The sequence below is a fragment of the Ascaphus truei genome, chromosome 1, assembly GCF_040206685.1.
Source record: "Ascaphus truei isolate aAscTru1 chromosome 1, aAscTru1.hap1, whole genome shotgun sequence".
Taxonomy (NCBI): Eukaryota; Metazoa; Chordata; class Amphibia; order Anura; family Ascaphidae; genus Ascaphus; species Ascaphus truei.
The window spans coordinates 548,811,285-548,883,373 of NC_134483.1; the positions used below are offsets into that span (position 1 = coordinate 548,811,285).

The window sequence follows — 72,089 nt, forward strand, 5'->3', positions numbered from 1 at the left end:
CCAACACCTCTGGAATGCCCTTCCCCTCAATATCTGACTGGCACCCTCTCTATCCACCTTTAGGACCCATCTAAAAACACACCTCTTTAACAAAGCATATGGGTAGCTCCGTGGCTGGTACTATACACCTCATATTTTGAACTTGGCCCCTGCAGACGCACTTACCAGAACACCCTCCTACTGTCTCTGTAAGCTCTTCCTACTTACCACCTACTTACCACTTAGATTTTAGATAGTAAGCTCTTCCTAATGTTACTTTTATTTCTGAAGCGCTTATTCCCATTGTTATATTATCATGTCACTGTGAAGCACTATGTAAATAGATGGCGCTATATACATACATGTATATAATTGTGTGGGGGTCATTCTCGAACTTTCTGTCTTCAGGCTGTGGCTTCCTTATAACAAGTACTGTATATAGTGCAGAAACGTTGGCAAGTTCTGTAATTGTTTGACCGGGGAAAGAACATTTACAGATTCTAAGACGAGAGGTGAGCCATATCTCTTATTCAGATCAGGGGGCAATTTTAATACTAATTATTCAGAGGCTTCTCCAGCATGAAATGGGATGTTTTGCCGGGGCAAAGATGCCACAGCCAAATCTCCACCAGGACAACTCCCCTCTGGCGCCTCATCTCCGGTAACTTCGCTGCCTTCCACTATCCACCATTCTGAAATATCCTCAGACTCGGAGGATCTCCCCAAGCTGCCATCGCTCCACCTGCATTTGTGGGCACGCCTGTGTGTATGCTCAGTCAGGACACACGGGAAATTAAAAATCTGTCCTGGCTTGGCGCATTAGCTCACAAATGCCGTCAGTGCGTTGACAGCTGGGGAAATGTGCGACTGGGCTCACGATTATCGGCGGCGGATGGAAAGATGGGAAGACCTCTTCCTGGGTAGATGTGGCGAGTCCGAGGACATTTCAAAATGTCGAACGGTGGAAGGCGGTGATGTGGCCGGTGGCGAGGCAACTGGAGGTGAGTTTTTCTGGTGGAGGAGCACCGGTGGCAATTTGGTAGCGGCCAAGTGTCTGCGGCCAAACGAATGGCTAGACAACAAGGATTAAAGGCTGAAAGTGGCCTTGGAATGAAGGAGTTATGGCAGAACTGGCAGTAGGCCTACAACAGGATCTAAAAGTTAAAAACAAAGGGTATTCTGTATGTGACCTGTGCACTGGGCATTACTTCTAAAAGAAATCCCCCCCCAGGGGAGGTGGAAGGGATGGGATGTGGAAGGGAGGGGAAGTGGAGTGAGGGGAGGTGAAGGGGGGTGAGGGGAGGTGAAGGGGGGTGAGGGGAGGTGAAGGGGGGTGAGGGGAGGTGAAGGGGGTGAGGGGAGGTGAAGGGGGGTGAGGGGAGGTGAAGGGGGGTGAGGGGAGGTGAAGGCCGCTCACTCACCCGTCCGGCAGCTCCCACGTGGATCTGAGGCGGGAGGCAGCGTGTTGTGGCCGCTCCCCCGCTGTGTCCCGGGCGCGCGCTCGCTCCGCTCCCCTGCTGACTGTAGTGGCGCCGGGGAGGGGGAGGGGGGGAGGTGAAGGTGGGTGAGGGAAGGTGAAGGCCGCTCACTCACCCGTCCGGCAGCTCCCTCACCCGTCCGGCAGCTCCCTCACCCGTCCGGCAGCTCCCTCACCCGTCCGGCAGCTCCCTCACCCGTCCGGCAGCTCCCTCACCCGTCCGGCAGCTCCCACATGGATCTGAGGCGGGAGGCAGCGTGTTGTGGCCGCTCCCCCGCTGTGTCCCAGGCGCTCGCTCCGCTCCCCCGCTGACTGTAGCGGCGCCGGGGGGGGGGGAGGGGTGAAAGCGCAGAGCCTCCGAGACCAGTAGATAAGAGAGCAGGAGATGTGCTGCTAACACTGTGAGCCCCGCTAATATATGTAACACCCCCCCCCCCTAGTGTGTGTGTGTGTGTGTGTGACTCCTTCACTCCGCCTCAGGCCAATGAGAGGTGTGCGGGGGCGGGTGGGCCAAGGGAGCAATCTCATTGGCCTGGCCCAAGGTCCAATGAGATTGCCGCTAGGGACACGGGGAGGGACACAGGGAAACACATACAGACACGGACACATAGGACACTTTCAGAAATATATAGTAAGATGCCGTCACTGCCCTCTAAGGGCTAGAATGGGGCAGTTGTGGGACTTTACAGCTCTCATAGAGTTAATCATTCTGGAAAGGTCTGTTCAGCTGTGAGTTAATGAACTAATTAGCCTAGCCTGTATAGTCAGGAAGTGATACAGAGATTTCCCCCGCCCCCCCCCCCCCCATGCTGCCAGTCACACACTGTTGAGAGTTATACAGAGAGGGTGAGAGACGCTGCTGCTATACTGATCTGGGAAGGCACACACAGACAGCCCTGTGAGACTGAAAGGGGACCTGCTGCAGGTACACTGGGTAAAGTGGGGAAAGAGTTTAGTTCTCCCACGATAAGTTAGGGACTAAGCAGTATTAGTCAGTACTCCTGGAAGGAGTTAGATCTTTTGTTTCTATTTTGTGTTACGAGTTAGCCCTGTACCTGCTTTGTACCCTGTAAATAAACCCCTGCATAGAAAGTACAGTGTTTCCTGCCTTCGATCTGGACAAAAGATCCGACGCTGGGACTGAGACGTCACAATTGGTGGAGTTTAAAGCGGGCAGTCCACAAGGCAGTGAAAGGGGAAAATGGAGGCATTTATGACCTCGCTTCAGTACAAAAACAGAAAATTCTGCAATTTTAATGCGGGGTTTACAGCAACTGGCAAAGAAGAGGAGATGTCAAAATCATATAATGAGAGTTTACTACAGATGACAAAGTCACAAACTGAAAGTACGGCGGCGTTAGTACAGCAGATGGCGCTGTCCCTACATCAGACGCTAAAAGAAGAGCAAAACGAGGCGCGACTTCGCCTACACCAGGAGCTCCAAGCGCTGGGAGAGAAAATTACCGTCCAGCCTAGAGTGGCCCCACAGGTCGCTCACCAGGTAAAAACGCACCTCATTCAGAAAATGACGATGGACGATGACGTTGAGGCGTACCTGTCAATCTTCGAACGCACCGCAGTACGCGAAGGGTGGCCAGCTGAGGAGTGGGCGGGAATAATTGCTCCCTTCCTGGTGGGTGACTCACAAAAAGCCTATTATGACTTAGTGCCCGAGCAAGCTAAAGACTATGACACCCTGAAGGCGGAGATTATGGCACGGCTAGGGGTTACCCTCGTGGTTCGGGCCCAACGGTTCCATTCCTGGCGTTATGATTTAGAGAAGACACCCCGCTCTCAACTCTATAACCTTATACACTCTGCAAGGAAGTGGCTCCAGCCTGAGGTATGTTCCATCGCTGCAGTTGTCGAAAGAGTCGTTATAGACCAGTTCCTGAGGGGTCTCCCCCGCACCATCCAGAAGTGGGTGAGCCAGAGTGACCCCAAAGACGCCTAACAGTTGGTCGCTTTAGTCGAATGTTACTTGACTGCCGAACAGATGTCCAAGAGTTCAAGTCCAGATGAGTGCTCCGGTTCTCGCTTCCTGCGCTCCAGGAGGTCTGATATGACTTTTAAACAGAATAGGAATCCCCAAGGACTCATTGACTTGCGTAAAGGAGTAGCAGCACAATTGAAACAAGCTGTCATGTGGAACACTGACCAGGCCAAATGTTGCTGGATCGAAATTGAAGCGAAGTATGCCAGAATGCCTTCTCTGCAGGCTTGCCTTTGGAGCCTAGACAGGGAAGATAGACAATCAAATAACTTAAAATTACAAGCATCAATACTTACCTGGGAAGTATGGTCAAAATACAAGACCAGATTTGGCCTATGTTCAGCTAAGCCACAACTCACGCCCCTATCTAACAACCCTAAATTCCCCTAGGATGCAGTTCTAAGCTATACGAACAATTAAAATCAAAGGGGATCGGGACGATCGTGGATCTCCTAAGCCTAGATAGGTTCCTGAGCTACCAAGAAGTACGTGCCAAATACAACATTAGAGAACTGGACACATTCAAATATTTACAAATTCGACACTTCGTCCAAAAGATATGTCCAGACCCAGAATTCCCCTCTTACCAAATTCGAGAGACTTTGTAAAGCAAAAACCTACCAAAAGGGACTAATATCGGACATATATGCGGCCCTAGAAAATTCGACGGTTCCCCAAGACCACGATTATATGCTTAAATGGGCGGCAGATTTGAATATTACAATAGAAAGAGAGATTTGGGATGAAATTTGGCTGGCAGCCTCGGGAACTTCTCTATGCACCACAACAAAGGAGAACATTTATAAAACTCTCTATCACTGGTACCTCACCCCAGTGCGCTTAAGACAGATCTACCCCTTGGCATCGGACCTATGCTGGAGAGGCTGCGGACATAGAGGGGACATGGCCCACATCTGGTGGACCTGTCCGGAAATTGTAAAATATTGGACTAAGGTCCACAATTTGATAAAAGAGGTCACTGACCTAGAATTACCTATAGAACCATTGACCTTCCTAACTGCAAGGCCAATACTCGGAATCGGCCATCCAACTAGGAAATTAATCTCCTTCATTCTTACTGCGGCCAGATGTGAGATAGCGGCATCCTGGAAAAAACAAACCACCCCATCCAAAAGATCCATTAAAAAAAGGGTCAGTGAAGTGATGCTAATGGAGAAGCTTACAGCAATGGTCCGACAAAAGCTCTTCGCATTTTATAACATCTGGGAACCCTGGATACGCCTCACGAGATAAAGTCCCCCGTAGACATCTCCCTATTGACCAAATATAACGCCCGAAATCCTCGAGCCCGCCCCTCAACAGGGACGGACACAGACAAGTGGCCCCCAGGCTGTGTACCCCCCCCCACTACCCTCCTTCCCCCTCCTCTCCCCCCTACCCCTCTGTCCTCACTCTTCGAGGACTTCCTTTTCATTGGCAATCAAGGTTGTCATTCTTTATCCCCAAAAAGAAAGTTAAAAATGTCTACATGTTAGGCTGTGAAATGTAATTGATAACCATCTGGTGTATCATTGCCTAATAAAAAAATATTTAAAAAAAAAAACAGAGCTGGGTAAAGTAAAGCAGCAAGTGCTACAGGAGCGACTGAGTACCCAGTGGGTCCCCGCCGAGCAGCATGATGAGCTGAAGGCCACCCTGAGCCTTACCCAAGCATCACTGGAAGCAGAATACGAAAAAACTAAAAATGTCCAAACCTTGGAATCTGAAAAACTGAAGTTGGATAAAAGGGTTCTAGAGCTAAAGCGGATAACTGAACACACGTCCCAGCAACTCACAGCTATAAAGGAGGACAACCTCAAACTGGAGAAAGAGCTGGAGAAGCAGAGAGCCTGCTCCATCACCAAAAATAAGTACACCCAGGAGAAAGAGGCATGGAAAACAGAAGCAGCAGCAATCCTAGCGACAAAAACTACAGAGATCCAAAATCTGAAGGATGCGCTGACACAAACCCAGAGCAAGCACCAGGAAGAGATGAAGGCCCTGAGAGGAATTGAATTGGCAGCTGCCTTGAGCCAGAAAAGAAGTATAGAAGGACAGCTTCAAGACCTGAGGAAGGACCTGGAGTTTGAGCGTGCTGGCCGCAAGAAGGCAGAGAAACAACAGTGTGACCTAGACGAAGAGCTCGAAGCTCTGAAGACTGAGTGGGACACTACGCTGGACTCTATTACTGCTCAGCAGGAGGTCTAATGAAGAAAACCTTTAAGAAGAGGTGGATGTTAGACATGTCTGACAAAGAAGTTGGTGCACGGGATAGTGCACGGGCCGTTCACAGGACAGTGTTTCGCTGGGGGGGGAGGGATATGTGATGCCGTCACTGCCCTCTAAGGGCTAGAATGGGGCAGTTGTAGGACTTTACAGCTCTCAGAGTTAATCATTCTGGAAAGGTCTGTTCTGCTGTGAGTTAATGAAGTAATTAGCCTAGCCTGTATAGTCAGGAAGTGATAGAGATTACCCCCCCCCCCCCATGCTGCCAGACACACACTGTTGAGTTATACAGAGAGGGTGAGAGACGCTGCTGCTATACTGGTCTGAGAAGGCACACACAGACAGCCCTGTGAGAGACTGAACGGGGACCTGTTGCAGGTATACTGGGTAAAGTGGGTAAAGAGTTTAGTTCTCCCACGATTAGTTAGGGACTAATCAGTATTAGTTAGTACTCCTGGAAGGAGTTAGGTCTTTTGTTTCTGTTTTGTGTTATGAGTTAACCCTGTACCTGCTTTGTACCCTGTAAATAAACCCCTGCTTAGAAAGTAGTGTTTCCTGCCTTTGATCTGGACAAAAGATCCAGCAGTGGGACCGAGACGTCACAATAGTTTTTACATGGAGACTTTGATACAAAACACCCATAGTCTCAATATACAGTCACATTTAATTAGTACAATAAAAGATGCATTTTAATGTTCTTTCCTATTTACCTTTTACAACAGACAGTGAATCTTGCCAGAAGTGTCCAGATGATCGGTGGCCAAATGAGAAGAAGAACAAATGTGTTCTGAAAAGCACCGAATTTCTATCCTACAAAAGGGATCCGATAGCTGCGATCTTCTCTGTTATTTCAGCTTCCTTTTCTATTATAACTGCCATTATCTTGCGCATCTTCATTTTATTCCGTGACACTCCCATTGTCAAAGCCAATAATCACAACCTCAGTTTAATCCTCCTCGTCTCCATCATGCTGAGCTTCCTCTGTGTGTTCTTGTTCCTTGGTCGTCCTGTGGATATAACCTGCAGGCTGAGACAAACCTCTTTTGGAATTATCTTCTCCATAGCGGTCTCTTCTGTGCTGGCCAAGACTATCATGGTTTGCATTGCTTTCAAAGCCACCAAACCTGGTAACACCTGGAGAAAATGGATGGGAGTCAAAATATCCAACTGTGTGGTCTTTATTTGTTCATTTATTCAAGTTTTAATTAGCGTTAGTTGGTTGGCTATTTCTCCCCCCTTCCAGGAGTTTAACACACACTCTTATCCTGGAAAGATCATTATTCAGTGTAATGAAGGCTCTGTTGTTGCCTTTTACACTGTCCTGGGTTACCTGGGATTCCTTGCAGCTGCGAGTTTCATTGTAGCTTTCCTCGCTAGGAAATTACCTGACAGTTTTAATGAAGCCAAGTACATCACCTTCAGCATGCTGGTGTTCTGCAGTGTGTGGGTCTCTGTTATACCAGCATATTTAAGTGTTATGGGGAAGAACATGGTTATTGTAGAGATTTTTGCCATATTATCATCAAGTGCGGGAATTTTGTCCTGTATATTCTTTCCAAAGTGCTACATTATATTGCTGAGACCGTATTTGAACACAAAAAGTAGTTTACTTAGAAAGGCTAACTTATAAATATATTGTTGCAACGTACAGTATATGTGTGACACCTTTTCATTTAGAAAGGTGGTAAAGGAATTGTATTTTATTGCAAACGGTTACTCAACAAAGAGAAATTGATCCTGTTAAAGCAATGACGTTGTGTTACAATTGTTTGCCTTAAATATTTTGATGTATACTGTAGGACATGTTCATATGTGATATTTGTCAGTAAATGGGAGGTTAATGTAACATATATATATATATATATACACCACGTCCCCATTACCTTTTCTTGAAACATAAGCTGAACTTAAAAGTGATAAGTCTTCTGGTACAGATGTATCAATAATCTGTATGTACTTGGAAATAAATAAACTGAACGCAATGTATTAATGTTTACAATGTACTGTCAATTGAATTCTATACCAATATCTCTCTCTCTATACTAATATCTCCCTTATATATATATATATATATATATATATATATATATATATATATATATATATATAACAAAAACAAGCAGCTGGCACTCTATATAATAAAGTACAGTGGTGGTGCTAGTCCCATAAAGAATAAATAAAACATATTACCATCCTGGCGTCAGGCAAAAAAAAGCAGCACTCACATCCAGAAGATAAAAAATATATAATAAGGCATGTGTAGACAGACAACCGATCCCGACGTTTCGGTTCCGGAACAGAACCTTTCTCAAGGGGGGTGCAACATACAAATGACAGGCAGGACATATATATCAAAAAACATACAGAAAATCCCATATAGATAATCACCTGACTGTTAGAACACTGGGTGTCGGCCATACAATAGTTCAAACGGGGATGATTGGGGAACCTCCCTAATGGCAAATAACAGGTATGGTAACAAACAATCCCAGTTTTCCCATCCTTATCGACAGCCCGGCGTAACATGCTTTTTAAGGTTTTATTGAATCGTTCCACTAAACCCCCTGTTTGTGGATGATAGACTGAGGTTCTGAGATGCTTGATTTTTAGGAGTTTACATAACTCTTTTGTTACTTGGGACATAAATGGTGATCCCTGGTCAGTTAAGATCTCTTTAGGAATTCCGACCCGGGTAAACAGGACTAATAACTCCTTTTCTATGTTTTTAGCAGAGGTGCTACGTAGGGGAATTGCTTCCGGATATCGGGTGGCATAATCTAATATTACCAATATATGCTGATGTCCCCTAGCAGACTTTAGTAGGGGTCCTACTAGATCCATAGCAATCCGGTCAAATGGTACATCTATTATGGGAAGGGGTACCAATGGGCTACGATACGCTTTGAACAGGGCGGTGATCTGACATTCTGGGCATGAGGAGCAATAATTTGTCATTTCTGCCAGAACCCCAGGCCAATAGAAACTTCGGAGAACCTTTTCTTTTGTCTTTTCCACCCCTAGGTGTCCCCCCAATGGGTGACTATGTGCGAGGTGTAATACTACATTACGGAATGTCCGTGGTACCAACAATTGTTTTTAGTTATAATGGATTTCCTCCTATCAACCCGATATACTAGGTCATTTTCTACCTCGAAGTAGAGGTAGGCAAGTGACCTATCTGGTTGGCCAGGAGTACTATTCTGGTCCCGTATATTCCCCCTTGCTTTCGCTAATGTGGGGTCTTCCCACTGGGCCTTCTTAAAACTCCCCGGACTGGCCTCTAGGTCAGCGAAGGTCTTACCCTGTTCTGGGGTGGTAAGCGCCTGTTCAACATCTTGATTTGGGGTATTCCCTACCAAGGTGGCAATGGGAAAGGGAATTTTACAGCACTCTTCCTCTTTCCCCTTTTTATTTGGGCCCTCGTCAACCTCCATTTCTGAAAAAGGGAAAGGAAAGGAAAGGGAAAGGAAAGGGAAAGGATTTGTTTCTTCTGTTACTTCTTTATGGTCCGCTATTGAACTCTGGGCGCTATTCTGAGAGGACCAAATTTTTAGAAAATGGGCAAAGTCGGTCCCTATTAACACATCATGTGCCAGTTTGGGTACTATACCCACTTTGAAATCTAAAGAACCAAACTCTGTTTCAATAAGAACATCAACAGTGGAATATTCGTGATTATCCCCATGTATACAACAAATTGCCACTCTTTGTGAACGGTTTACCTGTTTTTTCCCAATAGGCAACAGGTATTCGGACACTAGTGTAACCATACTCCCAGAGTCAAGTAGTGCCCGAACCCTCTTACCATTTACCTTTACAAATGTCCAGAGATGGTTACTCAAGGGGTCCTCTGGGCTAGGGCCCATACATTGTGACCACAACGAATAAGGTTCAACTCTGTTGCATTGCATTGGTTCAGTATTTAGTGGGCAGACTTTCGCGGTGTGGCCCCTCTCATAACAATTTACACATTTAGGTACATAGTCTGTGTCTCACTTAGAGCCCTTTTTTGGCTCTCCATGTTGGCTGTTGCCCTCAGTATGTGGGCCACTGTTGCTGGTCCTGTGTGAAGGCGGTCGCCGCTCTTCAAACCCCCTTAACCCTGGCACCCTTTTACCGTCTCTGGAAGAGTCCTGGAACCTTGGGTAGTGGGGATGCTCCATGACTGTGGGTTGTAGGTGCTCTTCTGCTGCATTGTACCTTTCTACGAGGGCCACCAGCTCGTTTGCATTGTGGGGGTCAGTCTGACTGACCCAATGGCGTAGGGCAGAGAGAAGTTTCCTCAAGAAATGGTCCATGACCAACCGTTCCACGATGTGGCTTGCTGAGTTGATCTCGGGTTGTAGCCACTTCCGGGCGAGGTGAATGAGGTCATACATCTGGGATTGGGTGGCTTTATCCAACGTAAAGGACCATGCGTGGAACCTTTGGGCAGGAACAGCCGTGGTTACGCCGAGGCGGGCGAGGATCTCAAACTTCAACTTTGCATAGACGTTAGCTTTGGCTGGCTCTAGATCAAAGTAAGCCTTCTGGGGTTCGACGCTTGAGAAGGGTGTGATTAGACTGGCCCACTCAGCTTCTGGCCAACCCTCTCTGTGATGTGCGTTCAAAAGTGAGAAGATAGGTTTCAACATCATCCGAGGGCCCCATCTTCTGAAGGTAGTGGCTTGCCCTGGTCATTTTCGGGACTGGGGCTGCCTCTGCCAGTGGAGTCTTAATGATAGCCTCTCTCAGGACCTCGAGTTCCTGCTGTATGCCCTGGGCGAACCGTTGTTGCTCCTCTCTCAGCAAACGGTTTGTCTCTTGCTGGGCTGCATTCGCGTTTTGCAGGGCTGCATTCGTCTGTTGCTGGGCTGCATTAGTCTATTGCTGGGCTATTAGCAGCTGTTGCTGGGTTGCATTCGCGTTTTGCAGGGCTGCATTCGTCTGTTGCTGGGTTTCATTCGTCTCTTTCTGGGCAGCGACATTGCATACCAACGCACTCACCACGTCTTCCATCTTGTTCGAGGGAAAAAAACTTTTTTTTTTTTAAAGTTCTTTTATCCGCAGACCTTTTAGTGTTCTGCCCGCATTCTCCACCATATGTGACAAACGGCTCCGCCGCCTGTCCGGGACTGTTAGAACACGGTCTTTTAGGGTAGGTTAAATGACGAGGCGTAACGTGCTGTTCCTTTAAACAGGCTACTGCCTGGTTTATTCAGTCCCAGGCACTGAGACTGCCACACTGAATACAAAAGAAAACATAAGCAAAACAAAACCCTGCTCCCCTGAGCAATAACTTAACTGAGGTTCACCCTGACTGGGGTTGGGGTGGCTTATCCGCTTCCAACAAACAAAAATAAGGAACTTTGCAATTTGAGAAAGGAACAGAATGATTGAACCTGTTTGGGAGAGTCTTTTCCCCTCTCTGCTTCCAGAAGCCTTCCTGCCTCCAGTCTCTTGGGGAGAGGAAAGAGGAACCAGGAAATCAGCCTTAAATACCTGATTTCTATCTAGCAGGACAGGTGACAGAAATCAGGCAGCAGACAAACTCTGGTCTGGATCCCTCATCCCCCAGTTCCAGCAACTGTCAAACTGTGGGATGGAGTGCATGTATTCTGAGGCTGCACTTGCAGCCTAAACAGGAAAGAAGCTGTCCAGTATTCTGGGAGCCCTATATATGGAATTTATTACCATCCCCTGGTTTCTGTCACAATGGTCACACAGCAACATAGTGAAGGTCCAAGTGTCGAGCCCCGTGATATACTTTGCTGTGACGCCCGACAATGCATGGTCTGAAAAAACAGAATATATACAATATAACAATAAGTTAATATGCCCATGTGTCCATATCGCCTGTCTGGTCAGCTGAGATGCAAATTAACATCCAAATGAGCCAAAACGGTAAGAACTCATGTGTCTAAGAATAAAAACAATATTAAAAAGCCAGATGGAGACCCAGATCTGAAATATTCCAAATACCCCAAATTTGGATGTGTATGGAAGTATAAAGGTATAAAAGGTATAGAGGACCCACGATGTAACAAAAAGAGTCAGAGGTCTGTGATGTCATAAAATGATATACAGGTACAAAGTGCACCATCCGCCAACCATAACCAGGCTGGATCCAATGTTAAAGAGGGAATCCCCAATAATAACATCCACATACTACTAGGCTTTACGGACTATCAGAGGTGGCCCCACACCAACCGTCCACAACTTCCCAAGGGCAACCTGTTGTGGTATGTCTAACGTGACAGTCATAGTGGTAGAATATGTTAACGTGCTATTCTGTATCAGTGGGAGGCCTCTGAAGTTGGTGCCCAAGGATCTAAATTGTGACGACAACAGACTGGTTTGAGTGATGGGTGAATTATAGCACCCATCCCTCGACCCTGTACGTCGTGCACAAAGATATACACCGGGACAGGACAGTGGACAGGTCACGCTATATTAGCGAGATCATACTCCCTGTTCAAACCCCCTGAATGTAGCGTGCCCAATTTCCGAATACAGAAGGCCTCCCTTTTCCTGAGTGCACGTACTCTGTTTCCACCATGTCGTGGTTTGGCCACCACTTCTATGATCTAAAACCGCAATTGACTCACATTGTGCCCCGCTTGTGCAGCCCACCATTTACCAATTACCAGGTTGAGGCCTACATTCAGTCCACTACATGTGAACTTGATAAGCTACGGGCTAAGGGCCAAATGGCCAATAGGAATCCCGCTAGTACCAACTTCTCTAAGCAGGAGCGTCTGGCAGTCAATGGTCTTAAAAACAAGGCCATCGTTATAATACCTGCAGACAAAGGGGGAGCGATAGTGGTGATGGATAGACCCCAGTATAGGGCTGAGATTCTATCACAGCTATCAAATCTAGAGAATTATAGACCACTACAAGGAGACCCCACATCAGGCATTCATAATGTCATCAAGGGGATTTTGGAGAAGGCAGAGGTGGCTGGGATAATTACGAAACAACTACGGTTAAATTACTATGGAGGAACCCATGATCCCAGTCCTCTATGTATTCCCCAAAATTCATAAACGGCTAGAGAATCCACCAGGAAGACCCATAGTGGATGGGACAGGTTCAATTTTTGAACCAATATCCATTTTTCTAGATCATGTTCTCAGACCACTGGTAAAGATAGGACCTTCATTCCTTAAAGACACTACACAGTTCCTTCTACATATTAGGCAGCTGCATAACATCACATGTGAGTCACTGCTGGTTACGTTGGACGTCGGCAGCCTCTACACCTCCATCACTCATGTGGAGGGTGTGGGGGCTGTCGACTTCTATCTGACCCAACAGAACCTCCTGTCATCGATTGAACGTGAACTACTGATTAAGCTTCTGAAGATCATATTGCATGATAATTATTTCCTCTTTGAAGACACGTTCTATAATCAAATTAGGGGTACTGCTATGGGGTCCAATGTGGCCCCTACATATGCAAATATTTTCATGAATCTGTTTGAGGAAAGATTCGTTTACAACCACACACTGTTCAAGAGATTTGCCCTCTCATGGTTAAGATATATTGATGATATTTTGTGTGGACGGGTACCCCAGGTGATCTCACAGTGTTTATTACGCATCTGAATGAATGTCTACCCACTATTTCATTCACAGTGCATCAGGATGCCCAGGAAATTTGTTTCCTGGACACCAATGTTTACAAAAGGGCAGGGCAACAACAAACAGATCTATTTTCGAAAAACACAGATCGTAATACTTTGCTCCACTATAGCAGTTTCCATCAACCTAGTACCATACGGGCATTACCGAGAAGTCAATTCTTTCGGGTGAAGAGAATTGTGGGGGAACCTAATAGACTTGAGAACCAACTAGCAGCTATGACTAAGAAATTTGAGGACCGGGGTTATCCGATTAGGGAACTCACTAATGAAAGAACAAAGGTTGATAGTCTTGACAGGGAGACTCTATTACGATCTACTAGGGTCAAAACCAGGTCACAAAGAATACCCTTTGTAAGTACATACAGTATAGTACTGCCAGTCCTAAGATTAATAGAATCCTTAGAAAATATTGGCCTTTGATTAGATTAGATTCTATGATGGATAGTTTGTAGAACTCACTTTTAATGAGTGTAACTAAGCATTTCCTGAAATTCCACAATGCTGATCCAAAAGACCTACATTACATGGGCATAGAGCAAGTCATGCCTCGCTGGCGAGGGGGTGACAGAGATAAAGAAATCATTAAAAGTCTCCGTCCTGTCCTTGCAGACTGTATACCATTCATATAGGTTTAGAAATTAGTTTTAATTTAGGTTCCTCGATCTAGTAGTGTGCTAATATATTTTAATGTTATCTAATTTTTGGACTCTATGTAATGGTTAACTCTATGTAAACATACATACTCATGTTTTATATGCCGTATGCATTTAGATTAAGCTTGTCTAATGGTGGCAATAACATGTGGGCACTTGTAACACCCACTAGTGTTTACATTTGCATTGACAATTGTGTAACCAATCAGAGAGCTAGACTGAGGTATATATGCCCAGAGCTAGCCACAGAAATCACTCCTGATGAAACCTCAGCAGAGGAGAAATGCGTTGAGTGTATCCTGCACCAAGAGGAAGGCTGACTACAGCGCGACCTGTCTTTGTCCAATTGCGGCACCCGGAATTTCACCGGAACGGAAGTAGACGGGAAGCAGGACCAGCTGGGAGAGCGGACGGGGTGTACTGCTCCAGCCACCAGGCTCCTGTTTGCCGGCGTGAATCATTTTATAATCAAATTGCTGTTTTATCTACTGACACCATGTGAGTGTATTTTACCATACTTTTAATGTAAAGTCTTTATTTTCTGATCGCACTATTGTCGGTTCTCTTACTTTATTATAGCAGCAAAGAAAGTATTTACATGGAGAAGCCAGGCACGACGCCATAAAGATACCTTTATACACACCACACAAGAAAGAGACTTGAGTACACACTTCACCAGAATCTGAAGAAAAGAATCACTTTAATTGAAAACACAGACATATTGCACAATATTTTGTGTGTTCTTTGTTTTTTATATATCTGCGCTCCCCAAAACACCTGGATTTCTACTCTCCATAAAGGAGTCTGAATAAGGCACGGTGAGAAGCCTGTTCTCAGAGGATGTGTCTGCTGCACATGGCTTCAGCCGTAAGGCCCTCCTTGCTGCTAAATTAGCCGAAGTTCTTGCCAAGAGGCTGTGACGGTAGGGGGGTAACCAGGCTCTCAAATAAAGCTTTAAGCCCGTTTGGTTACCCCCGATCTGTAATAAGGGTTCAAGAAGAGTCAGCTCTTAAGCCCAGTGTTGTTAAATGCATAAAATCTTTTGTCGCTCAATTACAGCTTGTGTTTTTGCCTTTACAGGGATGCCAGCAAGCAGGGTTTGCTAGGGTATGAGTTTCAAGGGGGGGTTTTGCGGAGAAAGCGTTGTCAGAATGTGTCTAGGAGGTCAGGGTCCAGAGTTGCTGGATACCCCAAAAATGTACCCGAGAATCAGGCTTGATTCCCGGATACATATAGGCAGTGTTCGACAATCCTATACATTTACTCGCCCGGGGCGGGTGGATTTAACCCCCGGGCGAGTAACTATTGGCCCAAGCAGCACACGTGTTTGTTTTTTAAATTTTCCCTGCTCGCGCTGAAATTTCCCTGCTCGCGCTGGCTGAAAAAAAACAAAACTCCCCCTACCTGACAGATGATTGGCGCGCACTCCCAGGCTTTGTGGGCGCGTGGCCAGGCTCTATATGAGCCAGCCCCCAACGAGCGGCCATTTTTTTCCCATGGAAGATGGAGGACACAGTAAGTATTATCTGTGCCTTCCTCCACCTCCCTCCCCTCCCCGGTGCTCCTGCTGCCCGCAGTTATGGTGATGGGAGCGGGGGATGCCCCCTCATGTCCCCCCCCCGCTTCCCCCCGGTCCCGTGTCAGAGAGCGCGGCGGGTGATGGGAGCGGGGGATGCCCCCTCATGTCCCCGGTTCCTCCCGGTCCCGTGTCAGAGAGCGCGCCGGGTGATGTGAGCGGGGGATGTCCCCGCTTCCCCCCCCCGCTTCCCCCCGGTCCCGTGTCAGACAGCGCGCCGGGTGATGGGAGCGGGGGATGCCCCCTCATGTCCCCACTTCCCCCCGGTCCCGCGTCAGAGAGCGCGCCGGGTGATGGGAGCAGGGGATGCCCCCTCATGTCCCCGCTTCCCCCCGGTCCCGCGTCAGAGAGCGCGCCGGGTGATGGGAGCAGGGGATGCCCCCTCATGTCCCCGCTTCCCCCCGCGTCAGACAGCGCGCCGGGTGATGGGAGCGGGGGATGCCCCCTCATGTCCCCGCTTCCCCCCGTTCCCGCGTCAGAGAGCGCGCCGGGTGATGGGAGCAGGGGATGCCCCCTCATGTCCCCGCTTCCCCCCGGTCCCGCGTCAGAGAGCGCGCCGGGTGATGGGAGCGGGGGATGCCCCCTCATGTCCCCGCTTCCCCCCCACTTCCCCCCGGTCCCGCGTCAGAGAGCGCGCCGGGTGATGGGAGCGGGGGAAGCCCCCTCATGTGGGAGCGGAGCAGGAGATGGGCGGGGGAGCGTGGTGGTGCTGGTCGCGGCCTGTGTGTGTGTATATAGGTGTGTATATAGGTGTGTATATATGTGTGTGTGTGTGTATGAGTGTGTGTATGTACGTGGGAGTGTGTGTATGTACGTGGGAGTGTGTGTATGTACGTGGGAGTGTGTGTATGTACGTGGGAGTGTGTGTATGTATGTGGGAGTGTGTGTATGTATGTGGGAGTGTGTATGTATGTGGGAGTGTGTGTATGTATGTGGGAGTGTGTGTATGTATGTGGGAGTGTGTGTATGTATGTGTGTGTGTGTGTGTGTGTGTGTGTATGTATATATATAGGCGAATGTGTATGTGTGACACCAGAGGTACCTCCCTCCCCCCCCCCAATCAGTCAGTCACCCCTGCCCCGATCAGTCAGTCACCCCTGCCCCGGTCAGTCAGTCACCCCTGCCCCGGTCAGTCAGTCACCCCTGCCCCCCTCTCTGGTCTCCCCCCATCTCCCCTCTCTCTGGTCTCCCCTCTCTCTGGTCTCCCCCCTCTCTGGTCTCCCCTCTCTCTGGTCTCCTCTCTCTGGTCTCCCCTCTCTCTGGTCTCCCCCCTCTCTGGTCTCCCCTCTCTCTGGTCTCCCCTCTCTCTGGTCTCCCCCCTCTCTCTGGTCTCCCCCCTCTCTCTGGTCTCTCCCGTCTCCCCTCTCTCTGGTCTCCCCCGTCTCCCCTCTCTCTGGTCTCCCCCGTCTCCCCTCTCTCTGGTCTCCCCCGTTCTCCCCTCTCTCTGGTCTCCCCCGTCTCCCCTCTCTCTGGTCTCCCCCGTTCTCCCCTCTCTCTGGTCTCCCCCCTCTCTGGTCTCCCCTCTCTCTGGTCTCCCCCGTCTCCCCTCTCTCTGGTCTTTCTCCCCTCTCTCTTTCTCTCCCCCCTCTGTCTCCTTCTCTCTCCTGTCTCTTTTTCTCTCTCCCTCCTCTCTCTTTTCCTCTCTCCCTCCTCTGTCTCTTTTTTCTCTTTCTCCTCTCTCTCCCTCTCTCCCTCTCTCTCTTCCTCTCTCTCTCTCTTCCTCTCTCTCTTCCTCTCTCTCCCCCTCTCTGTATCTGGATATCTTATTTACCCTATATATCTTAACTGTCCTATACTACACCAAAATAACCTATACTGCTTTATTCCAGATCTGACTCAAGCTTCACACGGAAGACATCAGAATCCCCCCTAACCCAGAAGACAGGTAGGGAACACATCCCCTCCAACTTATAACATTGCGGGAATGAGGTACCTGGACATTGAGGGACTGCGGATCAGGTAAGATCCCAGGCGGGATTGCTGCTTTAGATATTGTGAAGCGGGGATGTCCAGACACTGGTTAAGGGGTTCAGGAAACTAGTCATTCACACCTGGCTTTTATTTCTAGATCCGACACTTACACACACACACACACACACACACACACACACACACACACACACACACACACACACACACACACACACACTAAATACATTTGTCAAAAACGAATGTTGTTCTGACTAGGAATTTATTAAATGTATTTTAATTATATATTTTATTTTAAAGCGGGTTGGGGGCGGGACTAGGGACGGGACTAGGGGCGGGACTAGGGGTGGGGTTGGGGGCGGGACTAGGTGGCGAGTAGATTTTTTGGTTGGGCGAGTAGATTTTTGGGTGATTTGTCGAACACTGCATATAGGCATATTGTCCCTGCAATATCTCCCCCTGAAAATGCTTGCGCGACTCACAGCGAGGGTTCCCTGCTTCAGTACGGAATGGTAAATGGGGCATAGGGATGCAAAATGTCCATATAACTATGGGGGTCCCTAGGTTAAGGGGGATACCCAGTTAATGCCCAGGTCACTCAGAACCGGTATAGAGGTTCTGGGGTGCTCCAACCATATACAAGGTTGTGAGGGGATGTCACGGGAGACCAGGTTTATCAACACCTTTTTATACCGGGATCATAGGATTGGGCAAAGCAAGGAGGTAAAATAAATTGTAATTTATTTCAGGAAAAGACATACACACAATGTAACACAATTTACACGGTTAACAAACTTACTGGGAACGGGGCTAACGAATAAACTTGTCCTTTAAACAAAATTCACAAAAATGACCTCTGTAGGAGCCTTTTCCAATGACCGGGAGGTACTCACGAAAGTCCTGGAACTGATTTCAGCGCAATGCCAGACGCGACCGCTACGTTCTCAAAAAGCAGGACTTATAAACTTTTCTCCCTTAAAATCCTTGAATCCGGCTCGCGTCTATTCAGCACAGAGCATCTTTGAATTTGCCGCTGATAGTTTGGCGCTTGGAATCTGCGCTCCTGATTGGCTGCAAGGATCCTTATGGGTTTCAATGTCCCATTCACAAACCTATAGAGCCTATCAGAGCGTGAGAATTCTCCTGCCAGCCAATCACCGATTTGCCGGTATTGTAAAGCCGGGAGGGCACCTTTTTTCATTCTGCAAAGGGGCAGGCACCAACCTGGCACCTTTGCCTCTTTGTATACCGAGCCCCCCACTGTCCAGGCTCCAGAGTCTGGGTTCTGGCAAATGGTGGCCGGATAGCCCTGTGTTAGCCCAGAATGTGGGTACTCAAGCAGAACTGCAGTACCCCCCTGTTCTAACACCTTGGCATCCCTGAGGCTTTCAAGTCCGGACTCCGCACAGACCCATAGGCACCAAGCTCGGTAGCCACCTGGTCCCTCGGAATCCATGACTTGGAAATCCCACAGTTCATTGGCAGGTTATCAGCATACTGTATATACCTATTAAACATAACTCTTTAATAAAATATACTGTCCTCTGTATTTTTTTGTGATAAAGATGTGTAAGTCCCTGTTCTGGTGTAAGGGATGGGGTGAGGGGATATACTGCCTACCCCCACTAGCCTCATTCTTGGCACACACTAGAATTAACTTTTAAACTTTTTACACACAAAAATCACTCTCAGCTTTATCATACAGCTGGGAGCATCCACTGAACCCCTATACTAGATTCAAGGTACCTGGGCATGTATGTGGGCACCCCTCTTTAGACTAGGGACCCCCTCTACGGTTACAGGAATACATTAACCCCTTCATGCCCATTTACCTTGTCTGGATGATGCTGAGGCAGGAATCCTGGCGGTGAGTCGTAAGAACGTTTTCAGAGTCAGAGTTTGCCCGGAGCAATGTGTTTGGCTGTATCCGAGAATCTCACTCGATTCCTGGATCCAACGTTTGGGGTATCCCCTAACTCCGGAACCCCGATACAGACACATTCTGTGAAGACTTTCTCTGGCAAACCCACCCTAAAATTACAGCCTAGAAATCTCCCGGTCCCAGCACCCCAAGAAAGGCAAAAACACAGAAAAATCGTTCATGTCGCATAATTTGCAAACAGTCACAGCAATACATTTCTGACATCTAGGTCCAAGAGCTGACACTCTAGGACTTCAACACGGATCAGGGGTAACGAAGTGGGCTTATCATTTATTAATGAGCCTAGTTAACCCCTCTTTACCGTCAGGGGATTTTTAAAGTCCAGTCCAAGTCTATTTGATAGTATGTGGGGATATAGGCTAATAGAAAATAAAGTGTAACTTTTTATTCTATTCCCCATACCCAGAGACTTAGGACATGTAAAAGTATAATTTTATTAACATTTGTGGTGTGGTATACAATGTACAGTTGTGCAAGGTACAGTATTATGAGCTGGGACTTTCAGAACCAATGTTCTGAGCGAGCCACTGGGCTACCAACTTGGTGCCAGTGAGTCTGCTCAGACATGAAAGCCACAAGAGGATGCCTGAGGTGTGAAGACCATTTGAGTAGGAGGGAAGGGCTCAAGTACCCACGTCCTGAACTGAATGGAAGTTGTCCAGACTACCATTTGCCCCCACCAGACTTGGAGGAGCCTGACCCAGCGGGTGGCATCTGAATAGCAAGGGACTAGGTGGAGAACGTGCACGTCCCATGGCTGATTCAGAAATAGCTTGCCCGGCTTCGCTCTGATTGGCTGGTAAGTAAGTTCCCACGCTGAGATTGTCTGTAGTATTTTGTGAATGAACTCCAAAATATTGTAAGAATCCTCTCAGCCAATCACCTGTGAGATTCTCAAGCACCAAAACAGCGGCAGGGTTTTTGAATGTGGAAAAAGATGCCTCTAGCAGAGCACCGGCTTCAGAAAAAACAACTCCAAATATTTTCTAAGTCCAGCTTTTTGGGACCAAGTTCTCAATAACGAACGTAGCAGCCACGGCTGGGATTTCAAGCCAATTTTAGTTCCAGTACATTTGGAGCCAAGTCCCGATCAATGAAAAGCAAGTCCTCCGGAGAGAAGGGAGCGGCGGCGTCTGGAACATCATGCCGATTTGGGTTCCAGGACATTTCGGGCTAAGTCCCGGTCAACTAAAGACTCTTGTTTAACATGTCATTTAACTAGGAAAGTCTAGCTTTTTACCCCAGTTCCCAAGTAAATGTGTCTCTTATGTAGTTTGTGTTCCATTGTGTGTAGGCCTTCTCCTGCGAATAAATTTACCATTTATTTCACATTACATGTTTTGCTCAATGTATGATCATGGTAAAAAGGTGTAAATGCCTGGTCTCCCGTGACAGAGGTATATAGTATGCATTGGTGATTTGCATAGGCAGTCAATAGCCTCAAAGTTAGAGAAATCCTTCAGCAATCTTAGTGTAAAAGTTACAGTTTCGATTCCTTCTTCCAAATTTGAAAACCTAATTCTTACAGTTATGGGAATGCATGTCTTTGCAGTAGCTGGTCTAAGTCCTCACTCCTAGCATCATATACTGTTTCCTGAGTATTCCTTCAATGGGCATATCCACGGGATCCTTAAAGGATGAGCCATCCTCCAAGGTGATAGTAGTACTCATAGCTATGGCCGCATCCACCCTCGGAGGCAGACTCCAAACTTGTATCCCTTTTTAACAAGGAAGATATCTTCAAAAATGACTGTCAGAACTGTTCTCCTGTTCAGAGATAACCACTCTGCTGATATTGGGGTCTTTATCATCTTGTGGACAGGAAAGACCCTGCTTGATTTTCTTGGACCCAGGAATGCCTTAACCAAAATGTCTAGTTCCTCCCTAGTGGCTTCTATATTAAGGGTAGTTCTCATGTCTTTCGTGATGCCTCCAAATTAAAAAAAAAAAAATGCCTGTTGCACCATTTTCTTCCTACATTTCTTGAAATTGGGAGCATTGTGAACATCTTAGAAGCTTGTTAATGCCTTCCACGCTGAAGCACGACGGCTTGTCCTACTCCCCCTGGTTAATTGTTCCCATACTTCCAAAAGGTACGCATCCAATTCCGACTCGCACTCAAAACGGATCCCGCTTCTAGATTCTGTTGCCTGCGTCTCTTAACCACAAGGAATGAAGCATTCAAGTTGCTGGAGACAAAAATAAACAAAAATGGATATCCCTCAAGGAGGTCTTAAACCCCAAGAATAGCGCTGCCATCTGCATTATGATTGAGCCACTTGTGCAGAAGCAGGTCAGGGTATCCTGACCTGTTTGGTGGCCCTTGAGAACTGGAGTTGGCCACTGTTTCCACATACAGGCCTGGCACAACTGATGCGCCAGGCAGTAGTTCATTGCAGCCACGTCAATATTCTGGCTTTTAGCTGTGTATTTATTAGGGCGTGCAGCCACTTCGTCTAATAGATTGTTGGGGGGGGGGAGGGGAAAAGAGAGTGGAAGGGGAGAAGAGAAACAGACGCGGTCCTGCCTAAGCCAGGCAACCACCTAAGGAGTGCAGAGTACAGGTCTAGATCGTCCCTACTACACATGCTCCTGATTATTTCTGGGACACTGCACCTCTCCTGCTAAGATGGGCAACACCTAGGTTGTCCACCTCCTGCTGGTAGGAAAAACCTTTAAATACATCGATTCAATCATCTTGTGACCTTACTCCAGCTGGGAGCGACTACCTATTGCTCTACAGTAATGCGCTGTTGGAGACAAGTGAAATAATATTTTTATTGTACATTATGGAGACAGCATGTCCAACTTTTAGTAGGAACAAACAAACCCCTCCACCAGGCAAAATCAGCACCATCATCGGTTCAGCTTCAAATATTAACGAGGATTGTGTGAAGTCACAATCTTCATAGAGATCCAATATTAAAAAGTAAAGCTTTATTACATAAATACTATAACATATATAAAGACAAACTTCATCCCGTGACACCATGAAGACTTCTCTAGAGCTGGCTCAGCCTGTGGTTCAGTCCCGCAATCTTCTCTCTTCTCTGGGCAGCGCTGTGGGCTGATGCTTTCGTCAACGTCTCATGATATTTCTCCAGTGCACTTTTTATATCTACGACCACATCCTGAGGGGAGGCAGGAACAAAAATATCAAACACCTATCAGAAGGAGGGTGACCACAGAACATAACCAGCACCAGGGAACTAGGAGAACCAAGAAGCAGTGAAGAGGGAACAGACAGCCGTGACCTTACCTGGTATTTCTTCTCATCGGACGCCATTATCGCCCGGAGCTGGTCTCGCTCAGTGCGCTTTTGATGGATCTCGTTAGTGACTTGAACCAAGCGGCCATGCACAGCCTGCCTCTTCTCCTGGGTGTGACTGCAGACACTGTGCAGAGACAAGACGCTCAGAATACAGGGGGCCGCAGACCCCGCCCCCCCTCCCCCGAGAAGCTCAGAATACAGGGGAATGGGGGCCGCAGACCCCGCCCCTCCCTCCCCCGAGAAGCTCAGGATACAGGGGAATGGGGGCCGCAGACCCCTCCCCCGAAAAGCTCAGAACACAGGGGAATGGGGCTGCAGACCCCCCCCTTGAGAAGCTCAGAATACAGGGGAATGGGGATGCAGACCCCACCCCCCTCGAGAAGCTCAGAATACAGGGGAATGGGGCTGCAGACCCCGCCCCCCGCTCCCCCGAGAAGCTCAGAATACAGGGGAATGGGGGCCGTAGACCACGCCCCTCCCTCCCCCGAGAAGCTCAGGATACAGGGGAATGGGGGCCGCAGACCCCTCCCCCGAGAAGCTCAGAACACAGGGGAATGGGGCTGCAGACCCCCCCCTTGAGAAGCTCAGAATACAGAGGAATGGGGCTGCAGACCCCCCCCCCCCCCCCTCGAGAAGCTCAGAATACAGAGGAATGGGGATGCAGACCCCACCCCCCTCGAGAAGCTCAGAATACAGGGGAATGGGGCTGCAGATCCCCCCCCCCCCCTCCCGAGAAGCTCAGAATACAGGGGAATGGGGATGCAGACCCCACCCCCCTCGAGAAGCTCAGAATACAGGGGAATGGGGCTGCAGACCCCGCCCCCCCCTCCCCCGAGAAGCTCAGAATACAGGGGAATGGGGGCCATAGACCACGCCCCTCCCTCCCCCGAGAAGCTCAGGATACAGGGGAATGGGGGCCGCAGACCCCTCCCCCGAGAAGCTCAGAACACAGGGGAATGGGGCTGCAGACCCCCCCCTTGAGAAGCTCAGAATACAGAGGAATGGGGCTGCAGACCCCCCCCCCCCCCCTCGAGAAGCTCAGAATACAGAGGAATGGGGATGCAGACCCCACCCCCCTCGAGAAGCTCAGAATACAGGGGAATGGGGCTGCAGATCCCCCCCCCCCTCCCGAGAAGCTCAGAATACAGGGGAATGGGGGCCGCAGACCCCGCGCCCCGAGAGGCTCAGAATACAGGGGGGTATTGGGGGGGGGGGGGGAGAAAAGAGGAGAGAACAAACTGAATGAGACTCCATACAGGAGTTGACACTTACTCCAGGATTTCCTGCTTCTGCTTCTCGAAGTCCTCCTGTTGCTTCGTATTTTTTATTTCCAGCTTCGCCAGCTTCTCTTTCTTCAGGTAAACCGTTCGTTTGAGTTGTGCCTCCTCATTAGAAAGCGACTTCAGCTCCATGTTTCCATTCACAACCTGCTCTTCTTCGTGTTTAATCTGCAGGAGACCAGCAGTCAAAAGAGAGAGACACCAGAGAGAGACACCAGAGAGAGACACCAGAGAGAGACACCAGAGAGAGACACTAGAGAGAGACACTTTATCTCTCCCTCACCCCGACTGTGCCCGCAGGGAGAAACCAGAAACATTGAAACGTTACAAAGCACAAGTAAAAACGAGACAATCACAGGGGGAATGAAGTTCCCACCTCCTCCAGGATCTTGCTGTGCGTCTCCATGTTGGTCTCGATGTACTGCAGTTTCTTGCAGAATCCCTGCACATCCGACTGCCACCGAGACGCCAGGGACACCCTGTCCCGGTAATGATCACACTTATCACTCGTCTCTTGCTGTGAGGACAGAGGACACAATCTCACGTCCACTTCAGTATCGTGCAAAAGCAGCAGACTTTAGAAATGTAATTCAGTCCCAGAGAACGGCTTTTGCGCTAGTGATTTCTCTGGCAGTGAAGAGGTTACAATTAATTGCTAGTAAAAACACACATGCAGCTGAACTCCTTTATCCACATTTAGTGAAGCTACTGCGATCAGGCCTTGAGATAATGACTAAGCCCCTTACACTCTGGGTCAGTCTCACGCGATCACTGGCGCCCAGGGCATTTACCCAGACTGCAAATACTGCGCTTCCATTAGGAGTTTGTATTGGGAGAACCCTCTGAAGACACAGGAGATAACACTATCACAGGGCTAGCTTCAGTCTTTCATAGTTACATAGTAGATGAGGTTGAAAAAAAAAAAAGACATGTTCAACCTATGCTACATTTAGAAAACAGATACTTTATCCTATATCTATACTTACTTATTGATCCAGAGAAAGATAAACAAAAAAACCCACAGTCATATCATCCAATGATATATCTCATAAGGGGAAAATAAATTCCTTCCCGACTCCAAGATTTAATCCCTGGATCAACATCCTTCCCATGTATACTTATTTGGTAAATCCCTGTATACCTTTCCCATCTAAGAAGACATCCAACCTTTTTTTTAACAAATCTATTGTATCTGCCATCACAGTCTCCATGGGTAATGAATTCCACATTTTAACTGCCCTTACAGTAAAGAACCATTTCCCTTGTTGCTGGTGAAATCTCCTTTCCTCCAACCTTAAGGGATGGCCCCGAGTCCTTAGTACTGCCCGTGGGATGAATAGTTCTTTTGAAAGCTCCTTGAATTTATACCGAATATATTTGTATATAGTTATCATATCCCCTCTTAGACGCCTCTTTTCTAATGTAGTCGGTGCAGATAACGCCCATCATATCGTGGTGTCAGTCGGTGCAGATAACGCATTATACCCCGGCTTGTGTCAGTCGGTGCAGATAATGCATCATACCCTGGCTTGTTTCAGTGCAGATAATGCATCATACCCTGGCTTGTGCCAGTCGGTGCAGATAACGCATCATACCCTGGCTTGTGCCAGTCAGTGCAGACAATGCATCATACCCTGGCTTGTGCCAGTCGGTGCAGATAATGCATCATACCCTGGCTTGTGCCAGTCGGTGCAGATAACGCATCAGACCCTGGCTTGTGCCAGTCGGTGCAGATAATGCATCATACCCGGGCTTGTTTCAGTCGGTGCAGATAACGCATCATACCCTGGCTTGTTTCAGTGCAGATAATGCATCATACCCTGGCTTGTGCCAGTCGGTGCAGATAACGCATCATACCCTGGCTTGTGCCAGTCGGTGCAGATAACGCATCATACCCTGGCTTGTTTCAGTGCAGATAATGCATCATACCCTGGCTTGTGCCAGTCGGTGCAGATAACGCATCATACCCTGGCTTGTGCCAGTCAGTGCAGACAATGCATCATACCCTGGCTTGTTTCAGTCGGTGCAGATAATGCATCATACCCTGGCTTGTGCCAGTCGGTGCAGATAATGCATCATACCCGGGCTTGTTTCAGTCGGTGCAGATAACGCATCATACCCTGGCTTGTGCCAGTCGGTGCAGATAACGCATCATACCCTGGCTTGTGCCAGTCGGTGCAGATAACGCATCAGACCCTGGCTTGTTTCAGTCGGTGCAGATAATGCATCATACCCTGGCTTGTTTCAGTCGGTGCAGATAATGCATCATACCCTGGCTTGTGTCAGTCGGTGCAGATAATGCATCATACCCTGGCTTGTGCCAGTCGGTGCAGATAATGCATCATACCCTGGCTTGTTTCAGTCGGTGCAGATAATGCATCATAGCCTGGCTTGTGCCAGTCGGTGCAGATAATGCATCATACCCTGGCTTGTGCCAGTCGGTGCAGATAATGCATCATACCCTGGCTTGTGCCAGTCGGTGCAGATAATGCATCATAGCCTGGCTTGTGCCAGTCGGTGCAGATAATGCATCATACCCTGGCTTGTGCCAGTCAGTGCAGATAATGCATCATACCCTGGCTTGTGCCAGTCGGTGCAGATAATGCATCATAGCCTGGCTTGTGCCAGTCGGTGCAGATAATGCATCATACCCTGGCTTGTGCCAGTTGGTGCAGATAATGCATCATACCCTGGCTTGTTTCAGTCGGTGCAGATAATGCATCATACCCTGGCTTGTGTCAGTCGGTGCAGATAATGCATCATACCCTGGCTTGTGTCAGTCGGTGCAGATAACGCATCATACCCTGGCTTGTGCCAGTCGGTGCAGATAACGCATCATACCCTGGCTTGTGCCAGTCGGTGCAGATAATGTATCATACCCTGGCTTGTGCCAGTCGGTGCAGATAACGCATCATACCCTGGCTTGTGCCAGTCAGTCGGTGCAGATAATGCATCATACCCTGGCTTGTTTCAGTCGGTGCAGATAATGCATCATACCCTGGCTTGTTTCAGTGCAGATAATGCATCATACCCTGGCTTGTTTCAGTGCAGATAATGCATCATACCCTGGCTTGTGTCAGTCGGTGCAGATAATGCATTATACCCTGGCTTGTGCCAGTTGGTGCAGATAATGCATCATACCCTGGCTTGTGCCAGTCGGTGCAGATAACGCATCATACCCTGGCTTGTGCCAGTCAGTGCAGACAATGCATCATACCCTGGCTTGTTTCAGTCGGTGCAGATAATGCATCATACCCTGGCTTGTGCCAGTCGGTGCAGATAACGCATCAGACCCTGGCTTGTTTCAGTCGGTGCAGATAATGCATCATACCCTGGCTTGTGCCAGTCGGTGCAGATAATGCATCATACCCGGGCTTGTTTCAGTCGGTGCAGATAACGCATCATACCCTGGCTTGTTTCAGTGCAGATAATGCATCATACCCTGGCTTGTGCCAGTCGGTGCAGATAACGCATCATACCCTGGCTTGTGCCAGTCGGTGCAGATAACGCATCATACCCTGGCTTGTTTCAGTGCAGATAATGCATCATACCCTGGCTTGTGCCAGTCGGTGCAGATAACGCATCATACCCTGGCTTGTGCCAGTCAGTGCAGACAATGCATCATACCCTGGCTTGTTTCAGTCGGTGCAGATAATGCATCATACCCTGGCTTGTGCCAGTCGGTGCAGATAATGCATCATACCCGGGCTTGTTTCAGTCGGTGCAGATAACGCATCATACCCTGGCTTGTGCCAGTCGGTGCAGATAACGCATCATACCCTGGCTTGTGCCAGTCGGTGCAGATAACGCATCAGACCCTGGCTTGTTTCAGTCGGTGCAGATAATGCATCATACCCTGGCTTGTTTCAGTCGGTGCAGATAATGCATCATACCCTGGCTTGTGTCAGTCGGTGCAGATAATGCATCATACCCTGGCTTGTGCCAGTCGGTGCAGATAATGCATCATACCCTGGCTTGTTTCAGTCGGTGCAGATAATGCATCATAGCCTGGCTTGTGCCAGTCGGTGCAGATAATGCATCATACCCTGGCTTGTGCCAGTCGGTGCAGATAATGCATCATACCCTGGCTTGTGCCAGTCGGTGCAGATAATGCATCATAGCCTGGCTTGTGCCAGTCGGTGCAGATAATGCATCATACCCTGGCTTGTGCCAGTCAGTGCAGATAATGCATCATACCCTGGCTTGTGCCAGTCGGTGCAGATAATGCATCATAGCCTGGCTTGTGCCAGTCGGTGCAGATAATGCATCATACCCTGGCTTGTGCCAGTTGGTGCAGATAATGCATCATACCCTGGCTTGTTTCAGTCGGTGCAGATAATGCATCATACCCTGGCTTGTGTCAGTCGGTGCAGATAATGCATCATACCCTGGCTTGTGCCAGTCGGTGCAGATAATGCATCATAGCCTGGCTTGTGCCAGTCGGTGCAGATAATGCATCATACCCTGGCTTGTGCCAGTTGGTGCAGATAATGCATCATACCCTGGCTTGTTTCAGTCGGTGCAGATAATGCATCATACCCTGGCTTGTGTCAGTCGGTGCAGATAATGCATCATACCCTGGCTTGTGTCAGTCGGTGCAGATAACGCATCATACCCTGGCTTGTGCCAGTCGGTGCAGATAACGCATCATACCCTGGCTTGTGCCAGTCGGTGCAGATAATGTATCATACCCTGGCTTGTGCCAGTCGGTGCAGATAACGCATCATACCCTGGCTTGTGCCAGTCAGTCGGTGCAGATAATGCATCATACCCTGGCTTGTTTCAGTCGGTGCAGATAATGCATCATACCCTGGCTTGTTTCAGTGCAGATAATGCATCATACCCTGGCTTGTTTCAGTGCAGATAATGCATCATACCCTGGCTTGTGCCAGTCGGTGCAGATAACGCATCATACCCTGGCTTGTGCCAGTCGGTGCAGATAACGCATCATACCCTGGCTTGTGCCAGTCAGTGCAGACAATGCATCATACCCTGGCTTGTTTCAGTCGGTGCAGATAATGCATCATACCCTGGCTTGTGCCAGTCGGTGCAGATAACGCATCAGACCCTGGCTTGTTTCAGTCGGTGCAGATAATGCATCATACCCTGGCTTGTGCCAGTCGGTGCAGATAATGCATCATACCCGGGCTTGTTTCAGTCGGTGCAGATAACGCATCATACCCTGGCTTGTTTCAGTGCAGATAATGCATCATACCCTGGCTTGTGCCAGTCGGTGCAGATAACGCATCATACCCTGGCTTGTGCCAGTCGGTGCAGATAACGCATCATACCCTGGCTTGTTTCAGTGCAGATAATGCATCATACCCTGGCTTGTGCCAGTCGGTGCAGATAATGCATCATACCCTGGCTTGTGCCAGTCGGTGCAGATAATGCATCATACCCGGGCTTGTTTCAGTCGGTGCAGATAACGCATCATACCCTGGCTTGTGCCAGTCGGTGCAGATAACGCATCATACCCTGGCTTGTGCCAGTCGGTGCAGATAACGCATCAGACCCTGGCTTGTTTCAGTCGGTGCAGATAATGCATCATACCCTGGCTTGTTTCAGTCGGTGCAGATAATGCATCATACCCTGGCTTGTGTCAGTCGGTGCAGATAATGCATCATACCCTGGCTTGTGCCAGTCGGTGCAGATAATGCATCATACCCTGGCTTGTTTCAGTCGGTGCAGATAATGCATCATAGCCTGGCTTGTGCCAGTCGGTGCAGATAATGCATCATACCCTGGCTTGTGCCAGTCGGTGCAGATAATGCATCATACCCTGGCTTGTGCCAGTCGGTGCAGATAATGCATCATAGCCTGGCTTGTGCCAGTCGGTGCAGATAATGCATCATACCCTGGCTTGTGCCAGTCAGTGCAGATAATGCATCATACCCTGGCTTGTGCCAGTCGGTGCAGATAATGCATCATAGCCTGGCTTGTGCCAGTCGGTGCAGATAATGCATCATACCCTGGCTTGTGCCAGTTGGTGCAGATAATGCATCATACCCTGGCTTGTTTCAGTCGGTGCAGATAATGCATCATACCCTGGCTTGTGTCAGTCGGTGCAGATAATGCATCATACCCTGGCTTGTGTCAGTCGGTGCAGATAACGCATCATACCCTGGCTTGTGCCAGTCGGTGCAGATAACGCATCATACCCTGGCTTGTGCCAGTCGGTGCAGATAATGTATCATACCCTGGCTTGTGCCAGTCGGTGCAGATAACGCATCATACCCTGGCTTGTGCCAGTCAGTCGGTGCAGATAATGCATCATACCCTGGCTTGTTTCAGTCGGTGCAGATAATGCATCATACCCGGGCTTGTGTCAGTCGGTGCAGATAATGCATCATACCCTGGCTTGTGTCAGTCGGTGCAGATAATGCATCATACCCTGGCTTGTGTCAGTCGGTGCAGATAATGCATCGTACCCTGGCTTGTGTCAGTGCAGATAATGCATCATACCCTGGATTGTTTCAGTGCAGATAATGCATCATACCCTGGCTTGTTTCAGTGCAGATAATGCATAATACCCTGGCTTGTTTCAGTGCAGATAATGCATCATACCCTGGCTTGTTTCAGTGCAGATAATGCATCATACCCTGGCTTGTGCCAATCGGTGCAGATAATGCATCATACCCTGGCTTGTGCCAGTCGGTGCAGATAACGCATCATACCCTGGCTTGTGCCAGTCGGTGCAGACAATGCATCATACCCTGGCTTGTTTCAGTGCAGATAATTCATCATACCCTGGCTTGTGCCAGTCGGTGCAGAAAATGCATCATACCCTTGCTTGTGCCAGTCGGTGCAGACAATGCATCATACCCTGGCTTGTTTCAGTGCAGATAACGCATCATACCCTGGCTTGTGCCAGTCGGTGCAGATAATGCATCATACCCTGGCTTGTGCCAGTCGGTGCAGATAATGCATCATACCCTGGCTTGTTTCAGTCGGTGCAGATAATGCATCATACCCTGGCTTGTGCCAGTCGGTGCAGATAATGCATCATACCCTGGCTTGTGTCAGTCGGTGCAGATAATGCATCATACCCTGGCTTGTGTCAGTCGGTGCAGATAATGCATCGTACCCTGGCTTGTGTCAGTCGGTGCAGATAATGCATCGTACCCTGGCTTGTTTCAGTCGGTGCAGATAATGTATCACACCCTGGCTTGTTTCCGTCGGTGCAGAAAATGCATCATACCCTGGCTTGTGCCAGTCGGTGCAGATAATGCATCATACCCTGGCTTGTGCCAGTCGGTGCAGATAACGCATCATACCCTGGCTTGTGCCAGTCGGTGCAGATAACGCATCATACCCTGGCTTGTGCCAGTCGGTGCAGATAACGCATCAGACCCTGGCTTGTTTCAGTCGGTGCAGATAATGCATCATACCCTGGCTTGTGCCAGTCGGTGCAGATAACGCATCATACCCTGGCTTGTTTCAGTCGGTGCAGATAACGCATCATACCCTGGCTTGTGCCAGTCGGTGCAGATAACGCATCATACCCTGGCTTGTGCCAGTCGGTGCAGATAATGCATCATACCCTGGCTTGTTTCAGTCGGTGCAGATAATGCATCATACCCTGGCTTGTGCCAGTCGGTGCAGATAATGCATCATACCCTGGCTTGTTTCAGTCGGTGCAGATAATGCATCATACCCTGGCTTGTGCCAGTCGGTGCAGATAATGCATCATACCCTAGCTTGTGCCAGTCGGTGCAGATAATGCATCATACCCTGGCTTGTGCCAGTCGGTGCAGATAATGCATCATACCCTGGCTTGTGCCAGTCGGTGCAGATAATGCATCATACCCTGGCTTGTTTCAGTCGGTGCAGATAATGCATCATACCCGGGCTTGTGCCAGTCGGTGCAGATAATGTATCACACCCTGGCTTGTTTCCGTCGGTGCAGAAAATGCATCATACCCTGGCTTGTGTCAGTCGGTGCAGATAATGCATCATACCCTGGCTTGTTTCAGTCGGTGCAGATAACGCATCATACCCTGGCTTGTGTCAGTGCAGATAACGCATCATACCCTGGCTTGTTTCAGTCAGTGCAGATAATGCATCATACCCTGGCTTGTGCCAGTCGGTGCAGATAACGCATCATACCCGGGCTTGTTTCAGTCGGTGCAGATAACGCATCATACCCTGGCTTGTGTCAGTGCAGATAACGCATCATACCCTGGCTTGTTTCAGTCAGTGCAGATAATGCATCATACCCTGGCTTGTGCCAGTCGGTGCAGATAACGCATCATACCCGGGCTTGTTTCAGTCGGTGCAGATAATGCATCATACCCGGGCTTGTGTCAGTCGGTGCAGATAATGCATCATACCCGGGCTTGTGTCAGTAGGTGCAGATAATGCATCATACCCTGGCTTGTGTCAGTAGGTGCAGATAATGTATCATACCCTGGCTTGTTTCAGTCGGTGCAGATAACGCATCATACCCTGGCTTGTGTCAGTGCAGATAACGCATCATACCCTGGCTTGTTTCAGTCGGTGCAGATAACGCATCATACCCTGGCTTGTGTCAGTGCAGATAACGCATCATACCCTGGCTTGTTTCAGTCAGTGCAGATAATGCATCATACCCTGGCTTGTGCCAGTCGGTGCAGATAACGCATCATACCCGGGCTTGTTTCAGTCGGTGCAGATAACGCATCATACCCTGGCTTGTGTCAGTGCAGATAACGCATCATACCCTGGCTTGTTTCAGTCAGTGCAGATAATGCATCATACCCTGGCTTGTGCCAGTCGGTGCAGATAACGCATCATACCCGGGCTTGTTTCAGTCGGTGCAGATAATGCATCATACCCGGGCTTGTGTCAGTCGCTGCAGAAAATGCATCATACCCGGGCTTGTGTCAGTAGGTGCAGATAATGCATCATACCCTGGCTTGTGTCAGTAGGTGCAGATAATGTATCATACCCTGGCTTGTGCCAGTCGGTGCAGATAATGCATCATACCCTGGCTTGTGTCAGTAGGTGCAGATAATGCATCATACCCTGGCTTGTTTCAGTCGGTGCAGATAATGCATCATACCCTGGCTTGTGTCAGTCGGTGCAGATAATGCATCATACCCTGGCTTGTGTCAGTAGGTGCAGATAATGCATCATACCCTGGCTTGTGTCAGTAGGTGCAGATAATGCATCATACCCTGGCTTGTGTCAGTCGGTGCAGATAATGCATCATACCCTGGCTTGTGTCAGTAGGTGCAGATAATGCATCATACCCTGGCTTGTGTCAGTCGGTGCAGATAATGCATCATACCCTGGCTTGTGCCAGTCGGTGCAGATAATGCATCATACCCTGGCTTGTGTCATTAGGTGCAGATAATGCATCATACCCTGGCTGGTGTCAGTCGGTGCAGATAATGCATCATACCCTGGCTTGTGTCAGTCGGTGCAGATAATGCATCATACCCTGGCTTGTGCCAGTCGGTGCAGATAATGCATCATACCCTGGCTTGTGCCAGTCGGTGCAGATAATGTATCATGCCCTGGCTTGTGCCAGTCGGTGCAGATAATGCATCATACCCTGGCTTGTGTCAGTAGGTGCAGATAATGCATCATACCCTGGCTTGTGCCAGTCGGTGCAGATAATGTATCATACCCTGGCTTGTGCCAGTCGGTGCAGATAATGTATCATACCCTGGCTTGTGTCAGTAGGTGCAGATAATGCATCATACCCTGGCTTGTGTCAGTAGGTGCAGATAATGCATCATACCCTGGCTTGTGTCAGTCAGTGCAGATAATGCATCATACCCTGGCTGGTGTCAGTCGGTGCAGATAACGCATCATACCCTGGCTTGTTTCAGTCGGTGCAGATAATGCATCATACCCTGGCTTGTGCCAGTCGGTGCAGATAATGCATCATACCCTGGCTTGTGTCAGTCGGTGCAGATAACGCATCATACCCTGGCTTGTGTCAGTCGGTGCAGATAACGCATCATACCCTGGCTTGTGCCAGTCGGTGCAGACAATGCATCATACCCTGGCTTGTGTCAGTAGGTGCAGATAATGCATCATACCCTGGCTTGTGCCAGTCGGTGCAGATAATGTATCACACCCTGGCTTGTGTCAGTCGGTGCAGATAATGCATCATACCCTGGCTTGTGTCAGTAGGTGCAGATAATGCATCATACCCTGGCTTGTGCCAGTCGGTGCAGATAATGCATCATACCCTGGCTTGTGTCATTAGGTGCAGATAATGCATCATACCCTGGCTTGTGTCATTAGGTGCAGATAATGCATCATACCCTGGCTTGTGCCAGTCGGTGCAGATAATGCATCATACCCTGGCTTGTGTCAGTCGGTGCAGATAATGCATCATACCCTGGCTTGTGTCAGTAGGTGCAGATAATGCATCATACCCTGGCTTGTGTCATTAGGTGCAGATAATGCATCATACCCTGGCTGGTGTCAGTCGGTGCAGATAATGCATCATACCCTGGCTTGTGCCAGTCGGTGCAGATAATGTATCATACCTTGGCTTGTGTCAGTAGGTGCAGATAATGCATCATACCCTGGCTTGTGTCAGTAGGTGCAGATAATGCATCATACCCTGGCTTGTGCCAGTCGGTGCAGATAATGTATCATACCCTGGCTTGTGTCAGTCGGTGCAGATAATGCATCATACCCTGGCTTGTGTCAGTAGGTGCAGATAATGCATCATACCCTGGCTTGTGTCAGTAGGTGCAGATAATGCATCATACCCTGGCTTGTGTCAGTAGGTGCAGATAATGCATCATACCCTGGCTTGTGCCAGTCGGTGCAGATAATGTATCATACCCTGGCTTGTGTCAGTCGGTGCAGATAATGCATCATACCCTGGCTTGTGTCAGTAGGTGCAGATAATGCATCATACCCTGGCTGGTGTCAGTCGGTGCAGATAATGCATCATACCCTGGCTTGTGTCAGTCAGTGCAGATAATGCATCATACCCTGGCTTGTGTCAGTCAGTGCAGATAATGCATCATACCCTGGCTTGTGCCAGTCTGTGCAGATAATGCATCATACCCTGGCTTGTTTCAGTCGGTGCAGATAATGCATCATACCCTGGCTTGTGCCAGTCGGTGCAGATAACGCATCATAAACTGGCTTGTTTCAGTCGGTGCAGATAACGCATCAAACCCTGGCTTGTTTCAGTCAGTGCAGATAATGCATCATACCCTGGCTTGTGCCAGTTGGTGCAGATAACGCATCATACCCTGGCTTGTGCCAGTCGGTGCAGATAACGCATCATACCCTGGCTTGTTTCAGTCGGTGCAGATAACGCATCAAACCCTGGCTTGTTTCAGTCGGTGCAGATAATGCATCATACCCTGGCTTGTGCCAGTTGGTGCAGATAACGCATCATACCCTGGCTTGTTTCAGCCGGTGCAGATAATGCATCATACCCGGGCTTGTTTCAGCCGGTGCAGATAATGCATCATACCCGGGCTTGTTTCAGTCGGTGCAGATAATGCATCATACCCTGGCTTGTTTCAGTCGGTGCAGGGTTTCCTTCATACTTTTCATCTTGCTCTTATGCCGCTCTGGAGATTCCACGATTAGCGATTTCATGCGCGCCTGTTCCTCCTTCATATTGGCGGTCACTAGTTTTAGCCGGCTCTGTGACCAAAAGAAATTACGTCAGTTAAGAAGGACAAAAGCCAGAACGCTACGTACCAACCTCTCACAAATTTAATGTTTCTCAAAGTAAAACAGGAAAAAGGTTGCTTTGTAAAATGGTAAGCAAGGAAAGCAAAGTCTAAAATGTTGGATAGGGAGCAGGCGCATGCGCGGTGACTGAGCGTGGTTGTGTAACCCGACAGCTCTGACCTCCGCTCCACAGATAACGGATATAAAACCTTCCATTTTACAGCAATCAGTTTAAAAACAACATCAGAGACATTAAGACACAAGGATGTCTAAGAAGCCAAATAAAACCCAGAGGAAGAAGGGGCTACCTGAATATTTCAGGGGATCTAGAACAAGTGCTGCGGCTGCAGAAATGGCGACGATCTCCAACACAGGCTCTGAAGCAGAAGACGAAGGAGAAGGAGGAGATGGCGAGGGTCAGGAACTACTCCCAGTAAGGAGATGTGACTTCAAAAGACTATATGCTGACCTGAAGATGCTTCAAGCAGAAATAAAGGAATGAAAAAAAAAAAAAAAAAAAAAAGTGGTCAGTGGTCTGGGGGAGAGGACAGGAAAAATAGAGACAGCTAGATCTCACAATAAAAGCAACCAAAAGAAATGAAAAGAAAACAGGGGACCTACAACAACAAATTAATGAAATTAGAGAGCGACAGGAGGATGCAGAAAATAGGGACGGGCAAAACAATATCAGAATTAGAGGCATCCCTGAAGCAATCGCAGACTGAGGATTTTGTATCTAGATGGATGGAAAGCCTTTTTCCGGACTATCCAAAGAATAAGCTGGAAATGGATAGATGCCACAGAGCCATGCGAGCTAGACCACTGACTTCAGAACAGCCCAGAGATATCATAGTGTGGCTGCACTATTACAGCACCAGAGAGGCTGTTTTACAAAAAACAAGAGCTTTGCCTTCGGTGGAGTTTTAAGGTGTGCGCCTAGCTATATACCAAGACATTTCCTCGACCACGCTAGCGAGGCGGAGGAGCCTAATGCCAATAACGAAAGTGCTGCGGGACAAAGCCATAATGGCTTTAATGGCGTATCGATGGACCTTTCCATTCGGGCTCATGGTGATCCGAAATGGGAAAGATATATCCATGAGGAAGCCAGAAGAAGGTACAGCATTTTTGCTCAAATTGGGACTAAAAGAGAACACCAACAATGAAGCAGATGAGGCAGCGGCGCCAGATACTACCTGGAGATCAGTTGGAAGCCCGCAGACTCCAAGATCAGATAAAGGATGAATTAATAAAGGTGGACATCTTTGTTAGAAAAAGTTACATTAAAGTTACCAAATTTAACAGTTTATCGGTTGCACAGTTACCTGTTGATATACCAAGAAAATTCCCTACCAGACAAAACAAAAATCCCCCACAGCGGTAGACTGTCCAATGGCAAAAGGGATGTCTAGCCCCCCATGTGACATGTTCTGGGCCCCCTCATCTCGTGGCTGGAACATGGCGGCCGATGTAAAATGGCGATAGCATGCTGGCACACGAAGAGTCAAGCTGAAATGCAAAGTACCGGAAGAGAAGATCAAGCGAGGAGGGCGGGAGAACCTGCTTACGTCTGGTACAGAGTTGTAATCCAAGATGGCGGCGAACGGATATACGTCATCAAGAAAAGGAAGCCGAGCGGCGGCCATCTTGTGGAGGGCGGAAGTAGCGGACCGACAGTGGATGCGTCACAGAAGAGCGCCAGACACAGCAAATCTCCAAATGGAGCAGAGCGCAGACGGGACTACAGGCGGAGACAAGCGGACGCAAGCAGGCCCAGCAGCCAGGACATAAAGAAGCTGCTTGATAATTTATTTAGAGAAGGCCCCAAATAGAATGCAAGCTTAGAGGATAGGGTATTCGGAAATGATGATGAAAATAAGAAAAGATGGGAGGTAGAGGTAGGGTTAAGGAAGTAGAAGGGAACAGGATATTTTAAGAAAGTGAGACTAAGAGCAAAGGCACAGAAAGATCGAAGATGGAATCAAGCAAGTTAGAAAGACTAAGTATGTAACATAAGAGGGCGGGAGGAGTTGAAGAACGGAGAAAGGAAAAGTTATAGTCCGGTTTAAGGGAAGGGAAGATAGTGAGGTAGCAGAGAGAAGGGGGAAGTGTATATAGAGGGTAAAGTAGGTTGAGAGATAAGATGGTTATAATGGAGGCTGAGAAGAAAAGAAGGAATACGGAAAGTATAGTACATACAGGTAGGGAGAAGCAAAGAAGGGAGTAAGAAAAAGATAGACAGAAGGACACTGGGAAGTTAAACAGAGAAAGAGATAAAGAGCATAGTGAAAGTTAGTAGAGGGAAGCGAGAGAGATAGAGAAGAATAAAAAGAAAACGTAAGATCAAAGATAAAGAGGGTTCTGAGGACAATACAACGGGAAAGTTAGGCTAGACAGATGAACAAAAAACAGTGAGCAGACAAGCGATGAGAAGATAGGTAAGATAGTAATAACGCCCAAGACAGATAGAATAGGAGAAGAAAACAAGGAGAGTATAAGACCAAAAAGAGCCAGTTCAAGAGTCGCAGTCAGATAGGAAAATATAGGTAATAAGAAGGTAATAACGCCAGTAAGAGAGAGGAGAGGGGAGGGGAGGGGACCGACACAGATGGGGGGATATAAGTGATAGACAAGGACGCTCCCACGCCTTAGTGGGAGTGCATAAAGACAGGCCTGCGTAAGGGGTTAATTCCAACTCCGCAACAAGGGAGTTAGGCGACAACAGGTTAAAAACAATCGTTGAAGAAGGTTTTATTCATAGGCAAGTATAGGGGCGGGCGAGGGGTAAGGGTGAGAGGTCCTGCCACGGAGCCCGTATGTGCCGTTGGTCGGAGGAGACGGGGAGATACCCCCGGAACGCCGACAAAGTCCATTGGTCTGAGGGGACTAAAAAGGGAGGAGTTAGATCCACCCCTGATAGTCCGCGACCAAGGGCGAGGAACCTAGAGCCGAGGCACTTGCTCCCCGGCACTGAGGGCAATATGTTTGTGTGTTTAATGTGGTTGTCTTTATGTTTTGTACCCAGCCCCTCTATGTGTCAACCTTCCCCCCAGCCGACCCTGGCTCCCAGCAGAATGGAGATGAGAAGATCAGGGCGAACGGAAAAAAGAGACGGCAGCACAAGCACCCAGCTCGACTTTGAAGCACGGCAGATGACATGTACATATGAGTAATGAAATAGTGATTATTACACATAATGTAAAGGGATTCAACAGCCCGATTAAGAGGAGAATTGCATTCAGAGACTACGGCCGTAAGAAGGCAGGTATTATCCTCCTACAGGAAACACATTTCTCCAGACAAAATCACCCAAAATACACGGACAAAAACTTTAGGACATTCTATCTGGCCCCAGCAGCAGTAAAGAAAAGGGGAGTGGCCATCCTGATCCATAACAGACTGGCGCTTCAAGTTGACAAAATATACACAGACGCCGACGGCAGATACCTTATTCTGACAGGAACACTACAGGCTCAGGCGCTTACGCTGGCTTCCATCTATGCCCCATGTGAGCAAGCTCCGGAATTTTTTAAGGCCTTTTTCACCAAACTACAAAAAAGTAGAGAGCGGCAATATTATCCTCGCGGGAGACTTGAATCGCGCATTAGACCTACACTTAGATAGATACACAAGAACTAACCAAACCCATAGACAAGACGTACTAACATTGGTCCAAGGATTAAGGTACTGTCAGATTGTAGACATCAGGAGAGAACAACATCCAGGAATACACCTTTTTTTTCGCACCCACATAACAGATACAGTAGAATAGACTACTTCCTAGTGTCAAATAGAATGGTTCCAGTGGTCTCCCATACAGGGATCTACGACATTCCTTGGTCGGACCACGCACCGGTAGAGCTGCGGTGCAATCTAAGCTCAATAGACAGACCCGAACTGGAAAATTAATGAGCTTTTGCTGAAAAATCCAGCAACAGAAGAGGAGATTGGGGAATATTTCAGGATAAATGAGGGTAGTGCATCAACACACGCCACTTTATGGGAGGCCCATAAGGCTACCCTCAGGGGAATTCTGATGAATTTGGCGGCTAGACGAAAAAGAGAGTCAGATTAAAAAAGCTGCAGGAGAGATTGGCTCAGCTCACTGCCCTTCACAAAGAAAACACGCAGGAGGATACTCTGAAGGAGCTGACACCAAAATTAAGCTTAATCTAGTGCTATCCTCCCAGGCCGAAAAGGAGTTGTCTTGGTCCAAGCGCAAGTTTTACGACAAAGCCAACAAGCCAGATACTCTACTTGCCAATAAGCTACGAAACAAGCTTCCAAATTACCAAATTTCATCTATTCGTACACAAGGAGGGGACCTTACCTCCAGCCCTAAAGGGATCGTGGCCGAATTTAAACGATACTACGAGACTCTTTATAATGGAGATAAGATTAACCACTCAAAAAAAACCAGAAGTGGGTCTGAAGGCTTTCCTAAAGGAGGCACAATTACCCAAATTGAGCAGAGAGGAAAGATTAATATTACAAGAGGATTTCAAGATGGAGGAGCTAGTTGAGGTAATAAAGACACTCAAGCCAGCCAAAGCCCCGGGCCCAGATGGCTTTTCAAATCTATACTATAAAAAAATTATTAAGATCCTAGCTCCTCATCTACTGAAATTATTTAATGAAGTACTCGCGGGGGCCTCCTTTCCGGCACAGATGCTCCAGGCGTCTATCTCTCTGATTCATAAACCTGGCAAGGACCCGGTGGACTGTAAGAGTTACCGGCCCATTTCCCCGATTAACACGGATATAAAAAAAAAAATCTAAACTATTAGCCAACAGGGTGGGTAATGTCCTTCCCAGGTTGATCCACCAGATCAAGTAGGGTTCATCGGAGGCAGACAGGCGGCAGACAATACCAGAAGAATAATAGATTTGATTGATTTGGCCAAAAAGCAAAAGATCACGTCAATGGTATGGAGTCTGGACGCAGAGAAAGCCTTCGACCGCATAGACTGGCCTTACCCAAGAGACTCTAGGAGCATTTGGCTTCGGAGGACGCCTGCTTAGCGCAATCTTAGCATTATATAAAGGGACCCACGGCGAAAGTAAGGCATCAGGGGTTCCCATCTGAACAATTCAGTATCCATAGCGGGACGAGGTAGGGATGCCCCCTGTCACCACTATTATTCGCCCTCTGTATAGAGTCCCTGGCAACCCACATTAGATTAGGTCCAGATATTGCAGGTATAATAGTAAAAGACCAGGAACATAAGATTGCGATGTATGCAGATGACATAATCCTGACGTTATCAAAACCTCTTACCTCTCTGCCCAATGCCTTCGAGATCCTAGGAAAATTCAACCAAATTTCGGGGTTTAAAATAAATTAGACTAAATCAGAAGCCCTCAATATCAATCCTCCAAAGCAAGTAGAAAAAATTAATAGATCTGAACTTTTAAATGGCAAACCTCCGCTATCAAATATTTAGGGGTATATCTCACCAATGATTATAATTCCCTATATAAAGCTAATTATCCTAAATTACTCAAGACACAGAGGATCTCAGGGTATGGGCGGGATACGGTATCTCCTGGTTCGGAAGAATTCATAGTATAAAAATGAATCTCCTCCCAAGAATCCTCTATTTGTTTCAAACCCCACCAATACCTATAATTCAAGCTGACATCCTCTCACTGCAGTCACAAATCATACAATTTATTTGGAATAAAAAAAGCCCACGAATTGCGAAAGGCATCCTAAAAAGGCCAACAATGAAGGGGGGCTCAGCGGTACCTTGCTTGTTGGCATATTACAAAGCGGCTCAATTGTGTCAAATTGTCCAGTGGCATTCAGACCCAAAATATACTGGACACCTAACAAGCTCCTATTGAACCCCCAAAATAACCACAACATATATATAAGCATAAGTATGAGTGTCACAGGGGAGTGCTACTGAGCATGGCAATATATATTTAAAACCAGAGACAGCACATAAAACACAGACAGAGCTCAGTTTTAGCACATCCAGTGAAAATCATACACGGTACAGTGCCTAAATATATATGTATAAATATCTATTAAGTAAAATGGTCTTTTAGTTTGACATTTTTGGCCAAAATTGTTGTAAGCCCCTGAGCCAACGTCACGGCAGACCACAATTCAGGGGTCCCTAACGCTAATATAAATTCTTAATAACCTGTGTAATAACAGGAAGAATGATTTATAGTAAATCTGTCAATATTAGTTGCAAACATATATATTTAGGCACTGTACCGTGTATGATTTTCACTGGATGTGCTAAAACTGAGCTTTGTCTGTGTTTTATATTGCCATGCTCAGTAGCACTCCTCTGTGACACTCATATGCTTATATATATGTTGTGGTTATTTTGGGGGTTCAATAGGAGCTTGTTAGGTGTCCAGTATATTTTACAATTCTTGTTCAGCTAGTCCTGGCTGATTGGAGGTTGGCAACCTCCTACTTAATTTAAGCTCACCCCCTCCCACATTTAAATGGTTAAGGGCTCACTTCATAGCATCTTCCACACAGGGGAACTTGTTTGCTTGCAGGATGGTTGTGACATTTCTAATACAGAGTGCTTTTCCTGGTAATGTACAGGTTAATAAAGGCTTCAATCAGACCTAGAACTTTGCAACTAATATTGACAGATTTACTATAAATCATTCTTCCTGTTATTACACAGGTTATTAAGAATTTATATTAGCGTTAGGGACCCCTGAATTGTGGTCTGCCGTGCAGTTGGCTCAGGGGCTTACAACAATTTTGGCCAAAAATGTCAAACTAAAAGACCATTTTACTTAATAGATATTTATACATATATATTTAGGCACTGTACCGTGTATGATTTTCACTGGATGTGCTAAAACTGAGCTTTGTCTGTGTTTTATGTGCTGTCTCTGGTTTTAAGCATTCAGACCCAAACAAGCGGAGATGGGTGGCACTGGAGAAGGAGTGCTGTGCACCAGTAGCGTTGCACCATTTAATTTGGCTTACCAAAAAATGCTGGGATGCAGCAGGAATGCCGCTGCGGACCGTGGCGAACTCGTTGGCGGTATGGGAGTGTGTGAAATTTCGATATCACCTAACCAACAGATACTCCCTGATGACCCCGATACTGGGGAACCCGGACTTCGCTCCAGCAATGTCTATCACTAATTGGGGGCATTGGATACATGCGGGATATACCCGGTTAAAAAGATCTGGGAGGGAAGGAAATATAATCAAAACATTTGAGCAGATCAAAGCAGAAAAAAATATCCCAAATTCTGAATTCTTTAGGTTCCTCCAGATCAGGGCCTTTTATAACAAATTCCCAATCCGCCCAGCAAGGACTAATTTTGAACAGCTGTGCTCCAGAGAGATACGGACAAGAGTGTGATAACATCCATTATATACCCTCTTACCTGTGGGCCGTTTCGCGACAAAAATCAGAACCTGATGACGTCATAACAGAGCGACTCAGTGCCGATCTAAGGGCAAAAGGAAGTACCAAAGGCAGTGTGGCCATCTTGGATGTGGGCAAACATAGAAACACAATAACAAAGCTTTATTGACCATTCCAGCAGAACAAAATACATTGCTGCTAACTGGACAAGCATATATAAACAAATAAAGCTATATTAAACTAAACTAATGCTTAATAAAGGGTACTATTATATCAAGAAAAAACATGAACAAGGTGGATTAAAAAACTAGCTGTGTTACAACTAAGTTATATACAAAAAAAAAGTTAAAAATAAAAACCTCTAGACATGATTAAAAAAATGTGCAAGAAAAGTAAATTTAAAGACATATTACACATATATACTGCAATACACAGATTGTGTACCTAAATCATAGGAACCAGGGAAATACAACCATTATAAAATATGAAGTATTATCCACAAGATACATCAAAGAACAATTTAAGCTTACATATTAGCATAATATTTGCATGATAAGGCATAGGTTCAAAGGTTATAATGATAAGAATATAATGTCCAATATAATGACAATTGTCTTATTTAATCTGTATTACCAACTAATTACACCATAATACGTCTATCATAAAAATGTTTACAAAAAATGTGTTAGTTGCCAGTCAATGTTCAAGCCCATAGGGAAGCGCGTTTGGAGAGTGAAGATCCAATACGCCTCCCTACGGTCCAGAAGGTTGATATGATCACCTCCTCTAGATTTAGAAATAACTGATTCAATCCCCAAAAAGGAAAAATTATTAATTCCTCCCTGACCACATTCAGTGAAATGTTTTGAGACTGGATGATTAGTGTCTCTCAATTTTATGAGCCTTAAATGCTCTAACATCCTGACCTTAAGGGCTCTAGTCGTCCTCCCCACATACCTCTTGCCACAACCACATGTTATTAAATAAATCACAAATTGACTTTTACAATTTATAAAACTGTTAATCTTAAATTCGGCACTGAGTCGCTCTGTTATGACGTCATCAGGTTCTGATTTTTGGCGCGAAACGGCCCACAGGTAAGAGGGTATATAATGGATGTTATCACATTGTGTTTTATCCTTGAAAAAGAACGCTGCGACGTTCGAAATGCATTGGATGGGTCTTTTGCCACATTAAAGTGCCCTTTTAATCATTTTTTTGTCCTGGGTTCTTCCTGCTCCGTTTGTGCTGGTGCGCTTTTTGGTCTCCCTTTTCCCTGTATTGCATTGAGTAGCCTCACAGCCTGCCTGCCTGCCCTACCAGGATGTGAGTACTTGTATATTTTTCAGGGGAACCTGCCAATGAGACTGATGGTGAGTGGGTTGCACCACACACCACCTGTCTTCAAGAGGATAGTACCCATTATATGACACAATAGGTACTATATCAATTGTTAGTACCCTGGTATAGTGGTCTGGCTTATTATCATTTTGAGATATACCTGCATTTGAGCGCTTCAGCTATTTTCCATATTGCAATATATACAGGTTGGAGCCGCACATGCATAGGTTTTTTGGAGCTCAATCTTTGAATTTAAAAGGAAGACCCCTAATTTTTATATTTTTGCTTTTTATACACTTTTATAGTTACTTTTTTGTGGCTTCAGTACCCCCTTTGTGTTCCATTATATTGGTATGGAGGAACCAGGGGATAATATGGATGAATTAGAAGATATTTCAGATACTTATTTTTTTAACACTTGTGATGATACACAGAGAAAAAAACAAGCTTTACGTGTGTTTGATAACATTGTGGATTTGGATACCACTGACATCTCTGATCTCAAAATCCACTTTCAAAAATTGGAAAGTTTATTGATTCATAAGAACCGCTTATGGTGGGACATTATAAGCCTGGAGAACTATGCTAAATGTAAAAGGATCCCAAGAGGACTAAGGGTTAAAAAAGCCCCCTCCTTTGGTTTTCCGGATGTGGATTTTGAAAATAGATGGGTGACAGCCCTCAATGACTGCTCTTTTCGTTTGATGGAGTTAATAGTGTTTCAGAAAATGAAGGAGAAAGATCAGCTTGATATTCAAATCACAGAACTGCAAAAAAAACCTATACAGTTTCAAAGGTTTAAAGGGCTTTAAGGAATTTGATGTTATTCTCTCCAAAACGGTAAAAAATGTGGAATGTGGTATTATGTCTAAAAAACAAAGTAAATATGATCGGGACAGATATGACTATGAAAAGAACCAGGTTTACCATTGGCAGAGGATAAATTCTATTCAGGAAAGATCAAATAACAAAGATAAATCATTCATTCAGTTTAAATCTACTCCCAATAAGTCCATTTTAAAATCTAAGAATGTGGATTATCAGAGTGGCGAATCTGATGTTTCAGATGCAGAATCTGCCTCTACCTCTCATTCTGTATCTTTTGTCAATACATTTGAGAATGATGATCATCGTGGTCGTGGAGCTCCATCTAGGGGGCGAGGGAGGGGTGGACGCACCTTTTGGGGTCAACCACCTAGGTCTGATTCTGGACAGGACCAGTCCCAGGATGCTTTTTCTTATCAAAATGTTAATCAACAGAGACAGCAACAGCAACAACCAAAATCTTTCCCTTTATTTCAAAAGGACACAAGAGAATCAGAAGAGGGAAGAGGGGGGGGAGGAGGAGGGGGCTACAGGTCCGCCTCCAAAAGGAAGAAGTTTTGTATGATATATCTAATGTTATAAATATTTCAGGAACTGCTCTCTCTCTCCTACAGAGTTGTCACTACTGGATAAAGGCCTAAAATTTTCACCATCAATGAACTTTAATTTGTTCGAAACCACTATTGATGTGTATAAATTTGTTTGGAAATTATCCTTGAAAAAGTTTTTTGACAATTTTATTCCAAATGTTACTAGGTCGACCGGAGATGAGGATTTAGATGGGGGGCCATCACACGCTACCGAGAGTGATGTCCCCTCATCCGACTCTGTTCCTCCGGTATCTATTGCTTTACATACATTTAATGATTTTTGTACCCTGCAAGATATGAATGATCTTTTATCTGAACAGACGGTTGATGATGTTAATATTCCTACATTTTCTGAATGGAATTCAGGCCTAAAAAGGAGTTCTGTGTTCTACCCCATTCATGTCAAGGGTCAATTTCTGACTATGTTTGAAAATCTGGTTATAAGAGACCTTCGTCTTCTAGCTCAGGGATTTTCCCTATCCTATATAGATCATGACAATTTGAATCAAAGTGAACGTTTAGCTTTAAAATCTTTGAAAAATAATTCTGCATTGGTCATTAAGAGTGCGGACAAGGGGGGTGCGGTGGTGGTGCAGGGCAGAGACGGTTACATCAGGGAGGCATTACGCCAACTGGATGATGGCCGGTCCTATCGTGTACTATCCGCCGACCCCACATCGCAATTCTTGGAGTTCCTTGTAGAACTGGTTGACTCAGGTGTTATTATGGAAGTTCTGTCGAAGGACGAGGTTAAATTCATTATTCCATCTCATCCCATTATTCCTATCTTCCACCATCTCCCAAAGATCCACAAGACATTGGTCGACCCTCCAGGTCGTCCCATTGTCTCTAGCATTGGATCTTTGGGAGATGGTCTATCAAGATATGTTAATGGTTTTCTTCAGCCATTTGTTAGGAAATTGCCCTCATTTATACGGGACTCTGGTGATCTTCTTGATCAGATCAAAAATGTTAAATGGGGTAATGATTACCTGTGGGTAACACTTGATGTTACCTCTCTGTATTCTGTTATACAACATGACCATGGTTTGGCAGCGGTCCGCCAATTTATTGAGATACCAGAAATATCAATTTTTCAATCGGCTTTTATTTTGGACGCTATACACTTTTTACTCACGCACAACTTTTTCACATTTAATGGTAAGTTTTATTTGCAACTTATTGGCACTGCTATGGGTACAAGTTTTGCTCCTTCTTTTGCGAACTTATTTATGGGATGGTGGGAAGCACTTTTTATTTATTCAAGCACTAATTTATTTCATCAAAATATTGTTTTTTATAAAAGATTTGTGGACGACCTAATTATTATTTGGAGGGGGGATGTCACTACACTTCACACTTTTGTATCTTATCTTAATAATAATCTTTATAATCTAAGATTTACATTAAATTTTCATTTCCATCACATTGAATTTCTGGATCTACAATTATTTGTAGACATAGACAAAAAAATCCAAACGGATGTTTATAGGAAGCAAAATGCCAGGAACACCTTTCTTAGGGCGGACAGCTGCCACCCATCCCATGTCATAAAGGCCATACCAAGGGGACAGTTCCTCAGACTGAGAAGGAATTGTTCCACTATGAGTGGTTTCCTTTCTCAGTCTGAGGAACTTACAAGGAGATTTTTGGAAAGGGGATACCCCAAATCACATTATCAATTGCATTTGAAAATGCATTACATACAGAGAGAGCATCATTGTTGCCCACACATCCAATTGGAGATTCTCGCCTTGCTAACAATGTTAAGACAATTGGTATTAAACAGGACTCACATGGACTGACAGAATTAAAAAACAAATGTCCTCTTTTTATTTCACAATTTAGTAAACAAAGTGGAAAGTAAACAAAGTGGAAAAGTAAACTCCTTATAAAGTAAACAAAGTGGATTCTGGTCCTACTTTTGTATATCGTAGAACGAGAACAATTGGATCTCATGTTTCACCAAGTGAACTCAAATCTTCTGGTCTCAAAAAACCTTTTATCACTAGGGGTTCCTTCAAATGTGGCTCTTGTAGTGCATGTAAACACATGAAGCCTGCCAAAAGTTTTTTCCAGTTTGCCTTGCCACTGCCACATGGTGTGAATATATTACCAAATAAGGAATTTAAGATTAACAGTTTTATAAATTGTAAAAGTCAATTTGTGATTTATTTAATAACATGTGGTTGTGGCAAGAGGTATGTGGGGAGGACGACTAGAGCCCTTAAGGTCAGGATGTTAGAGCATTTAAGGCTCATAAAATTGAGAGACACTAATCATCCAGTCTCAAAACATTTCACTGAATGTGGTCAGGGAGGAATTAATAATTTTTCCTTTTTGGGGATTGAATCAGTTATTTCTAAATCTAGAGGAGGTGATCATATCAACCTTCTGGACCGTAGGGAGGCGTATTGGATCTTCACTCTCCAAACGCGCTTCCCTATGGGCTTGAACATTGACTGGCAACTAACACATTTTTTGTAAACATTTTTATGATAGACGTATTATGGTGTAATTAGTTGGTAATACAGATTAAATAAGACAATTGTCATTATATTGGACATTATATTCTTATCATTATAACCTTTGAACCTATGCCTTATCATGCAAATATTATGCTAATATGTAAGCTTAAATTGTTCTTTGATGTATCTTGTGGATAATACTTCATATTTTATAATGGTTGTATTTCCCTGGTTCCTATGATTTAGGTACACAATCTGTGTATTGCAGTATATATGTGTAATATGTCTTTAAATTTACTTTTCTTGCACATTTTTTTAATCATGTCTAGAGGTTTTTATTTTTAACTTTTTTTTTGTATATAACTTAGTTGTAACACAGCTAGTTTTTTAATCCACCTTGTTCATGTTTTTTCTTGATATAATAGTACCCTTTATTAAGCATTAGTATAGTTTAATATAGCTTTATTTGTTTATATATGCTTGTCCAGTTAGCAGCAATGTATTTTGTTCTGCTGGAATGGTCAATAAAGCTTTGTTATTGTGTTCCTATGTTTGCCCACATCCAAGATGGCCACACTGCCTTTGGTACTTCCTTTTGCCCTTAGATCGGCACTGAGTCGCTCTGTTATGACGTCATCAGGTTCTGATTTTTGTCGCGAAACGGCCCACAGGTAAGAGGGTATATAATGGATGTTATCACATTGTGTTTTATCCTTGAAAAAGAACGCTGCGACGTTCGAAATGCATTGGATGGGTCTTTTGCCACATTAAAGTGCCCTTTTAATCATTTTTTTGTCCTGGGTTCTTCCTGCTCCGTTTGTGCTGGTGCGCTTTTTGGTCTCCCTTTTCCCTGTATTGCATTGAGTAGCTGCACAGCCTGCATGCCTGCCCTACCAGGATGTGAGTACTTGTATATTTTTCAGGGGAACCTGCCAATGAGACTGATGGTGAGTGGGTTGCACCACACACCACCTGTCTTCAGGAGGATAGTACCCATTATATGACACAATAGGTACTATATCAATTGTTAGTACCCTGGTATAGTGGTCTGGCTTATTATCATTTTGAGATATACCTGCATTTGAGCGCTTCAGCTATTTTCCATCCTTACAGAACTATGCAGCTTCTAGACAACTCCTCCTTGTTTCTGCAATCAGCATCCCCTGCTCCTGCAATCACTGCAGCCTGGATGCCTCCTGTGCTCCGTCATTGGAGAAATTCCCTCACACCCCTGTCCTTTGATTGGCTACCCGCCCTTCTTATACTGGGCTCTCCCATTTCCTGATTGCTGAACATAGACTCAATTAATTGTGCTTGCCACAGCACCTCTGTTTGGCCTGCCTTGGCATAGCTCCCAGTTTCTGGCAGACTTCACCGCGCTGAAGCAGTTACATTGAAACCCTCAGTGTTTCTTGTCCTGTCTGCAGTCCCAGTTCCCAGTAACCTTCCAGTGGCCTCCACCACTCTCAGCTGTACCCGGCTATGGAGAGCTGTTCTGTGCTGAAGCTCTGGATCCTCTGTGCTATTCCTTCTGCAATCTTCCTGCTTCCAGTAGCATCCACTACTCACAGCTGTACCGGGCTAAGGGGAGCTGTTCTGTGCTGAAGCATTGGATCTCCAGTTCCTGTTTTTTGCTCTCTATGCTGAAGCGGCGCATTTCCTGCTCTACGCTGAAGCAGCGTAGTTCCAGTTTCCGTCTCTCTACGCTGAAGCGATAGTTCCAGTTCCTGCTCTACGCTGAAGCGACTTCAATTTTGTTTTCCTGATGATTACCTCAGCTCATGACCGCGAACTCCGCTCCTGTGCCGCCTGCCCTGACCCTGGCTTGTCTACCGATCACCCTACCTTCTCCAGTCCTGACCCGGCTATGTAATTCGCAACCCAGATCCGGCTTCGTGGTCTAATGTCGGTGTATATCTATCCCCACCTCAGCCCCGCGGTCCGGTCCAGGTTTGTGGTGAGCATAACCGTTACACATGCGTGTGGGGGTGCCCAGAGACTTTGTTTCGTTCCGTGGACACTTTCATTTTGTTTTCCCATCCCAGTACGTGTATATTGACTGTAATTGTGAAGTATTGTGTGTTTGTCTTAAAAGGAAATAAATTACAATTTATTTTACCCTCCTTGTCCTGCTCAGTCCAGAATCGCGGTATTAATTTGTTGGTAAGACCTGGGCTACCGTGACAGGGGGGAAAACACACTGAAATACCCGTCGGTAAAATGTCCCATTTCCCAGTCTCTTCACATCCTCTTTAATCCATCGTGAAATTGCTGCCGAAGCAGCCTGCCCATTATTGGGACCTACAAGGAGAACAGATTGTTGCAAGGATTTCCTAAATCTCTTTTTTGCACGTAGGCATTCAGAGCCCTAATTGCATCTAGAGGGGGCCATTTTTTTCTCTCCCGGTAAGCAGATTCAATGAGACGCTGAAGGAGCCATATTACAAGAGAGAAAGCCTGCTCAGTTTTACATGAGAAGATTGCGTACTGCAGGGGTGCAATCAGGGAACCTTGCCGTTCCTCGTGGAGACTTGCCATAGTATTCCCCAAGTGATGCACGCAAACACCACAAGTACCGGGGCAGGCGCAGTGCAAGGCGTGCGTGTGAAGAAGCGCGGAGATATAACATGAACGCTCAAGGAAGATCCTGATGGAAAAGGTGATAAAAGCTTGGAGCTCAAATGAACGCCATGAAACCGTGTAAGCCACTCAACTCGAAGGTGAATGATCCTTGGTCTGATCTGGAACGCGCTTTAATAAATCTAACAACCGGAGCAACCTGCTGATTGGAGAAGACGGCCCCAATGTTGCTACTTGTGCCGCTAAGGATACTGGTTTCAGCCCTCGAGCAAATCTACGATCTGCCGAATCGAAGCATCAGAAGCTTCTAGTCGTCTCTACCACCATATGGAGAAGTGTCTCCCACACATTCTTTACGTGACCTTTTTGTAGCGCATGTGTCACCGACACGTCCCGTTTTACCGCAGATGCCATAAGATACATCCATGGATGACCCCAATTTTTACTTCAGAAAACGTCCACGGGCTTCATACATACCAAGGGACACCGGTTTTGACCAATATAATTAGACCAATCATTGGTTTTTCGGTTAAAAATGCTTTTATAAATTGTAAAAAATAAAACACTTAAAAAAGGTCTATTTGTGGCAAATTCCACCCACAGCGCCCCGGTGCCAGCAAACCGAGAGAGGACCAGCGCCCCGGTGCCAGCAAACCGAGAGAGGACCAGCGCCCCGGTGCCAGCAAACCGAGAGAGGACCAGCGCCCGGACACGTCAAGAACTCAAACATGTGAAGTTTAAATAAAGATCCCTTTGCATGTGTTACATATACAGTATCTCATTGCATTACAACATGCCACACTCACCTCCCAGTCTATGCGTCCTTTCTATTTATTAGCTTACATTCAACTAACACGGAGCACAGAAAGTCACATAGCGGGTGTACGCAACCCAGCGAGGATAATCAGGAGACCCCCGGAACAGGCCTGTGCACCTATCCCTTCTCAGCAGGAAGAACGTACATTAGCAGACAAACCCTCATTACAGAGTGCAGGCAGTGCCATTACCCACAAGGGGCATTTATCGGGCAACTCGTCCCGTTACACAGGGGGCATTCATCGGGTAACTCGTCCTGTTACACAGGGTAATAATCTCAGGAAGCAGGGGGCATTCATCGGGTAACTCGTCCTGTTACACAGGGTAATAATCTCAGGAAGCAGGGGGCATTCATCGGGTAACTCACCAGCCTCTTGTTCTTCTCAGCTAGTTGGGCTTTTTGCTGTGCTGTCTTCTCCTGTAATACACCCTGAGAAGGGAAGAAAAACGCAAATCAGACGAGTCCCCAAATAGTCAGGAATATGCACAGGATGGAGTTACGTGGCACCGCCACGGGAACGTGCGACTACAGGTGGGCACACCGCTAACAGCGCCTACACTTTGATTTATATCACCGGAGGAGCTGGTGACGGGAGGGGGTAACCAGGCTAAGCCTGCTGGTTACCCCTGAACCCGTAGGGTCCCTGGTACCTCCATAAGCCGGGGACCCGGGATAATACATGCAGGTAAATAAAATGGCCCTGTTTTTCCCCCATTTCATGTTCCCTTAGCCCTAGAACTGTGACATTTCTTGTGTCAGTTTTAGGGGGGATATTTGGGTGGAAATACAATTATTTTGGTTGCAGGAGTTGGGGGGGGGGGACAACGTTGCTGGTAGTCATTTAATTCTCCGGTACGCAGGGCGAATTACACCGGGGCTTCCTTGTGTCCCCCAGACTCCTGGATTTCGAGCCCAAATATCCCCAAGTTATTTACCTTATAAGTATAAGGTCCCCCAAAGTATATTCTGTAAAAGTGCACTTTATATGGTGTTTTACGTTTACTGTAAGGTTCTATACAGACAGCCCAGGCATATGGTTAAGGTGCCAGCTAGTCTGCGTAGAGTCCATAGATGGAGGACTCGGGATGTTGTGAGGTGTCGGGTGCTAAGTGGACGGGACAGGGAGGAGTACAGGGTCTGGAGAACAGAGACCCCCTGGGGGGAAACCTTCTGGTCTGCTGGACGCAGTGGCGCCTGCCCAGTGGGAGGCAATGGGCTGGCTAAGGAAAAGATGGCGATCGTAGGTGCTTTTCCAATTGGCCAGAACATATGTCCCGCCCACGGGGTGTCCCGAGCTGGTTCAACACACCCCCTGCCTCTGACCTCATCAGCCAGGTGAGCCCTGCTCTGATTGGCTGCTGAGAATAATCCCACGCTCTGAGTGGCTGAAAGGCTCTGTCCATGTTAAAACATAGGGCATAGTAGTCTCTAAAAGGGGCTGCTGCAGATCAGAGCTCTCCCTCTCTCAGTCTTTTCAGACTTATAGTCAGTCTTGGGACTGGTCCAGTGAAGCGCCGGTAAGGTTTCCCAGGGGCATTGCGGTGCCAGGGTCTCCTAGCCAAGCTGAGGACTGGTTCTGAGGAGTGAAGTTACCTGTTATTCCAGCTCCGTGGAATGAACAAGGTCAGCCTTTGCTGAAGCAGGCGCCTTGCACCTAGGAAAGCCTAGTATTTACCCCCAGACCCCAGTAAGTGTGTATATTCTCTGTACTTTGTATTTCTGTGCGTTTCCGAGGTCTTAGCCAAATAAACCTCATTTTATTTCATTACCGTGTTTTGCCTATTTACCGATCCCTTAAATATAAATGGTGTTAAAAGTCCTGGGCAACCGTGACAGAGCTGTAATCAGATGTGTTTTAAGAACTTCATTTATCAGCATAAGGGTACGAATATATACAACAGCGGAGAATAAAAGTCCTTTTCTAGAAAGGATAAAAGCAGCAAGAGAAGGACCTGTGCCTCTGGATTCGGGTCACTCACATCTTGTGCTTGGTATTCCTGCCCTATTAGCTGCTGCAGGCTGTGGATGTCGGAAGAAAGAGCTTTGAACTCGGCTTGCTGCTCAGGGGGAACGGTCCTGTAACCAAGAGACGCGTCGGGTTTGCAGTGATTCGCTCCGTGCAGACAGGATTTATTCTAAGACTGGCACCAAATTGGGGAGAGGTGGGATTGGGGGGTTACTGCAGGTCGCCGGTGACCGGTTAGGGAACAGTTTGTAACAAATTTATTGGGTAGCTCAAAGTATCATGATCACCCTCCTAATGTCGCTTGATATCGTTTGTCTGGGTAACGCCTGTCCCCCCACCCGCTGGGTAACTTCAGGTCAGCACCACACATCACTTGGGAAACACCCCCCATCTCCCGTCACAGACCCGCCGGGTAAATGCAGGTCAGGCCCGCACACACCCCCGGGACACGCCCCCCCCATCTCCCGTCACAGACCCGCTGGGTAACTGCAAGTCAGGCCCGCACACCCCCCCGGGACACGCCCCCCCCCATCTCCCGTCACAGACCCGCTGTGTAACTGCAAGTCAGGCCCGCACACACCCCCGGGACATGCCCCCCCCCATCTCCCGTCACAGACCCGCCGGGTAACTGCAAGTCAGGCCCGCACACCCCCCCCGGGACACCCCCCCATCTCCCGTCACAGACCCGCCGGGTAACTGCAAGTCAGGCCCGCACACACCCCCCGGGACACGCCCCCATCTCCCGTCACAGACCCGCCGGGTAACTGCAAGTCAGGCCCGCACACCCCCCCGGGACACGCCCCCCCCCATCTCCCGTCACAGACCCGCCGGGTAACTGCAAGTCAGGCCCGCACACACCCCCCGGGACACGCCCCCATCTCCCGTCACAGACCCGCCGGGTAACTGCAAGTCAGGCCCGCACACCCCCCCGGGACACGCCCCCCCCCCATCTCCCGTCACAGACCCGCCGGGTAACTGCAAGTCAGGCCCGCACACACCCCCGGACACGCCCCCATCTCCCGTCACAGACCCGCTGGGTAACTCCGGGTCAGGCCCGCACACCCCCCCGGGACACGCCCCCCCCATCTCCCGTCACAGACCCGCCGGGTAACTGCAAGTCAGGCCCGCACACCCCCCCGGGACACGCCCCCCCCATCTCCCGTCACAGACCCGCCGGGTAACTGCAAGTCAGGCCCGCACACCCCCCCGGGACACGCCCTCCCCCCCATCTCCCGTCACAGACCCGCCGGGTAACTGCAAGTCAGGCCCGCACACCCCCCCGGGACACGCCCTCCCCCCCATCTCCCGTCACAGACCCGCCGGGTAACTGCAAGTCAGGCCCGCACACCCCCCCGGGACACGCCCCCCCCCCCATCTCCCGTCACAGACCTGCCGGGTAACTGCAAGTCAGGCCCGCACACCACCCCGGGACACGCCCCCCCCCATCTCCCATCACAGACCCGACCCGCTGGGTAACTGCAAGTCAGGCCCGCACACCCCCCGGGACACGCCCCCATCTCCCGTCACAGACCCGACCCGCTGGGTAACTCCGGGTCAGGCCCGCACACCCCCCGGGACACGCCCCCATCTCCCGTCACAGACCCGCTGGGTAACTCCGGGTCAGGCCCGCACACCCCCTGGGACACGCCCCCCCCCCCCCATCTCCCGTCACAGACCCGCTGGGTAACTCCGGGTCAGGCCCGCACACCCCCCGGGACACGCCCCCATCTCCCGTCACAGACCCGCTGGGTAACTCCGGGTAAGGCCCGCACACCCCCCGGGACACGCCCCCATCTCCCGTCACAGACCCGCTGGGTAAATGCAGGTCAGGCCCGCACACCCCCCGGGACACCCCCCCCCCCCCCATGTCCCGTCAGACCCGCTGGGTAACTGCAAGTCAGGCCCGCACACCCCCCGGGACACCCCCCCCCCCCATCTCCCGTCACAGACCCGCTGGGTAACTGCAAGTCAGGCCCGCACACCCCCCGGGACACGCCCCCCATCTCCCGTCACAGACCCGCTGGGTAACTCCGGGTCAGGCCCGCACACACCCCCGAGACACGCCCCCATCTCCCGTCACAGACCCGCCTGGTAACTGCAAGTCAGGCCCGCACACCCCCCAGGACACGCCCCCCCCCCATCTCCCGTCACAGACCCGCTGGGTAACTGCAAGTCAGGCCCGCACACCCCCCGGGACACCCCCCCCGCCCCCCATCTCCCGTCACAGACCCGCTGGGTAACTGCAAGTCAGGCCCGCACACCCCCCGGGACACCCCCCCCCCATCTCCCGTCACAGACCCGCTGGGTAACTCCGGGTCAGGCCCGCACACCCCCCGGGACACGCCCCCATCTCCCATCACAGACCCGCCGGGTAACTGCAAGTCAGGCCCGCACACCCCCCGGGACACGCCCCCCCCCCCCCCATCTCCCGTCACAGACCCGCTGGGTAACTGCAAGTCAGGCCCGCACACCCCCCGGGACACCCCCCCCCCCCCATCTCCCGTCACAGACCCGCTGGGTAACTCCGGGTCAGGCCCGCACACCCCCCGGGACACCCCACCCCCCCATCTCCCGTCACAGACCCGCTGGGTAACTCCGGGTCAGGCCCGCACACCCCCCGGGACACGCCCCCCCCCCCCATCTCCCATCACAGACCCGCTGGGTAACTCCGGGTCAGGCCCGCACACCCCCCGGGACACGCCCCCCCCCCATCTCCCGTCACAGACCCGCCGGGTAACTGCAAGTCAGGCCCGCACACCCCCCGGGACACGCCCCCCCCCCCTCCCATCTCCCGTCACAGACCCGCTGGGTAACTCCGGGTCAGGCCCGCACACCCCCCGGGACACGCCCCCCCCCCATCTCCCGTCACAGACCCGCCGGGTAACTGCAAGTCAGGCCCGCACACCCCCCGGGACACGCCCCCCCCCCCCCCCCATCTCCCGTCACAGACCCGCTGGGTAACTCCGGGTCATCACCGCAAATCCCAGAGGAAACTTACATGAGTTTCTTGATCTTTGTTTCCGCTTCCAGATTCCCTTTCTGCAGCTGCTGAATGTTCCCCATAGCTAATCTCTGAGGGGAGAGGGAAACACACCATCTCAAAACCAAGGGCAGGGGCAGTTACAGTCAGAGAGAAAGGTCAGAGAGAAAGGTCAGAGAGAAAGGTCAGAGAGAAAGGTCAGAGAGAGAGAGAGAGAGAGAGAGAGAGAGAGAGAGAGAGGTCAAAGAGAGGTCAGAGAGAGAGAGAGAGAGAGAGAGAGAGAGGTCAGAGAGAGGTCAGAGAGAGAGAGAGAGAGGTCAGAGAGAGGTCAGAGAGAGGTCAGAGAGAGAGAGAGAGAGAGAGAGAGAGAGAGAGAGAGGTCAGAGAGAGAGAGAGAGAGAGAGGTCAGAGAGAGAGAGAGAGAGAGAGAGAGGTCAGAGAGAGAGAGATTTCATTCAGAATGGCAACATCTGGAAAAACTACTTCGAGGACCTTTACCAAGAAATCCCAGAAGAAAACCTGACGCAAGAACAAAAACAAATCCTCACCAAACAAACATCACTGGAGAACACTATAAAAGATAACCAAAACCCCCTGGACATACCAATCACAATCCAGGAAATAAAAGAAAAAATACAACTAATAAAAACCAAGAAAGCCAGCGGACCAGATGGCATTCTACAAGAGATGCTGAAGTATAGCAATCCATCTATACAAGAAGCAATACTGAAAATGTTCAACCTGGTCCTCACTACTGGCTACTTCCCTGAACTGTGGAACGAAGGACTGATAACCCCTATCCACAAGAAAGGAGACAGGATGGACCCATCCAATTACAGAGGAATCTGTGTCAGCAGCACCCTGGGGAAACTGTTCAACAGCATCTTGAACAGCAGAATCCTCACCTTCCTGACAGAGCAGAGTGTACTGAGTAAGAGCCAGACAGGCTTCCTGCCAAACCACCGCACCACGGATCACATCTATACCCTACACAGCCTGATCAATAAACACGTCCACAACACCAACAAGGGCAACATCTTAGCTTGCTTTGTGGACTTCAAAAAAGCCTTCGACTCCATCTGGCATCCAGGCCTATTGCTGAAAATACTAGAGAGCGGAATAGGGGGTAGAACATACGACACGATCAAAAGTATGTACTCTGAAAACAAATGCTTTGTAAAAGTAAATAACAAAAGGACAGACTTCTTCCATCAAGGCCGTGGAGTTAGACAGGGCTGCAGCCTGAGTCCCACACTGTTTAACATCTACATCAATGAGCTCGCAGCAGCCCTAGAATCCTCCTCAGCACCTGGGCTCAACTTGGCTGGAACTGAGATTAAGTCTCTACTATACGCAGACGACCTGCTCTTGCTGTCTCCAACAGAACAAGGCCTCCAACAGAAACTGGCAATACTAGAAAAATTCAGCCAGACCTGGGCACTCTCTGTGAACCTAGAAAAAAACAGAATAATGGTATTTCAAAAAAAATCAAAAAAACATCCAACCATATCTCAATTCACACTGGACGACAATGCACTGAAACAGACAACGAGCTACACATACCTTGGTCTGACAATCAGCTCATCGGGGAAATTCAACCTGGCCATAAATACACTGAAGGAGAAGGCCCGCAGAGCATTTTATGCAATAAGGAAACAGATGTACCACCTCAAACCACCAATAAGAATCTGGGAGAAAATATTCAACAGCATCATCACACCCATCCTTCTGTATGGCAGCGAGGTGTGGGGCCCTGTAACATACCCAGACTCCACAAAATGGGATACCAGCCCAACAGAAATACTGCATCTGGAATTCTGCAAATACCTTCTCCAAGTACACAGGAGTACATGAAACAATGCACGCCGGGCTGAGCTGGGCCGCTTTCCTCTGCTGCTCACGGTACAGAAGAGAGCACTGACATTCTGGGCTCACCTAAACACCAGCCATCCACAGTCTTACTGCTACAGAGCAATGCAAAGTCAGGACCTCCTCACTAGACCCTGTGCCATCAAACAACTTGTCCTCTCACTCCAAGGACAAAACCCCACACAGATTAACAACCTGCCGAAAAAAGAAATCAACTCAATCGCCAACGAAATGAAGAAGCAGTATGTGACAAGATGGGAAAATGATATCCAACGCTCAAAGAAGCTGGAGACCTACCACAGCCTAAAGAGAGAATACACTCTGGCACCCTACCTACTGAAGGTAAAAGACCCAAAACAGAGACAGACCCTGAGCCAGTACAGAATAAGTGCCCACAGCCTAGAAATTGAAACAGGCAGGCACAGACAAAACTGGAAGCCCCGGGAGATGAGACTGTGCCAAAGATGTGAACTAGGTGAGGTAGAAGATGAAACTCACTTCCTGTTGCGCTGCACACAATACTCTGAAGTGAGGAGTGCACACCTAGAGAGGCTAGCTGCTGTTGTCCAGAACTTTGATAATACAGAGGAGAACCGAAAAGTGGCGATCCTCCTGGGAGAAGATGAAACCACAGCAGAACTAGCTGCACATTATATCAGCACCTGCCACAAGCTGAGAGACGTACATTAACCCCCACAACCCTATGTTAAACTGTTACCCATATGTCCTGCAATCTTTGTACCCTATCCCTGGTGTTCGTGTGGCTGTTGTCCCCCACCCCCTACTGTTCACGCTTTGGCAATACTGAAATGCTCTTTCGTCATGCCAATAAAGCTGATTTGATTTGATTTGATTTGATTTTGTGTTCCCACTTAGTGGTACAGAGCATGTTTGTTCTCTGGGGGGTGATATAAGACACAGCACTGCCTAAAGTTAGAAGTTCAGTTCCTGTTGTTGTGCTGCCAGTTCAGTGAGAGGCACGTGAAGGTTTGCAACAATGTTGCAGGTCTCTTGCTAGCTGTGAGTCAGTGAGCATACGCAGAGTTAGAGCAGCTCAAGAGAGAGAGACAAAGCAGCTCAGGAGAGGAGATTACAGCAGCCAGAGAAGCTGGGGAATCTCTTTGAGAGTAAAGGCGGAAAGCAGCACTATTAGGGAGAAGGGACTTTCCTAAGGGAGTGCTGCACAGAGATGAGTGGCTGAGCTGTTATCTGTGAGGGGCAGCTTGCCCATACCACCATGCAAATAAAGATGCCCTTGTTAAAGATACCTCCACTGGGTGAGTGTGAAGTTACTCAGCAGTGGATGGCACCACCAAGAAGGAGTTCCTCACCAGGACCATCTCCCTGCGGAAGCACAGATCCTGATGAGGTGGAGGCGCTGCACATGAAGTAAGTTGGACTCACACCCACTACCTCAGCTACCTGTCCTGATGACATCCCCTAATAACACCAAGCGGGAGACTCAAGAGTCCTGTTACTTGCAGGTGCACCACCACACACGACCTTGTAATGGGGACTGGTTAGACTACACGGGCCAATATGAGATTGGGTGGGTCAGACCAGAGGTATACACCCGTTACAATTGGAGGCGCTGCTGAGATACCTGTCAACAGGACAGGCTTTTGCTAGGCACACATTAGGAAACAGGGAAAGTGTCTGCTGCCACTTTGTGCTGCGTGGGACGGAGCCAGGGGTAGTCAGGGAGATGCTGGAGCTGCATGCCGCAAAGACGCCTTGGGATCCGTTAGGGGTTAGTGAGTCTGGAGCCGGGGGCTATTGCTGTTCTAGTCACCTTGAGGTAGCGCTAGCGGGGGACGCCTGAAGGGGTAAACTGGTAACTGAGGGCAGGAATTCTGGAAGGGTCCGCACTAGGCTAGCCAACAGTAGGTAGACGCCCAAAGTACTGCATGGAAGAGCCAGAGTACTCTAGTCTCCATTCCAGATCACTTGACCAAGGAGCACAGACTGGAGGAAAGCGTTACAGTAGACACAGAAAGAGTGAGCCTAGCCTGAGGTAGTGCAAACACGAGTCAGATCTACATTAGGTACACAAGGTGGTGCACAAGGCATTTTATTGCATCGGTGTGGCAGCTGCCCCGTAGAGAGGAGCTCCATGTGCGATAACAGAAATTATAACAGAGAAAAGAATGGCGACCGCAAGAATGGAGGCTCTCTCAAGCAGTGAGTCACACCAAAGATGGCGGCTCCCGCCAAGTCGGGAGAGCACCAGGACTGTGCAAGAAATTGTTGCAGAGTATTGTCCGGGTTGGGTGTGGGTGCGAAAACCTGAACCCCGCCCCTGCACTGTGAGTAGTTCAGCACAGAGTCAGAACCACTCCTTGGTAGAAAGTGCCCCTCCTCTAGAGAGAACCGTCAGAATGGAGGATCTGCAGAGCGCAGAAGGTCCAGGAAGGCGGGTAAACGAGGAACATGCACATGACCTGTGCGTGGAAGAAGAACAAGCTACAGAAGAGACTTCTGTGAGCCTGTTGGAGACTGGCGTGACAGCCGTGGCTGCGCCGGGTTTGTCCTGTCTATGCTCTCGGGAAAGTACCCTCGAGACTAGTGAGGACGACAGTGTTGCTAGATGGGAGGAACGAAATGGACTTTGTTATCAGTCAATATACAAATAGCCAAACGCTACCTCAAATGCGATGAAGAAAGACAGTACTAACCAAAATGGCGGTTCCCGCGTTCCCGGGACACCGCGTGGGCCAGCTGCAGAAAGTCTTGCAACTTTGCAGCTTGCTAATTGTTGGCCAGGATTGACGCCAACGAGAAAACTCCACCCTGTTGGGGAGTTTGGCGCGAAAGCTGGAGCCGCGCCCTCAGGGACTATGACTCACTCTGCCCCTGTGCTAGGTCAGCCTACAAGTCTACGAGACCCTCCTCTAGAGTCCACCAGGGGGAGTGCACACATTGAACTGCCAGTAGCAACTTCTGTTCCCCCTAAGAAAGAAACAGAATGCAGCAAACCACAACCTCAGCTATCAGGGGCATGGCGGGCCAAAGGAGTGACTTACCCCTTTCTTTTGTGCCCGTGTATACATAAAAGGAGGAAGGGTGATAGGATCTTTGCCAGTTATTCATTGCCTAACGGATTCCGGGAAGTATCCAATGACGGAATCACCAGCTTGAGGTGTGAGGACTCTGATTGTGTATCTCTGGGAAAAGAACTTGTTTGGGGAGCTACTTTCTTTGCAAAAGGAGCAAACCATCTTGTGTCTAGCTGTTATCTGCCTAAGCGTGAGGAGTTCCAAGCTCCGATGACAGAGACGGCTCCAGATCCGGTTCCAAAACCGGAACCCCAGATGATGGAACCATTCCTGACGGAATCAACGAAGGGTAAGGTGACTGCCCAGGGAGAAGGGGGATCGCTACCACTGGTACCGGCGGAGCAGGACCGCTTCAGGCCGATGGCCCCCAGCGAATGCGAAGCGCCCCGACGCTGTTCCCCTGCGGAGATGTCCCTATCCCCATCCTGTACTACTGAAGACAGTAGTCAACCAGCTGTGGTGATGCGCCAGCCGGCGGACCACACAAGTGAAGCTGAAGATAAAGAGACATTTATCCCATCGGCTGCGGACCCTGATGTAGGCTTGTGTGCCCTACAACAGCCAGTCCGGCCTACCACAGAGGAACCCATCGCAAGCCAGCGGAGTGGTGAGGAACCTCCTAATCCCCCACAGGCGCCGGTGGTGGCAACGCCGGAGAAAGGCCTAGCCCAGGCCCGAGCAGAGCGGAGAACAGAACCATCACTTCCGGCGGCGGATGTCGTTCTGGAGGAAGAGGTTCCGGTTGGGAACCCAACGCAAGATGGCGGCGAGTCCAGCGAGATGGCCGTGTCCTCTCGGCCAAGCAGCTGTACCCGGTTGCCTGGGTCCGAGAAGAGCCAGCAGGCCCTGCGGAAGCCTGGGAGTAAGGAGGCGAGTGAACCAGAGTGCCAGTCCGATGGTACCGGGCAAGGTAGCGAGATGTTGCGGGTCGTAGCCCCGCGTATGCCGGCGGTGTTTCCCTATGCCCAACCCCAGGCCATAGTTAAAACCCCTGCCCCTGTCACTTTTTCCTATGGGTCCCAGTCTAGCCAAGGGTTGTCTGGGGAGTCCCGAGCCACTTTTGAAGAATGGACTGGGGAAAATCTGGACTGGGGTGACTGTTTTGTCTCCGATGAGGGGTCGGGGAGGGAAATGTCTATGCAACGAATGTTATACTGCACTAATGATGACAATCGTACTGTTATGGTGGGATGTGATTCTAAGAGCCTTGGGTCAAATTTTGGGTCTCCAGGAACATTGGGAGTTTCATCTGGGGATTTGGGTAATGTTGCTCATATGGTGCCTATTGCCCGGAGAGCCCCCTATGTGCCCTCACTGTCAGGAAGAGTTGGTAGGGATCGCCAAAAGTGGTTACTTTATTTTCACCATCCATGGGAGGGAGAAAGTAAGTTCGAAATGGGTTCCACTGATGAAGAGGAAGGATCAGCGAAAGAAAATTGGGATCCTGGCGGGTTAGACGAGAAGTGGTGTAGTCAAGAGGGGATAGTCTACATCTCCAGGAGATGCCTGAGGGAGGTGTATGGGCATGATCCTCTCAGTCCACTAGCATCCAAGCCAGAGTTATGGGCTGATTGTGGGTGTACAGTATGTCCCCTAGAGTGTTACAGCATTGCTGCTCTAAGCCCAGTGGACCATGCTGTGCGCAAGCCACCTTAAGAGGGTATGGTAGTACCAGTAATGGATACTCCAGCATGGAGTAATCCTAGTTCTTACACATCTAAAGTTAGGATGTATCTGTTATTGTGTTATGAAAAGATATGTACTGTAATGTGTTGTTATGTTTTGCAGTGCTACCTGAAGGAAGGTTCCGCAAATTTAGGTCCCAGCCGGGACATTGGGGTTCCACCAGGGGGAGAATGTAGCCATGTCTAAGATTGGTGTACATATCTCTTTCTCATGCTGGCAGTAAACCTGGTAAGTATGCAGGAATGCCAGTAGTTATCATGGAGGTTTGCCCTCACACCCTGGTGAGGTGTCATATGTCCCCAAAGGAAGTGACAACATGCAGTGTGTTCCCACTTAGTGGTACAGAGCATGTTTGTTCTCTGGGGGGTGATATAAGACACAGCACTGCCTAAAGTTAGAAGTTCAGTTCCTGTTGTTGTGCTGCCAGTTCAGTGAGAGGCACGTGAAGGTTTGCAACAATGTTGCAGGTCTCTTGCTAGCTGTGAGTCAGTGAGCATACGCAGAGTTAGAGCAGCTCAAGAGAGAGAGACAAAGCAGCTCAGGAGAGGAGATTACAGCAGCCAGAGAAGCTGGGGAATCTCTTTGAGAGTAAAGGTGGAAAGCAGCACTATTAGGGAGAAGGGACTTTCCTAAGGGAGTGCTGCACAGAGATGAGTGGCTGAGCTGTTATCTGTGAGGGGCAGCTTGCCCATACCACCATGCAAATAAAGATGCCCTTGTTAAAGATACCTCCACTGGGTGAGTGTGAAGTTACTCAGCAGTGGATGGCACCACCAAGAAAGAGTTCCTCACCAGGACCATCTCCCTGCGGAAGCACAGATCCTGATGAGGTGGAGGCGCTGCACATGAAGTAAGTTGGACTCGCACCCACTACCTCAGCTACCTGTCCTGATGACATCCCCTAATAACACCAAGCGGGAGACTCAAGAGTCCTGTTACTTGCAGGTGCACCACCACACACGACCTTGTAATGGGGACTGGTTAGACTACACGGGCCAATATGAGATTGGGTGGGTCAGACCAGAGGGATACACCCGTTACAGTTACAAAAGTAGAATAAGTGGTTAAAAAGTCACAATATGTCAAGTTGGAAATGGGTGCAATAATATGTCACAAAAACAGATGTTACTCAATGCAATCTTACACTATCATACAGTAAGTACAAAGTATCTCAATCGAATCTGTACACACACAAACACACACACATACACACACACACTGTGCAATGTCTTTATACATAATATACAGTATAACCCCTGTTCATTTAATGTTACCATGTATCTGTCATCATAACTGTGCCCAGGACACAGAGGAAAACGAGAGGTAACTCTCAATGCCTTACTTCCTGGGAAAGCATTTTATACAGAAATAAATAAAGCTAAATAATAAAGCAAAACTATTTTCTTCAGTGTCCTCACGTGGTTTAGGTTGGCCAGCTCCGCTATGTACAATTCACAGTGAGCCTTATTTAGACAGTCAGGCCAGCCTGGACGGTCCTTTTGTGTATTTAGCCCAAAGTGGGCTGAGTGGACAGATACTGCGGTGGGATTATCACCATCTCCAGGTCGGGGATTGGCCGGAGTGAGATTCCCTGCTTTGTTCATCCTCAATTTGTGTCAGATTATACTCCCGCTTGTTACCTGCAGGAAGAGGAAAGAGGGGGTGACTTCATTTCCCAATAAAACCCTCACACACAGCCCATAGAAACTGTAGGGAGGAATTATGGGTGACCGGGGAGCTCACCCTTCTGCCTCTGAACGGGCGCCATAGTAAGGATTGGTATAGATGTAGGTAGTAAGCATTATTACCCCATTAGCAGAGTAATGCAAGAACATGTGTGGTACATAACGTGCACTAAGGAGAACGCAAACATTATTGTGGTAATAACACGGTAGTGTTAACGCAGCACAACCATGATTAATAATACCTGTAACTTCTGTAATGGCTTTTGATTAACCTCGCAGAGGAGTACAATATATCACATATCACTGTAGAGGGAGAGGGGGTTTGGCCCGGTATTAAAGGGGTTGCACCCCATATGGCTACCCCCTGACCTCACCAGGGAGGCAAGGGGTTAACTGGACTGCGGTCTTCTGCTCTGAAAATGCAGACTCCATCTGCTATGCTAATAGGTCATGAAGGGCAGCCGGATGATTGAGCATAAGCACTGTGATCAAAAGTTAACTGCCCTGATTGTTTACACTAGGAACCAAGAACTAATCAACAGACTCTGCCACTCTAATTGTTACCTGAGGGCGGAGAGCATCAAACTGGTGTAGTTTGTAAGTGGTATATCTACACCTACAAACAATGAAGCACCGACCAGATACTTCATTTGGCAGACTGGATGTCGTCCCTGATTTAATTATGGGGCTACAGAAATAAGACCCTCAGAGTCCCAGTACACATGGCCTAATTAGCTGGGGGGCATGGGTTAATCTGTGTCTCCACGTTAGGGATTGGATACAGATAATTGTTCACCAATTGTCTGTATTCAATGTTAAGAATAGGGTTACACAGGTATATAAACTGTGTCAACCCTACAGTTTTTAGTTGTGCTTCTGATTCCACCTGGAATGTCACCGGATTGCTGGAGAATTGCTAGCTGATACTTCTCCATCCCCCAACCCTAAGTAAGTGTTACCTTCTTGCCTGTTAATTGTACTACATTGCTGTGTTCACCTTTTTAAGGAATAAATTATATTTTATTATATCTAAGCCTCGTTCAGTTCAACCCAGATATTTGGTGTTCATTATATCTTGTCATAAGCTACCGTGACAATCACCTCTCCACATTGGGGCATATCAAGGCAAAAATGGGGCATACAGGATATATGTATGTGCCGTGCCTGTTATCCTTGCTGATATACTCCGCTGCCCTCTCGTGCATCCTTTGACCAGCAGGGCGGTGCCTGCATTGGCTGGGACTTCCCTGCTGGGTGGTCTCGCTCTGTGGTGGCAGGAGTCAGTGGTCTGCACCCCGAGGTCTCAGCTGCCCACCGCTCTTCCCTGTGCCCCTCGCACACAGGGTCTCCTATACGGGCACTCTGCAGGCACTCTCGCCCTTGGCAACCCTAGTTGCTAGCTGCCACTAATGCCCACTACCCTCTCCTTGCCCCACGGAGGTAGAGGGGGATAAAGGAGGGGGGATACTGGGGAGGGGTTTATAGGGGAGGGGGGATAGAGGGGTGGGGTGGATAGTGGAGAGGAGGAATAGAGGGGAGGAGGAATAGAGGGAAAGCGGGATAGTGGGGAGCGGGGATAGTGGGGAGGGGGATAGTGGGGAGTGGGGATAGAGGGGAGGGAGGGTAGTAGGGAGCGGGGATAGAGGGGAGGGTAGTGGGGGGATAGAGGGGAGGGGTGGATAGTGGGGACAGAGGGAAAGAGGGGTGGGGGTGGATAGTGGGAATAGAGGGGAGAAGGGATAGAGGGGAAGGGGGATAGTGAGGAGGGGGAATAGAGGGGAGGGGGGATAGAGGGGAGGATAGTGGGGGGATAGAGGGGAGGGTGGATAGTGGGAATAGAGGAAAGGAGGAATAGAGGGGAAGCGGGATAGTGGGGAGGAGGAATAGAGGGGAGGGGTGGATAGTGGGGAGGGAGGGGAGGGGGTGGATAGTGGGGACAGAAGGATAGAGGGGTGGGGGTGGATAGTGGGAAGAGAGGGGAGAAGGGATAGAGGGGAAGTGGGATAGTGGGGAGGGGGAATAGAGGGGAGGGGGGATAGTGGGGAGGGAGGGGAGGGGGTGGATAGTGGGGACAGAAGGATAGAGGGGTGGGGGTGGATAGTGGGAATAGAGCGGAGGGATAGAGGGGAAGGGGGATAGTGGGGAGGGGGGATAGAGGGGAGGAAGGAGAGTGGAGGGGTATAGAGGGGAGAGAGGTGTGATGGTGAAGGGGTTAACCAAGCTTATAATAAAGGTCAAGCCCACTTTGTTAACCCTGACCCGTGTGTTAGGGTCTTAGAGTGTGAGCTCTGGGACCCAGGTGTCGAGAATGTATTACTGCAACTGTATACTGATTCTGCGACATTAAAGAATGATGTGATTTTTTTGCCTTTACTGGGGTGCTGGGATCGGGAGATTTCTAAGCTGTAAGTTTCGGGGTGGGTTTGGTGGAGAAAGTCTTTGCAGAATGTGTCTATGTAGCGGGGTTCCAGGTTATGGGATACCCCAAGAGTTGTATCCGGAGATTGAGTAATATCTTCGGATACAGCTAAGCGCATTACTCCGCCAACCTCGGACCCTGGAAATGTTTGTACGACTCCCCGCCAGGATCCCTGCTGCAGCATCTGCCAGACAAGGTGAGTGGGTATGAAAGGGTTAAAATATATCTGCAGGTAGTATAGCAGGGATGCCCCAGTATAGCAGGGATGCCCCAGTATAGCAGGGATGCCCCAGTATAGCAGGGATGCCCCAGTATAGCAGGGATGCCCCAGTACAGCAGAGGTCCCCACATACATGCCCAGGTATCATGAGCCTAGAGTAGGGGTTCAGGAAGGTGCTCGAGATAAGGTTATAAAGCTGAGCAGATTTGCAGTGTTTTAAAAAGTTTAGAAGTATTTTTCTCGCGTGTGCCAGGAATGAGGCTCGTGATTTGTAGGGGATAGTTACAGTCCCTCCAATTCATGACACCAGAATAGGAACTCATAACTTTTAGCACACAGAAGACAGGACACAATATATTTTATTAAATGGGTATAGTTTAATGTGTGTGTGTGTGTGTATATATATGTATATGTATATACAGTGTTCGACAAACCTATACATTTGCACGCCCCGGGCCGAGTGGATTTAACATTGTGGCGAGCTCCTATTGGCTCAAGCAGCACACGATTTTTTGGTGATTTGTCGACATTATATATATGTGTATGTATATATATATATATTGCTGCGACACACTTTATTCGATCAAATACCCAGTATGTACCTGGCAGATACCTGGAATGCGCCGCTCCTCACCTCTGACAAGCCCCGTTGCGTTTGCCTTCCCAGCCTGGGTTCATGCCTGGCTGACGGGCGGCTGATCTGTTAAATGATAATGATTAGGATTTAATAGGCTGCAATGCTTCGCGTGTCTACCAGATGGCATAAATTCATGAATTGTAATGCAGTATATATATATACAGTAGCGACATCTTTTATTGCACTAAATGCCGGCGGCATGCCGGGATCTACCCCAGCTGCCGCCAGTAATAACCGCGCGCCGCCGCGTTTCCCCCACTCACCCCCCCTCCTCTTCGCGCGCAATTTACACCCCCTTCCCGACCCCGAACCCGGCTTCTGCTCTGCCCCTCTGCTTCCCCGCACCCCCGCTTACCTTAATTTGATCTCCAGGGGTGTCGGGGAAGCCTGGGGCAGACGGGGAAGCCGGGCGCGCATGTGACTGTGACGTCACAGTGCGCCGCCACGCGCCGCGGCTAACCGCTTCCCAGACGCATGCAGCCAGCGGCTTTTACTCGAATAAAAGCTGCCGCTGCTGTATACTGTGCAGTATTGCAGCCAGCGGGAATAAAATGCTTCAATCCCTGCCTGGAAAATACCTCAATGCACTCGGGCAGAAAACAATCACAAACCTCAATACACCCGAGTATACTCGAATTCGTGGGATTAGCCAAGCTCGAATAAAGTGTGTCGCCAGTGTGTGTATATATATATATATATATATATATATATATATATACATACACACACACACATATATATATACAGTGCTCGGCAAACCCGGTCGCCAACTCACCAGCTGATCGATATTGGCTCGTGGCCAGTAGCTTTTCCCCTACTCTCCAAGAAAAATATCCCTTGCTCGGAAAAAAAAAATCCCTCTGGCTGTGACGCGGCTTGGAGTTGCCAGGACTTCAAACCGTCCTTCCTTCTCTGCACGGGTAAGTAATGGGGGGGGGGGGGAGGGGGGTGCGCGTGCTGCCCGCGCGGGAGGTAGCAGAGATGTTTATCCCCCCTCCCGCTGCCCGCGCGGCTCGGGTGTTTCACCCCCCCTCCCGCTGCCCGCGCGGGAGGTAGCAGAGGTGTTTCTCCCCCCTCCCGCTGCCCGCGCGGGAGGTAGCAGAGGTGTTTATCCCCCCTCCCGCTGCCCGCGCGGGAGGTAGCAGAGGTGTTTATCTCCCCTCCCTTCGGCGCTCTCGCTGCCCGCGCTGCTCGGGTGTTTCACCCCCTTCCCTCTGCCTGCGCGGCTCGGGTAATTCACCCCCTTCCCTCTGCCCGCGCGGGGAGGAAGGTAGTAGCGGGGTGTTTCCCCGTCTTATCCCGTGTGTGTGTGTATGGGTAGGAGAGTGTGTGTGTGTGTGTGTGTGTGTGTCACCCTCTCTGTCTCTCACCCTCTCTCCGTCTCTCTCTCCGTCTCTCTCAACCCCTCTCTCAACCCCTCTCTCACCCTCTCTCCGTCTCTCTCACCCTCTCTCCGTCTCTCTCACCCTCTCTCACCATTTCTCTCACCCTCTCTCCGTCTCTCTCTCACCCTCTCTCCGTCTCTCTCACCCTCTCTCTGTCTCTCTCACCCTTTCTCCGTCTCTCTCACCCTCTCTCTCATCCTCTCTCCGCCTCTCTCTCACCCTCTCTCCGTCTCTCTCACCCTCTCTCCCTCTCTCTCACCCTCTCTCCGTCTCTCTCACCCTCTCTCCGTCTCTCTTACACCCTCTCTCCGTCTCTCTCTCACCCTCTCTCCGTCTCTCTCACCCTCTCTCCGTCTCTCTCACCCTCTCTCCGTCTCTCTCACATTCTCTCCGTCTCTCTCACCTTCTCTCTCTGTCTCTCTCACCCTCTCTCCGTCTCTCTCACCCTCTCTCCATCTCTCACCCTCTCTCCGTCTCTCACACTCTCTCAGTCTCTCACCCTCTCTCCCACCCTCTCTCCGTCTCTCTCACCCTCTCTCCGTCTCTCTTACCCTCTCTCCGTCTCTCTCACTCTCTCCGTCTCTCTCACCCTCTCTCCATCTCTCTCACTCTCTCCGTCTCTCTCACTCTCTCTCCGTCTCTCTCCGTCTCTCTCACCTTCTCTCTCTCCATCTCTCTCACCTTCTCTCTCTCCGTCTCTCTCACCTTCTCTCTCTCCGTCTCTCTCACCTTCTCTCTCACCTTCTCTCTCCCACCCTCTCTCCGTCTCTCTCACCCTCTCTCCCTCACCCTCTCTCCCTCACCCTCTCTCTCACCCTCTCTCCATCTCTCTCACCCTCTCTCCGCCTCTCCACTCTCTCCGTCTCTCTCACCCTCTCTCCGTCTCTCTCACCCTCTCTCCGTCTCTCTCACCCTCTCACCTTCTCTCTCCGTCTCTCTCACCTTCTCTCTCTCCATCTCTCTCACCTTCTCTCTCTCTGTCTCTCTCACCTTCTCTCTCTCCGTCTCTCTCACCTTCTCTTTCACCTTCTCTCTCTCACCCTCTCTCCGTCTCTCTCACCCTCTCTCCGTCTCACCATCTCTCCGTCTCACCATCTCTCCCACCCTTTCTCTCTCTCTCTGTCTCACCCTCTCTCTGTCTCACCCTCTCTCTGTCTCACCCTCTCTCTGTCTCACCCTCTCTCTGTCTCACCCTCTCTCTGTCTCACCCTCTCTCTGTCTCACCCTCTCTCTGTCTCACTCTCTCTCTGTCTCACCCTCTCTCTGTCTCATCCTCTCTCTGTCTCACAATCTGGATATTTTATTTACCCTGTATATCTTAACTGCCCTATACCTACACCGAAATAACCTATACTGCTTTCTTCCAGATCTGACTCAAGCTTCACACGGAAGACATCGGAATCTCCCGTAAATATAGGTATAGGTAGATATTGGTGGGTGCAAATCCTATATAAAACAGGTAAGCTATACGATACCGTTTGACCGAATATCAGAGGCAGCACTCCAGGAGATAGTCAAAAAGAATTGTATTTAGTGTGACATATTTGAGTATCAAATCCCTTGTCCCTGAATTTCAACGCGAGTAGCTGTGATTGGGTCACAAAGTCGCCGTCCTTCGTGCAATTTCTCTTCATTCAATGACATTGGCCCAGTGGGATGGTATTGAGCCAACGTGAGGCATGATTGCTCTCCGCATGAACTTTGTTATTAACACTTACAGCCTTGAAGTGTGTTTTAGTTAGTATATTAGTTTTATTATGTCGCAATACTAATATTTGTTTTCTTTTCTTGTAGCTCTAACAGCTGATATGCCCTTTTAGTTTCAATTGGGGGAGCTTTGTGATTGATTAATTGTTTTCCACCACCCACTTTTCTGGGTATATATATTTCAGTCTCTGTTGTTATTCCAACATCCTTTGAAAAAGTCAGAGTGTCTGACGAAACGCGTTAGGAAGCAGCGCCGACATTACGTCATCAACAAGGGTCGGAAGCAGTGGCAAGCTTCCAGCCCTGCTGCGCACAGCCCCAGAATTGGCGTGGTTGATAGCCGGTCTGGTGTGGACAGACTGACAACTCAGGACTCCTAAGATTACAGGTTTCAACACCATCCATGAGGTCTGAGACCGTGGGACACGAGCGGGCGGCGTTTGCTACATCTGACGCTGCAGGAGGTCTTGCCGTGCTGTTCCCGTGGTGGTGATATTATTATCATACATGCCTAATTACCTTTTATGTTTGTGAGTGAGCTTGCTTCCCTCTCTATATATTTTTATTAAACTTTTTATACGCTATTGGTTACATAGTTACATAGTAGATGAGGTTGAAAAAAGACGTTCGTCCATCAAGTTCATCCTATGCTAAATTTAGACAACAGATACTTTATTCTATATCTATATTTACTTATTGATCCAGAGGAAGGCAAACAAAAAACCCCATTAAAGGGAAAAATTAATTCCTTCCTGACTCCAAGAATTGGCAATCGGATTAATCCCTGGATCAACATCCTTCCCATGTATACTTATTTGGTATATCCCTGTATACCTTTCCCATCTAAAAAGATGTCCAACCTTTTTTTGAACAAATCTATTGTATCTGCCATCACAGTCT

The 72,089-nt window shown here is 48.4% G+C and overlaps 1 protein-coding gene across 1 annotated transcript; it reads right to left on the reverse strand.

Moving 5' to 3' along the window:
- Window positions 1-22,174: 22,174 nt before the first annotated feature.
- Window positions 22,175-56,608, reverse strand: LOC142472332 (kinetochore protein Nuf2-B-like). The gene is made up of 8 exons (XM_075579382.1): window positions 56,544-56,608; window positions 53,559-53,655; window positions 51,946-52,008; window positions 35,430-35,567; window positions 24,331-24,471; window positions 23,947-24,122; window positions 22,663-22,798; window positions 22,175-22,534 (listed from the first exon to the last, which is right to left on the reverse strand). Exons 1-8 carry the CDS (start codon window positions 56,606-56,608, stop codon window positions 22,406-22,408), a joined length of 945 nt encoding a protein of 314 aa, XP_075435497.1. The 3' UTR covers window positions 22,175-22,405.
- Between the last annotated feature and the right edge of the window lie 15,481 nt (window positions 56,609-72,089).

Bases quoted from the DNA above. Each gene is read 5' to 3' on its own strand.
- LOC142472332 (XM_075579382.1), bottom strand. From the start codon at position 56,608: ATGGGGAACATTCAGCAGCTGCAGAAAGGGAATCTGGAAGCGGAAACA. The intron at 24,123-24,330 runs GTGGGAACTTCA...GGTCTCCTGCAG, and splicing joins ACAGCAAGATCCTGGAGGAG to ATTAAACACGAAGAAGAGCA. The intron at 22,535-22,662 runs GTAAGGTCACGG...GCCTCCCCTCAG, and splicing joins CCGATGAGAAGAAATACCAG to GATGTGGTCGTAGATATAAA.